Source organism: Triticum urartu, chromosome 1A (genome assembly GCF_056163025.1).
Source record: "Triticum urartu cultivar PI428250 chromosome 1A, HENAU_Tu73, whole genome shotgun sequence".
Taxonomy (NCBI): Eukaryota; Viridiplantae; Streptophyta; class Magnoliopsida; order Poales; family Poaceae; genus Triticum; species Triticum urartu.
The window spans coordinates 19,507,126-19,578,918 of record NC_141873.1 but is presented as its reverse complement, the minus strand read 5'-3'; the positions used below and the strand labels follow the sequence as shown (position 1 = coordinate 19,578,918).

Genomic DNA, 71,793 nt, shown 5'->3' with positions numbered 1-71,793 from the left:
ATAATAAATGTAAGAAAATGATACAAGTATCTATCTAAACATACAAGTAAGAATATTTTCCTTTCAGAAAGAAGATAAGAACAAGAGGCTCACCACGGTGGTGTCGGTGATGAGATCGGCGCGGGTGATCGACGACGGTGAAGACGGGGACGGGGCGTGACGGACCGCTAAATCTAGACAAATCTCGAGGAAAATGGAGTTTGGAGGTCGAGCTTCGAGAGGAGAAAGCTTAAGTAGTGTGGCTCGAGCATTCCATCGAACACCTCATGTGCATAGGAGGTGAGCTAGAGCACCACAAAGCCCTCTCCCCCTCGGCCAGAAAAAACAGAGCACTGTGCTCTGCTCTTGCGCGAGGGGGTATATATAGGCACCTCATTGGTCCCGGTTGATGACATGAACCGGGACTAAAGGGAAGCCTTTGGTCCCGGTTCAAGCCACCAACCGGGACCAATGATGGTGGGCCAGGAGCGAGGCCCATTGGTCCCGGTTCGTCCCACCAACCGGGACCAAAAGGTCCAGACGAACCGGGACCAATGGCCCACGTGGCCAGGCCGGCCCCCTGGGCTCACGAACCGGGACCAATGTCACATTGGTCCCGGTTCTAGACTGAACCGGGACTAATGGGCTGAGCCGGCCTGGACCATAGCCATGTTTTCTACTAGTGTACACGTATACTTGTCCCAATGTTTGCGCAGCACAGTTGCGCCATACGCAATGCAAATGTCTTCGATCAGATGATAGGGACTGGGTTAATTATCTTTTTGAAAAAACTTGGTGTTAAGATTCAAGTAGTACAATTTCATAAAGGCGACAGATTAGACATGGAAATACAAGAAGTCAGTGTTGCAAGTAAACGGGCTTACAATGACAAATTCCCGAAGTAAATTTATGAACCAGCAACAGATTGTCAGAAGATGGCATCAAAGGGAGCTTACAAGTACCAGCGAAATTGACACAGAGCATGATCAGGTGAAGGGAATTGAACGAGATTTTGACAGCAAGTGAAATCTAAAACCATTATAAATTTGACAGCTCCAAGCAATACACTGACTCCGAGCTGTTATTCCACTAAAATCACAAGTTTCAACTTCATTCCGTATAGAAAAGTCCAGTTATGTGCGTTGATACCGTTCCAGTAATGCTGCTATTTCATAGGAGTATGTTCCAATAAACACAACATCATATTCTAATTTTTTTAATCTAAAAAAAACTAAATTTATCTAGAACAGGATGCGTAAGTAATGTGCAAATTTGGTACAGGTCTGAAGGACACAACGCATAGAATCTACTCCCTTCGTCTCATAATATAAGAGTGTTTTTGACACAAGTGTAGTGTCAAAAACGTTCTTATATTATGAAACGGAGGGAGTAATTTGGAATATATATACCGAACTAGGAACAAATCTGCTGTGCACTGTGGGCAGGGTTCGGAGCATAAGTGCCGGAAGCGAGAGGTCGCACCTGGGGAGGAGGCGCCGCCGGTGCGAGAAGGAGAGCCGGCGGCGGCGTCGGGGTGGAGGCAGCGACCTGGGCACCGCGTGCGTTGATGCTAATGGGCCAAAGGTAGAATTGGTTTCCCCTAATGTGCCGGCCCACTCTGAAGTGATTAGTTACGCAGGTTTGCTTTGCCTGCCTCCAAAAATAAAAAGGTTTGCGTTGCCATTTTTTCTCTTCGGTTTTCAATCATTTTTTCCGAAAAACTATGTTGGGTTTTTTGAAGAGTTCTAAATAAATAAAAACCTATTAAAAATACAATAAATATTAAAAAATTCAGTGTGTATTTAAAAAATTGTAGTGCAAAAAGTTCACCATCAAATGAAAACAATATCACTGTATGTTGAAAAATGTTCAACGTATATTAAAATATTGTTTAGTGTGAATTTAAAATAATAGGCACTGTCTAATAAAAAAGGTTTGGCGTGTATTTGAAAAATATTCGCCATGTATTAGGAAAAAATTATAATATATAAAACAATTTTAAAATACGAAAATAAAAAAAGGAAGGAAAGGGAGAAAACCAAACCCGGAAGAGGATAGGAAAAACAAGAAAGCGTAAAGAAAAAAAACATAAAAATCATAGAAGAAAGAAAAAAATCACAACAGCCAACGAAAGAAACAGCAGCCCAGGTACGCGAACCCCGGAACTGGATCAGCCCACCTCACTCCGCCTGTGGTGTGGCCTCGAGTTGTTGACGCCCATGGACGTCAACTAGGATTTGCCTAAATGAAGAAAGGGAGGAAGAAGAGGCAGTCTTGAATAAAATCCAATGCTCACAAGGGGATGAATGAGACTAGAAACCTATGTTCATAGTTCATGCTACTCTTCAAAAACATGCCCATAGAAATCAGATATTTATTTATTGTTGTAACTAAAACAATTTATATAGAAAATTTTCACCTAGTTAAAAATGAATATTCTTGGCTAACAAAAATGCATGTGTTTTTTTTCGAGCCAAAAAAATGCATGTGCTCGGAAGGGATTTATTTTTTGGCCGAGGGTCCTTTGTTCTCATCTTTTTGCAACATCGACCCTTTAGGCCGAGGGTCCTTTGTTCTCGTTTAAGGCAGGAAGGTAGGAAATATGAGTTCCCGGTCTTAGCATGTAAATCTGTGTTCCTCGTCTCTATAATACATGGAACTTACACATATAATATATCTTTTGATTGAAAAGAGTGAAATGCAGGGAGTGAGATATGGGTTTTTTTGTTGGTGCTTTGCTGGTGGACTTTTGTAGGGCGGAGGAAGAAGATTCCTAAGTTCCGTCGCGCCTTGAACGGAGCCTTTTTCGTTTTGTCAGATAAAAAACCTTTTTTTGCAACATGTTGAACCAATTCTAGCCCTCATAAGGCCCATGAGTGAGCCTAATCTTACCCAAGCCCCAATGTTTCTCGGATCTACAAATGATCTCCTTCTTAATCTGACTGCTTGAACTATCTTTTTCTATGGTGGGTAACTGTGGCTTGTGCGGAGATACCGATTCTTGGAGATATTTCCTTCTCGAATGCAGCATGTCAAGGTGTGTTTGGGCCCTAGGAGATGGGTTTTCTTTTTAATGGACGCTCTCCCGCATGATGATTTTATTTCCAAACTGGTCACCCTTTGGGCCATCTGGCATGCCCGCAGGAAGGCGATCCACGAAAATGACTTCCGGAACCCGCAGCATGGGACAAGCAAAAAGTTGAGCAGACCTTCATGCCCATGGATGTCGAAGCCATCCTAGCTATTCCCATTAGCACCCGAAACTTTGATGATTATTGGGCGTGGCACTTCGAGAGAAACGGCAAGTTCTCAGTTCGCTCGGCGTATCGGATGATGGTGGCGATACGGAACCGTAGAGGAGCTTGGCTCGAAGAAGCAGCCGGCCCTTGACTAGGAGAAATGAGGAGAAGTCATGGAAGCAATTATGGAATATGCATGTGCCAGCTAAAATCAGAATGTTCCTATGGTGGTTAGCAAGGAAATCCCTTCCCACCGAGGATGTCCGCGCTCACCGCAACATGTCGACTCTAGCTCCTGTGCCTTTTGTGGCGCGAGGGATTCCTGGAGACACTCTCTCCTTGAGTGCTCAGTTGCAAGATCCGTATGGGCTCTGGAAGATGGTGAAACTGTGGACTGCATGATCGCAACGTCTGAACCAACTGCAAGACAGTGGCTTTTCACCCTCATGGCGTCCTTGGATCATAGCATTTTCGTCCGTGTGGCAGTCACTCTATGGGCCATCTGGACTGCACGGCGAAAATATATACATGAGGGGATTACTCAGAGTCCGCAGGGAACTTCTCTATTTGTCAGCAGATTTTTGAAAGAGCTAGAGCTGATTAATACTACTCCCCAGCGCACTTTGCAGGTTGCTGATAACCCACAAGTATAGGGGATCGCAACAGTTTTCGATAAGTAAGAGTGTCGAACCCAACGAGGAGCTAAAGGTAGAACAAATATTCCCTCAAGTTCTATCGACCACCGATACAACTCTACGCACGCTTGACGTTCGCTTTACCTAGAACAAGTATGAAACTAGAAGTACTTTGTAGGTGTTGTTGGATAGGTTTGCAAGATAATAAAGAGTACGTAAATAAAAAGTAGGGGCTGTTTAGGTAAAGAAACAATAAAGTAAATATAGTGAGTGTGGAAAAGTGATGGTAGGAGTTGCGAAATTGCCCCTTAAGCAATTGACTACTTTACTAGACCGATAGCAAGTATTATGTGGAAGAGGCCACTGCTAGCATGTCATCCCTAACTTGGAATTCTATGCACTTATGATTGGAACTATTAGCAAGCATCCGCAACTACTAATGTTCATTAAGGTAAAACTCAACCATAGCATTAAGATATATTGGTCCCCCTTCAATCCCGTATGCATCCATTTCTATGCTAGGTTGAAGCTTTTGTCACTCTTGACCTCCAATACATAGTCCTATCAACATACAAATAACCCTAGGGTGTGATCCATGCGCGCAATCATATGATGGGCACCAAAGGACAGCAACATAACCACAAGCAAATTAAATCAATCATAGCAATTCATCAACCACCGATAGGACAACGAAAATCTACTCAGACATCATAGGATGGCAACACATCATTGGATAATAATATGAAGCATAAAGCATCATGTTCAAGTAGAGGGTACAGCGGGTTGCGGGAGAGTGGACTGCTGTAGATAGAGGGGGGAGGTGATGGAGATGTTGGTGAAGATGGCGGAGGTGTTGGTGTAGATTGCGGTGATGATGATGGCCCCCGGTGGCACTCCGGTGCCACCGAAAGCGAGGGGGAGAGAGCCCCCCTCCTTCTTCTTCTTTCTTGACCTCCTCCCTAGATGGGAGAAGGGTTTCCCCTCTGGTCCATGGCCTTCATGGCGTGGGAGGGGCGAGAGCCCCTCCGAGATTGGATCTGTCTCTCTGTCTCTCTCTGGTTCTGCGTTCTGTTCTGGCTCTGTTTCACCGTTTCGTGTATATATGGAGATCCGTAACTCGGATTGGGCTGAAACCTTCGCCGTGATTTTTTCCGAATATTAGCTTTCTTGCGGCAAAAGAAGAGAGTCAACCGCCTTACGGTGGGCTCACGAGGGTAGGGGGCGCGCCCTAGGGGGGGGGCGCCCCCCTACCTCGTGACCACCTCGGGCACTGGTTCGCGTTGATTTTCCTTCCGAATTTTCCATATTTTCCAAAAATAAGCTCTGTCCGTTTTTATCCCGTTTGGACTCTATTTGATATGGATATTCTGCGAAACCAAAAACATGCAACAGACAGGAACTGGCACTGGATCAATATGTTAGTCCCAAAAAATATACAAAAAGTTGCAAAAAAGTATATGAAAATTGAATAATATTGGCATGGAATAATCAAAAATTATAGATACGACAGAGACGTATCAGCATCCTCAAGCTTAATTCCTGCTCGTCCTCGAGTAGGTAAATGATAAAAAAGATAATTTTTGATGTGGAATGCTAACTAGCATAATCTTGATCATATGTCTAATCATGGCATGAATATTAAGACACGAGTGATTCAAAGCAATAATCTGTCTTTTGACATAAAGACAATAATATTTCAAGCATACCAACCAAGCAATTATGTCTTATTGAAATAACATAGCCAAAGAAAGCTCATCCCTACAAAATCATATAGTCTGGCTATGCTCCATCTTCACCACACAAAATATTTACATCATGCACAACCCCGATGACAAGCCAAGCAATTGTTTCATACTTTTGACGTTCTCAAACCTTTTCAACTTTCACGCAATACATGAGCGTGAGCCATGGACATAGCACTTTAGGTGGAATAAAATATGATGATGGGGGTTATGTGGAGAAGACAAAAAAGGAGAAAGTCTCACATCAACTAGGCGTATCAACGGGCTATGGAGATGCCCATTAATAGATATCAATTGAGGAGTAGGGATTGCCATGTGACGGATGCACTAAGAGCTATAAGTGTATGAAAGCTCAAACTGAAAACTAAGTGGGTGTGCATCCAACTTGCTTGCTCATGAAGACCTCGGGCGTTTGAGGAAGCCCATCATCGGAATATACAAGCCAACTTCTATAATAAAAATTCCCACTAGTATATGAAAGTGATAACTCAAGAGACTCTCTATATGAAGAACATGGTGCTACTTTGAAGCACAAGTGTGGAAAAAGGATAGTAGCACTGCCCCGTCTCTCTTTTTCTCTCTTTTTTTGTTTTTTTGGTGGGCTTCTTTGGCCTCTTTTTTTTATTTGGGCTTCTTTGGCCTCTTTTTTTTAAAGTCCGGAGTCTCATCCCGACTTATGGGGGAATCATAGTCTCCATCATCCTTTCCTCACTGGGGCAATGCTCTAATAATGATGATCATCACACTTTTATTTACTTACAACTCGATATTACAACTCGATACTAGAACAAAGATATGACTCTATATGAATGCCTCCGGCGGTGTACCGAGATGTGCAATGATCTAGCGTAGCAATGACATCAAAAAAACGGGCAAGCCATGAAAACATCATGCTAGCTATCTTACGATCATGCAAAGCAATATGACAATAAATGCTCAAGTCATGTATATGATGATGATGGAAGTTGCATGGCAATATATCTCGAAATGGCTATGGAAATGCCATAATAGGTAGGTATGGTGGCTGTTTTGAGGAAGGTATATGGTGGGTTTATGGTACCGGCGAAAGTTTCGCGGTACTAGAGAGGCTAGCAATGATGGACTCAACATTAGTCATAAAGAACTCACATACTTATTACAAAAATCTATTAATCATCGAAACAAAGTACTACGCGCATGCTCCTAGGGGGATAGATTGGTAGGAAAAGACCATCGCTCGTCCCCGACCGCCACTCATAAGGAAGACAATCAATAAACACCTCATGCTCCGACTTAGTTACATAACGGTTCACCATACGTGCATGCTACGGGACTTGCAAACCTCAGCATAAGTATTTCTCAATTTCACAATTACTCAACTAGCACGACTCTAATATCACCACCTTTATATCGCAAAACTATTGCAAGGAATCAAACATATCATATTCAGCGATCTACAAGTTTATGTAGGATTTTATGACTAACCATGTGAATGACCAGTTCCTGTCATCTCTCTAAATAGATATAAGTGAAGCAAGAGAGTTTAATTCTTTCTACAAAAGATATGCTCACGCTCTAACAAATATAAGTGAAGCAAAAGAGCATTCTACAAATGGCGGTTGTCTAAGTGAAGAGAAACAGGCAATCCATACTTCAAATGATATAAGTGAAGCACATGAAGCATTCTATAAAGCCATACTCAAAGAATATAAGTGAAGTGCAAAGAGCATTCTATAAATCAACCAAGGACTATCTCATACCAGCATGGTGAAAAAAAGAAACATGAAAACTAAAGCAAAGACGCTCCAAGATTGCACATATCGCATGAACGAAACGAATTAGAAAACATACCGATACTTGTTAAAGTAAGAGGGGATGCCTCCCCAGCATCCCCAAGCTTAGACGCTTGAGTCTCCTTGAATATTTACTTGGGGTGCCTCGGGCATCCCCAAATTGAGCTCTTGCCTCTCTTCCTTCTTCTCACATCGAGACCTTCTCGATCATCGAACACTTCATCCACACAAAACTTCAACAGAAAACTCGGTAAGATCCGTTAGTATAATAAAGCAAATCACCACTATAAGTACTATTGCAAACCAATTCATATTTTGTTTTTTCATTGTGTCTACTGTAGTATAACTTTTTCATGGCTTAATCCACTAATATGAATTGATAGTTTCATCAAAACAAGCAAACTATGCATCAAAAACAGAATCTGTCTAAAACAGAACAGTCTGTAATAATTTGAACATTAACCATACTTCTGATACCTGAAAAATTCTACCAAAATTAAGAAAAATGAAAATTTTGAATAGGAAGACAGTGCAAAAAGAATCAGAACCATTTGACGTTCCAGCTAAAAATATAAAATCGCGCACTACAGCCAAAGTTTCTGTCCTGCACCGTACAAACCATCAAGCAAATGTAAACATCCTAAAGGCAAACCTTGGCACATTATTTTTATAATACAATGGAATTGTACAAGGGGATAATTATTTTTATTGAAAAGTTTCTGTAATCAAGATTCACAAAGTTGCCGTGAGCATGAACAAAGTTCAAGGAGCTCTCCCACTTCAACAATGCTTGTCTTTCTCACTTTCGCTTTCCTTTTTGAAAAAGTTTTGGGTTCCCCTATTTATTTTTGTTGTTTTTAAACTATATGAAAGCACTCAACAGAAATAAATGACTCTCTGAAACTTCCGGGTCGTCTCCCTGGCAGCGCTTTCTTTAAAGCCATTAAGCTAGGCATATAGTGCTCAAGTAGTGAATCCACCCGGATCCCAAGGTATATCAAAGCCAATTTTAATTAACAATGATTTGTTATTTAGTAGTGAGCACAAAGTAACATGTATCATGTAATAACGAAGTCTAATTCTCTTCCTATGCATCGGCATGTCATAAAAGAACAATTCATGCACACAAAGTAAAGGCCAATGCATAGTATAAACAGTTTCTTGCAATTTTATCATGTTGGAAACGTAGAGAGGTGGAGATATAGTTCCTCTCTCATAATAATTGCAAGTAGGAGCAGCAAGCACATGCATATTATATTTATCAAAATCATCATGTGCAACGGTAAAAGGCAACCCATCAATATAATCCTTAATAAGTGCAAACTTCTCCGATATAGTATAATCGGGAGAATTCAAAAAGATAATAGGACTATCATGCGTGGGTGCAATAGCAACAATTTCATATTTAACATAAGGAACTATAGCAAGTTCATCTCCATAAGCATAATTCATATTGGCATCTTGGCCATAAGCATAGCAAGCATCATCAAAAAGGGATATTTCAAGAGAATCAATGGGATCATAAAAGTCATCATAGCAATCATCCTTCGGTAAGCACAAAGGGGAATTAAACAATGTATGAGTTGAAGAGTTACTCTCATTAGAAGGTGGGCACGGGTGATCAATCCGATCTTCATCCTTTTGTTCCTCGCTCTCCTCCTCATCTTTTTCATCCAATGAGCTCACAGTTTCATCAATTTCTTCTTCCATAGACTCCTGCAAAATATTAGTCTCTTCTTGGTCAGCGGAGTATTCCTCAATATATAGTTTAACATAGGATTAGAAGCATAATTCTCATAACAATATTCAAGTATGGAAAAAAATTCAGATTTTTGAAAAGTAGCATCATACTTTTCAATCAAAGAAGAAATTTCATAAGCACCCTTAAAGGCAACAAATTCTTCAATTTGTTGAACATCATAGTAATTGTAAACACCCTTAGCATACGAAGATACGATTCCATTATTACTAAACTCACATTGATAGGGAAGGTGTTTCTTAGGGTTTTCAGAACAACAAGTAAAATCATATATTTCACATAAATTCCAAGCATAGCATTGCAAACGTTGAATTTGACCCCATAATAGTTTCCCTTTTTTAGATATACGGTGTCGCACATAACAAGCATGCTCATCTAAAGATTTGCCCTCAACTAAGCTAGTTGGGGTTTCGGCACGAGCACAAAGGGATCGAAGATGATCCAAGTAAAAAGCTTCAGCAGTGTGATAGATTTTGAGTGGTTCTTCAACCATTGGTTCAGTACGTACAACTAATTTTTTAGGTATTTTGCGTTTCCTACCCATAACTAAAGGTAGAAAACAACTAAGAACAGCAAATAAAAATTACTTAGTGATAAAGCAAACAAGCACACACGAGAATATTCACCCCACGCTATTGCTCCCCAGCAACGGCGCCAGAAAAAGGTCTTGATAACCCACAAGTATAGGGGATCGCAGCAGTTTTCGATAAGTAAGAGTGTCGAACCCAATGAGGAGCTAAAGGTAGAACAAATATTCCCTCAAGTTCTATCAACCACCGATACAACTCTACGCACGCTTGACGTTCACTTTACCAAGAACAAGTATGAAACTAGAAGTACTTTGTAGGTGTTGTTGGATAGGTTTGCAAGATAATAAAGAGTACGTAAATAAAAAGTAGGGGCTGTTTAGGTAAAGAAACAATAAAATAAATATAGCGAGTGTGGAAAAGTGGTGGTAGGAGTTGCGAAATTGCCCCTTAAGCAATTGACTACTTTACTAGACCGATAGCAAGTATTATGTGGGAGAGGCCACTGCTAGCATGTCATCCCTGACTTGGAATTCTATGCACTTATGATTGGAACTATTAGCAAGCATCCGCAACTACTAATGTTCATTAAGGTAAAACTCAACCATAGCATTAAGATATATTGGTCCCCCTTCAATCCCGTATGTTGGGGAACGTAGTAATTTCAAAAATTTCCTACGCACACGCAAGATCATGGTGATGCATAGCAACGAGAAGGGAGAGTGTTGTCTACATATCCTCGTAGACCGGAAGCGGAAGCGTTAGCACAACGCGGTTGATGTAGTCGTGCGTCTTCATGATCCAACCGATCAAGTACCGAACGCACGGCACCTCCGAGTTCTGCACACGTTCAACTCGATGACGTCCCTCGAACTCTGATCTAGCCGAGTGTTGAGGGAGAGTTTTGTCAGCATGACGGCGTGGTGACGATGATGATGTTCTACCGACGCGGGGCTTCGCCTAAGCACTGCTACGATATGACCGAGGTGGATTATGGTGGAGAGGGGCACCGCACACGGCTAAGAGATCAAGAGATCGATTGCTGTGTCTTTGGGGTGCCCTCTGCCCCCGTATATAAAGGAGTGGAGGAGGGGAAGGGCCGGCCCTCTCTATGGCGCGCCCTAGGGGAGTCCTGCCAAGTATTAGGAGTAGGAGGGAAGGAAGGAAGGGGGCGCCCCCCTCCCTAGTCCAATTCGGACCAGCCCATGGGGAGGGGTGCGGCCACCCTTTGAGGCCTTTCTCTCCTTTCTCGTATGGCCCATTAAGACCCAATATGAATTCCCGTAACTCCCCGGTACTCCTGAAAATACCCGAATCACTCGGAACCTATCCGATGTCCAAATATAGTCGTCCAATATATCGATTTTTACGTCTCGACCATTTCGAGACTCCTCTTCATGTCCCCGATCTCATCCGGGACTCCGAACTCCTTCGGTACATCAAAACACATAAACTCATAATATAACCGTCATCGAACTTTAAGCGTGCGGACCCTATGGGTTCGAGAACTATGTAGACATGACCGAGACACGTCTACGGTCAATAACCAATAGCGGAACCTGGATGCTCATATTGGCTCCTACATATTCTACGAAGATCTTTATCAGTCAAACCGCATAACAACATACGTTGTTCCCTTTGTCATCGGTATGTTACTTGCCCGAGATTCGATCGTCGGTATCTCAATACCTAGTTCAATCTCGTTACCGGCAAGTATCTTTACTCGTTCCGTAACACATCATCCCGTAACTAACTCATTAGTTGCAATGCTTGCAAGGCTTATAGTGATGTGCATTACCGAGTGGGCCCAGAGATACCTCTCCAACAATCGGAGTGACAAATCCTAATCTCGAAATACGCCAACCCAACAAGTACCTTCGGAGACACCTGTAGAGCACCTTTATAATCACCCAGTTACGTTGTGACGTTTGGTAGCACACAAAGTGTTCCTCCGGTAAACGGGAGTTGCATAATCTCATAGTCATAGGAACATGTATAAGTCATGAAGAAAGCAATAGCAACAAACTAAAAGATCAAGTGCTATGCTAACGGAATGGGTCAAGTCAATCACATCATTCTCTAATGATGTGACCCTGTTTAATCAAATGACAACTCATGTCTATGGCTAGGAAACTTAACCATCTTTGATTCAACGAGCTAGTCAAGTAGAGGCATACTAGTGACATACTGTTTGTCTATGTATTCACACATGTATTATGTTTCCGGTTAATACAATTCTAGCATGAATAATAAAAATTTATCATGATATAAGGAAATAAATAATAACTTTATTATTGCCTCTAGGGCATATTTCCTTCACCGTATGCATCAATTTCTATGCTAGGTTGAAGCTTCCGTCACTCTTGCCCTCCAATACATAGTCCTATCAACATACAACTAACCCTAGGGTGTGATCCACGCACGCAATCATATGATGGGCACCAAAGGACAACAACATAACCACAAGCAAATTAAATCAATCATAGCAATTCATCAACCACCGATAGGACAACGAAAATCTACTCAGACATCATAGGATGGCAACACATCATTGGATAATAATATGAAGTATAAAGCACCATGTTCAAGTAGAGGGTACAGCGGGTTGCGGGAGAGTGGACCGCTGTAGATAGAGGGGGGAAGGTGATGGAGATGTTGGTGAAGATGGCGGAGGTGTTGGTGTAGATCGCGGTGATGATGATGGCCCCCGGTGGCACTCCGGTGCCATCGGAAGCGAGGGGGAGAGAGCCCCCCTCCTTATTCTTCTTTCTTGACCTCCTCCCTAGATGGGAGAAGGGTTTCCACTCTGGTCCATGGCCTTCATGGCGTGGGAGGGGCGAGAGACCCTCCGAGATTGGATCTGTCTCTCTGTCTCTCTCTGGTTCGGCGTTCTGTTCCGGCTCTGTTTCACCGTTTCGTGTATATATGGAGATCCGTAACTGCGATTGGCCTGAAACCTTCGCCGTGATTTTTTTTCCGAATATTAGCTTTCTTGCGGCAAAAGAAGAGCGTCAACCGCCTTATGGTGGGCTCACGAGGGTAGGGGCCGCGCCCTAGGGGGCGCCCCCTGCCTCGTGACCACCTCGGGCACTGGTTCGTGTTGATTTTCCTTTCAAATTTTCCATGTTTTCCAAAAATAAGCTCCGTCTGTTTTTATCCCATTTGGACTCCGTTTGATATGGATATTCTGTGAAACCAAAAACATGCAACAGACCGGAACTGGCACTGGATCAATATGTTAGTCCCAAAAAATAATATAAAAAGTTGCCAAAAAGTATATGAAAATTGAATAATATTGGCATGGAACAATCAAAAATTATAGATACGATGGAGACGTATCAGTTGCCCCTTGGGCAAATGTGACAGCACATGCAAGACCCAAAGCGCCACCGGTGGGATACGTCAAGATCCATGTAGATGGCGTTGTTCTATGCAACCGGCGAGGTGTCGTGGCGGCTGTCTGCCGTGATCAGGCGGGTAACTATATGGGAAGTTCGGCACTTGTTGTTCCAGGGATAACGGATCCGCCCACGTTGGAAGCAATAGCGTGTCGTGAAGGCCTTGCTCTGGCGGAGGATCTTCTCGTCATGAATTTAATCATCGCTTCGGATTGCAAGCGGGTTGTTGACGACATCAATCTTGGCAACCAGGGCACTTATGGTTCTGTGATCATAGAAATTAAACTTTGTTCCTCAGATTTCACTTGTAATTTTGTGTTTGAAAGCCGCTCTTTGAACGGCGAAGCCCATAGTTTAGCTAAGCATGCACTTTCTGTCAGTGCGGGGCGCCACACTTGGTTGGTTAACCCCTACCATCCGATTTGTATCCCACTCCATGTGGATTATCATCAATAAAGCTTAGTTTTTCCCTAAAAAATGAAAATGACTTCCGGAACCTGCAAGCTACTCACTAATTTGTAAATAATTTTCTACGGAGCCTTAAGAAGTGCAAGCAAATAGTTATGTACGGGGCCTTAGAGTGAATTACAGAAAACCACCACATTAGCGCATAGGTTTGCAGAAAAGACTCTTTTACGAATTTGGGCCAGAAACCACTGATTTTTGGCCTAATCTTTTGCAAAAAACATTGATCGGTCTATTTGGACATTTTAACCGTGATTATGACATGTGGGGCCTGTATTTGATGATGTGTCATAACTGTCAGTTCCTGGTATTTTTACAGAGGCACCCTTCAATCTGAAAACAAAAATGCAATTAGGCCCTTGTCATACCCAGCTCAGCCATACTCTGCCGCCGGCCATCCCGCGCTCGTGCGCTGTCGTCCACGCCGGTGCCCCGGGGGCTGCGGAGCTCACCGGCGAGGGTTCCTGCTTGGATGCGCCCGTGCTGTGCGCCGCTCCTGCTCCTTGCTCGCCGTCGTTGGCTAGTTGCTCAGACCTCGAGCATGGCCCGCCGCAGAGCCGTCCGTCGCCGCCGTCCTCGTGGCAGCCCGAGCTCGCCGGTGGAAGAACGCATCCGCCTGCCCCTCTGGACCGGCCTCCCCCGCGCGATGAAGCTCCGTGGCCTGGAGTTCCTCGGCCATCTCGAGCACCCACCTGGATCTGTCGAGGTCACCCGCGGTCACCCACCTGGAATGCGAACACAGGGTCGCCGGTCACCGCCAGGCCATGCACGGGTCTGTCGAGGAGGCAGTGGTGCTCGCGACCCTGCGCCCAGGCCGTGCACGGGTCAACCCTCATGGTCCACTCCTGTCCCCTGGACGCCTGCGGGCAGTACAAACCCGCCAGTTCCGACGACGACTCCAGCGGCTGCTGCGCCACAGCCGCCGCCAATCCTGTGGTTTCCGTCGTCGTCAGCCATGGCCACAGCGCCCGGAGGGGGAAGGGGGCGGCGTGTCACCGTCGGCCGGTGATGCCGCTGTTGGGTTTCGTAGTAATTTCAAAAAAATTCCTACGCACACGCAAGATCATGGTGATGCATAGCAACGAGAGGGGGAGTATGATCTACATACCTAGTAGATCGACAACGGAAGCGTTTGGTTGATGTAGTCGTACGTCTCCACGATCCGACCGATCAAGCACCAAAACTACGGCACCTCCGAGTTCTAGCACACGTTCAGCTCGATGACGATCCCCGGACTCCGATCCAACAAAGTGTCAGGGAAGAGTTCCGTCAGCACGACGGCGTGGTGACGATCTTGATGTACTACTGCTGCAGGGCTTCCCCTAAGCACCACTACAATATTATCGAGGACTATGGTGGCTGGGGCGCCGCACACGGCTAAGGAATAGATCACGTGGATCAACTTGTGTATCTTTGGGGTGCCCCTGCCTCCGTATATAAAGGACTAAAGGAGGGAGGCTGGCCGGCCAAGGAGGGCGCGCCAGGAGAGTCCTACTCCCTCTAGGAGTAGGATTCCCCCCCCCCCCAATCCTAGTTGGAATAGGATTCGCGGAGGGGGGAAAAGAGAGAGAGGGGGGCCGGCCCCCTCTCCTTGTCCTATTCGGACCAAGGGAGGGGAGGGGCGCACGGCCCATGAGGGGCTGCCTCTTCTCTTTTCCACTAAGGCCCATCATGGCCCATATAGCTCCCGGGGGGTTCCGGTAACCTCCCGGTACTCCGGTAAAATCCCGATTTCACCCGGAACACTTCCGATATCCAAACATAGGCTTCCAATATATCAATCTTTATGTCTCGACCATTTCAAGACTCCTCGTCATGTCCGTGATCACATCCGGGACTCCGAACAACCTTCGGTACATCAAAATGCATAAACTCATAATATAACTATCATCGTAACCTTAAGCGTGCGGACCCTACGGGTTCGAGAACAATGTAGACATGACCGAGACACGTCTCCGGTCAATAACCAATAGCGGGACCTGGATGCCCATATTGGCTCCTACATATTCTACGAAGATCTTTATCGGTCAGACCGCATAACAACATACGTTGTTCCCTTTGTCATCGGTATGTTACTTGCCCGAGATTCGATCGTCGGTATTCCAAATACCTAGTTCAATCTCGTTACTGTCAAGTCTCTTTACTCGTTCTGTAATACATCATTCCGCAACTAACTCATTAGTTGCAATGCTTGCAAGGCTTAAGTGATGTGCATTACCGAGAGGGCCCAGAGATACCTCTTCGATAATCGGAGTGACAAAACCTAATCTCGAAATACGCCAACCCAACATTTACCTTTGGAGACACCTGTAGTACTCCTTTATAATCACCCAGTTACGTTGTGACGTTTGGTAGCACCCAAAGTGTTCCTCCGGTAAACGGGAGTTGCATAATCTCATAGTTATAGGAACATGTATAAGTCATGAAGAAAGCAATAGCAACATACTAAACGATCGGGTGCTAAGCTAATGGAATGGGTCATGTCAATCAGATCATTCACTTAATGATGTGATCCCGTTAATCAAATAACAACTCATTGTTCATGGTTAGGAAACATAACCATCTTTGATTAACGAGCTAGTCAAGTAGAGGCATACTAGTGACACTCTGTTTGTCTATGTATTCACACATGTATCATGTTTCCGGTTAATACAATTCTAGCATGAATAATAAACATTTATCATGATATAAGGAAATAAATAATAACTTTATTATTGCCTCTAGGGCATATTTCCTTCAGTCTCCCACTTGCACTAGAGTCAATAATCTAGATTACACAGTAATGATTCTAACACCCATGGAGCCTTGGTGCTGATCATGTTTTGCTCATGGAAGAGGCTTAGTCAACGGGTCTGCAACATTCAGATCTGTATGTATCTTGCAAATCTCTATGTCTCCCACCTGGACTAAATCCCGGATGGAATTGAAGCGTCTCTTGATGTGCTTGGTTCTCTTGTGAAATATGGATTCCTTTGCCAAGGCAATTGCACCAGTAGTGTCACAAAAGATTTTCATTGGACCTGATGCACTAGGTATGACACCTAGATCGGATATGAACTCCTTCATCCAGACTCCTTCATTTGCTGCTTCCGAAGCAGCTATGTACTCCGCTTCACATGTAGATCCCGCTACAACGCTTTGTTTAGAACTGCACCAACTTACAGCCCCACCGTTTAATGTAAACACGTATCCGGTTTGCGATTTAGAATCGTCCGGATCAGTGTCAAAGCTTGCATCAACGTAACCTTTTACGATGAGCTCTTTGTCACCTCCATATACGAGAAGCATATCCTTAGTCCTTTTCAGGTATTTCAGGATGTTCTTGACCGCTGTCCAATGATCCACTCCTGGATTACTTTGGTACCTCCCTGCTAGACTTATAGCAAGGCACACATCAGGTCTGGTACACAGCATTGCATACATGATAAATCCTATGGCTGATGCATAGGGAACATCTTTCATATTCTCTCTATCTTATGCAGTGGTCGGGCATTGAGTCTTACTCAACTTCACACCTTGTAACACAGGCAAGAACCCTTTCTTTGCTTGATCCATTTTGAACTTCTTCAAAACTTTGTCAAGGTATGTGGTTTGTGAAAGTCCAATTAAGCGTCTTGATCTATCTCTATAGATCTTAATGCCTAATATGTAAGCAGCTTCACCGAGGTCTTTCATTGAAAAACTTTTATTCAAGTATCCCTTTATGCTATCCAGAAATTCTACATCATTTCCAATTAGTAATATGTCATCCACATATAATATTAGAAATGCTACAGAGCTCCCACTCACTTTCTTGTAAATACAGGCTTCTCCAAAAGTCTTTATAAAACCAAATGCTTTGATCACACTATCAAAACGTTTATTCCAACTCCGAGAGGCTTGCACCAGTCCATAAATGGATCGCTGGAGCTTGCACACTTTGTTAGCTCCCTTTGGATCGACAAAACCTTCTGGTTGCATCATATACAACTCTTCTTCCAGAAATCCATTCAGGAATGCAGTTTTGACATTCATCTGCCAAATTTCATAATCATAAAATGCGGCAATTGCTAACATGATTCGGACAGACTTAAGCATCGCTACGGGTGAGAAGGTCTCATCGTAGTCAATCCCTTGAACTTGCCGAAAACCTTTTGCGACAAGTCGAGCTTTGTAGACAGTAATATTACCGTCAGCGTCAGTCTTCTTCTTGAAGATCCATTTATTCTCAATTGCTTGCCGATCATCGGGCAAGTCAACCAAAGTCCATACTTTGTTCTCATACATGGATCCCATCTCAGATTTCATGGCTTCAAGCCACTTTGCGGAATCTGGGCTCACCATCGCTTCTTCATAGTTCATAGGTTCATCATGATCTAGTAGCATGACTTCCAGAACGGGATTACCGTACCACTCTGGTGCGGATCTTACTCTGGTTGATCTACGAGGTTCAGTAGTATCTTGTTCTGAAGTTTCATGATCATCATCATTAGCTTCCTCACTAACTGGTGTAGGTGTCACAGAAACAGTTTTCTGTGATGTACTACTTTCCAATAAGGGAGTAGGTACAGTTACCTCGTCAAGTTCTACTTTCCTCCCACTCACTTCTTTCGAGAGAAACTCCTTCTCTAGAAAGTTTCCGAATTTAGCAACAAAAGTCTTGCCTTCGGATCTGTGATAGAAGGTGTATCCAATAGTCTCCTTTGGATATCCTATGAAGACACATTTCTCCGATTTGGGTTCGAGTTTATCAGGTTGAAGGTTTTTCACATAAGCATCGCAGCCCCAAACTTTCAGAAACGACAACTTTGGTTTCTTGCCAAACCACAGTTCATAAGGCGTCGTCTCAACGGATTTTGATGGTGCCCTATTTAACGTGAATGCGGCCGTATCTAGAGCGTACCCCCAAAACAATAGCGGTAAATCAGTAAGAGACATCATAGATCGCACCATATCTAGTAAAGTACGATTACGACGTTCGGACACACCATTACGCTGTGGTGTTCTGGGTGGCGTGAGTTGCGAAACTATTCCACAATTTTTCAAATGTACACCAAACTCGTAACTCAAATATTCTCCTCCACGATCAGATCGTAGAAACTTTATTTTCTTGTTACGATGATTTTCAACTTCACTCTGAAATTCCTTGAACTTTTCAAATGTTTCAGACTTATATTTCATTAAGTAGATATAACCATATCTGCTTAAATCATCTGTGAAGGTGAGAAAATAACGATATCCGCCACGAGCCTCAATATTCATCGGACAACATACATCTGTATGTATGATTTCCAACAAATCTATTGCTCTTTCCATAGTACCGGAGAACGGCGTTTTAGTCATCTTGCCCATGAGGCACGGTTCGCAAGTACCAAGTGATTCATAATCAAGTGGTTCCAAAAGTCCATCAGTATGGAGTTTCTTCATGCGCTTTACACCGATATGACCTAAACGGCAGTGCCACAAATAAGTTGCACTATCATTATTAACTCTGCATCTTTTGGCTTTAACATTATGAATATGTGTGTTACTACTATCGAGATTCAACAAGAATAGACCACTCTTCAAGGGTGCATGACCATAAAAGATATTACTCATATAAATAGAACAACCATTATTCTCTGATTTAAATGAATAACCGTCTCGCATCAAACAAGATCCAGAAATAATGTTCATGCTTAACGCAGGCATCAAATAACAATTATTTAGGTCTAATACTAATCCCGAAGGTAGATGTAGAGGTAGCGTGCCGACCGCGATCACATCGACTTTGGAACCATTTCCCACGCGCATCGTCACCTCGTCCTTTGCCAGTGTTCGCTTAATCCGTAGTCCCTGTTTTGAGTTGCAAATATTAGCAACAGAACCAGTATCAAATACCCAGGTGCTACTGCGAGCTCTAGTAAGGTACACATCAATAACATGTATATCACATATACCTTTGTTCACCTTGCCATCCTTCTTATCCGCCAAATACTTGGGGCAGTTCCGCTTCCAGTGACCAGTCTGCTTGCAATAGAAGCACTCAGTTTCAGGCTTAGGTCCAGGTTTGGGTTTTTTCTCTTGAGCAGCAACTTGCTTGCCGTTCTTTTTGAAGTTCCCCTTCTTCTTTCCTTTGCCCTTTTTCTTGAAACTAGTGGTCTTGTTGACCATCAACACTTGATGCTCCTTCTTGATTTCTACCTCCGCAGCTTTCAGCATCGCGAAGAGCTCGGGAATAGTCTTATTCATCCCTTGCATATTATAGTTCATCACGAAGCTCTTGTAGCTTGGTGGCAGTGATTGGAGAATTCTGTCAATGACGCAATCATCTAGAATATTAACTCCCAATTGAATCAAGTGATTATTATACCCAGACATTTTGAGTATATGCTCACTAACAGAACTGTTCTCCTCCATCTTGCAGCTATAGAACTTATTGGAGACTTCATATCTCTCAATCCGGGCATTTGCTTGAAATATTAACTTCAACTCCTGGAACATCTCATATGCTCCATGACGTTCAAAACGTCGTTGAAGTCCCGATTCTAAGCCGTAAAGCATGGCACACTGAACTATCAAGTAGTCATCAGCTTTGCTCTGCCAGACGTTCATAACATCCGGCGTTGCTCCTGCAGCAGGCCTGGCACCCAGCGGTGCTTCCAGGACGTAATTCTTCTGTGCAGCAATGAGGATAATCCTCAAGTTACGGACCCAGTCCGTGTAATTGCTACCATCATCTTTCAACTTTGCTTTCTCAAGGAACGCATTAAAATTCAACGGAACAACAGCACGAGCCATCTATCTACAATCAAACATAAACAAGCAAGATACTAATCAGGTACTGAGTTTCATGATAAATTTAAGTTCAGTTAATTTACTTAAAGAACTCTCACTTAGATAGACATCCCTCTAATCCTCTAAGTGATTACGTGATCCAAATCAACTAAACCATGTCCGATCATCACGTGAGATGGAGTAGTTTCATTGGTGAACATCATTATGTTGATCATATCTACTATATGATTCACGCTCGACCTTTCGGTCGCCGTGTTCTAAGGCCATATCTGTATATGCTTGGCTCGTCAAGTATAACCTGAGTATTCCGCGTGTGCAACTGTTTTGCACCCGTTGTATTTGAACGTAGAACCTATCACACCCGATCATCACGTGGTGTCTCAGCACGAAGAACTTTCGCAACGGTGCATACTCAGGGAGAACACTTCTTGATAATTAGTGAGAGATCATCTTATAATGCTACCGTCAATCAAAGCAAGATAAGATGCATAAAAGATAAACATCACATGCAATCAATATAAGTGATATGATATGGCCATCATCATCTTGTGCTTGTGATCTTCATCTCCGAAGCACCGTCGTGATCACCATCGTCACCGGCGCGACACCTTGATCTCCATCGTAGCATCGTTGTCGTCTCGCCAATCTTATGCTTCCACGACTATCACTACCGCTTAGTAATAAAGTAAAGCATTACATCGCGATTGTATTGCATACAATAAAGCGACAACCATATGGCTCCTGCCAGTTGCCGATAACTCGGTTACAAAACATGATCATCTCATACAATAAAATTTAGCATCATGTCTTGGCCATATCACATCACAACATGCCCAGCAAAAACAAGTTAGACGTCCTCTACTTTGTTGTTGCAAGTTTTACGTGGCTGCTACGGGCTTAAGTAAGAACCAATCTCACATACGCATCAAAACCACAACGATAGTTTGTCAATTTGACTCCGTTTTAACCTTCGCAAGGACCGGGCGTAGCCACACTTGGTTCAACTAAAGTTGGAGAGACTGTCGCCCGCAAGCCACCTATGTGCAAAGCACGTCGGGAGAACCGGTCTCGCGTAAGCGTACGCGTAATGTCGGTCCGGGTCGTCTCGTCCAACAATACCGCCGAACCAAAGTATGACATGCTGGTAGGCAGTATGACTTATATCGCCCACAACTCACTTGTGTTCTACTCGTGCATATAACATCAAACCATAAAACCTAGGCTTGGATGCCACTGTTGGGTTTCGTAGTAATTTCAAAAAAATTCCTACGCACACGCAAGATCATGGTGATGCATAGCAACGAGAGGGGGAGTATGATCTACATACCTAGTAGATCGACAACGGAAGCGTTTGGTTGATGTAACGTCTCCACGATCCGACCGATCAAGCACCGAAACTACGGCACCTCCGAGTTCTAGCACACGTTCAGCTCGATGACGATCCCCGGACTCCGATCCAGCAAAGTGTCGGGGAAGAGTTCCGTCAGCACGACGGCGTGGTGACGATCTTGATGTACTACTGCTGCAGGGCTTCGCCTAAGCACCACTACAATATTATCGAGGACTATGGTGGCTGGGGCGCCGCACACGGCTAAGGAATAGATCACGTGGATCAACTTGTGTATCTCTGGGGTGCCCCTGCCTCCGTATATAAAGGACTAAAGGGGGGAGGCTGGCCGGCAAAGGAGGGCGCGCCAGGAGAGTCCTACTCCCTCTGGGAGTAGGATTCCCCCCCCCCCCCCCCCAATCCTAGTTGGAATAGGATTCGCGGAGGGGGGAAAAGAGAGAGAGGGGCCGGCCCCCTCTCCTTGTCCTATTCGGACCAAGGGAGGGGAGGGGCGCACGGCCCATGAGGGGCTGCCTCTTCTCTTTTCCACTAAGGCCCATCATGGCCCATATAGCTCCCGGGGGGTTCCGGTAACCTCCCGGTACTCCGGTAAAATCCCGATTTCACCCGGAATACTTCCGATATCCAAACATAGGCTTCCAATATATCAATCTTTATGTCTCGACCATTTCGAGACTCCTCGTCATGTCCATGATCACATCCGGGACTCCGAACAACCTTCGGTACATCAAAATGCATAAACTCATAATATAACTGTCATCGTAACCTTAAGCGTGCGGACCCTACGGGTTCGAGAACAATGTAGACATGACCGAGACACGTCTCCGGTCAATAACCAATAGCGGGACCTGGATGCCCATATTGGCTCCTACATATTCTACGAAGATCTTTATCGGTCAGACCGCATAACAACATACGTTGTTCCCTTTGTCATCGGTATGTTACTTGCCCGAGATTCGATCGTCGGTATTCCAAATACCTAGTTCAATCTCGTTACTAGCAAGTCTCTTTACTCGTTCTGTAATACATCATTCCGCAACTAACTCATTAGTTGCAATGCTTGCAAGGCTTAAGTGATGTGCATTACCGAGAGGGCCCAAAGATACCTCTCCGATAATCGGAGTGACAAAACCTAATCTCGAAATACGCCAACCCAACATTTACCTTTGGAGACACCTGTAGTACTCCTTTATAATCACCCAGTTACGTTGTGACGTTTGGTAGCACCCAAAGTGTTCCTCCGGTAAACGGGAGTTGCATAATCTCATAGTTATAGGAACATGTATAAGTCATGAAGAAAGCAATAGCAACATACTAAACGATTGAGTGCTAAGCTAATGGAATGGGTCATGTCAATCAGATCATTCATTTAATGATATGATCCCGTTAATCAAATAACAACTCATTGTTCATGGTTAGGAAACATAACCATCTTTGATTAACGAGCTAGTTAAGTAGAGGCATACTAGTGACACTCTGTTTGTCTATGTATTCACACATGTATCATATTTCCGGTTAATACAATTCTAGCATGAATAATAAACATTTATCATGATATAAGGAAATAAATAATAATTTTATTATTGCCTCTAGGGCATATTTCCTTCAGCCGCGTCCTCATCGGGCGGTGGTAGGACGGCCGCCAGAGGAGGATGCAGCGGATGGGTCGTACGCGCGGGTGCGCTGCTGGCTTGGGGTTGCCAGCGACGAGGGGCCGTGCTGCGCTGCTGCTTTCCCCGGTGTCCTGGATCCCGTGGACCACGACGGCGAGGACGAGCACGCCCTGGATCTCGGGAGGGAGGGAGATTTTTCCAGAGAGGGAGGAGTTTTTGGCAAAAAAATACCTTGTCTAATGAATGTTACGCCATGTCAGCAAATGGTGGCCCCACATGTCATAATCGCAATTAAAATGTCCAAATAGACTGATCAGTGTTTTTTGCAAAAGATTAGACCGAAAATTAATGATTTCTGGCCTAAATTCGTAAAAGAGTCTTTTCTGCAAACCTATGCGCTAATGTGGTGGTTTTCTGCAATTCACTCGGGGCCTTAAGACGTGCAAGCAACCACCAACTACCAGAAGTGTAGCCTCCCAGGTTCCGTCGAGGACTACATGGACCGCTCCTCCTTCAGGTTATGCAATGTTGAAGGTAGATGGTGTCATTCATAGAACTGATGCCTTTGGGTCTTGCTCGGCAGTTTGCAGAAATGATGTTGACCTCTATGTTGGAGCTTCAGCCATCAGACAGCAAGGTGTGATCGATCCTGATACACTTGAGGCATGGCCTGCTGAGAGGCACTTGCACTGGCCAAGGACCTGCGGCTCCAAGATATCATCGATCGTCGCATCAGAATGCAAGCAAGTCATTGATGATATCAAATCAAGTGCAGGAGGAAGAACGGAAGCATCATTAACGAAATTCTGGTGATGTCCGCCGAGTTTCACTCATGTTCCTTCATCTTCGAAGGAAGAACGTCCAATATTGAGGCGCATAGCCTCACTAAATACGCTCTAGGTATTCCCGAGGGCCGTCATCTTTGCCTCCTTCAGGCCCCTAATATCCATTGTATCCCAATGAACTTTATTAATTAAATAAAGTGGGGCGTGCTTAAACTAAAAAAACATTTTTTTCTTTTTTGAGGTGGACCGTATGCAGCGCATATCTCTCTCTCAAAATAAAGCAATGGAGAAGTAATCAGTATCAATGCCTTCCAAGGCTTGCACTGCCAGTTAGGAGCTCACTTCACCGAGAATGAGCAATGGCTACAGTGATTGCATGCTTTGGACCGAATCAGATCTCTTGGGCAACAAAAACAGATCACCACACACAAAGAAAACCAGCACTTTCTGGCTTTTTTTGCTCAAAAGAAGGAAGAGCCCGAAATGCAAAAAAGGTAAGGGGGCGACGTGTTAGTGACAAATGGTCCAAACTAAGAAAAGCACGACCCCATGCCATGCTACCCCATTTCCTTTAATTTGGTGGAAAACAGCTAGCTACGTGCTCCTTGGGTACTTCTCCCTTATAATCTTAGAGTATCTACAGCCGCCCAAACCTGCCTCATATGCTCGGACAGGCTGTCCGGTCATGATTTTTTCGAACTAAACGGGCCTCAAACGCCTGGGTTGACCGGCACCTCTCATATCCAACTCAAATATGGGGTGGATATGGGGCGTCCGGGCATGTCCGCCACGTAGGACTGTCGATGGGGTCTCACGCGGATACGCCCGGAAACCCGGCGGTCCGACGGATGCCTCCTCCGTCGCCGCAGTGTGAACGCCACGTGGCGCCGCTCCGGCTCGCCGCCCGAGATCAAATTCGGTTATTTAAGCCAGCTGGCGTCCCCAACCCTAGCCCATCCACCTCCTCCCTCTCTGCACGGCCACTCGAGCCCGTACGCCTCCTCTCCCCCGCTCTCCCACACTCTCCGGCATCACCATGGTCCAGCGGCTGATCACCACGTATGCTATGCTCATGCCGGAGCTCCGGAAGCAGATCGCAGAGGAGATCCAGGCAAGGCGCTCCGCCCGCATCGCTGCCGGGCTACCTCCGGACTCGCTAGAGCCGGAGAAGGAGGATGAGCAGTAGCCGAAGGAAGAGGAGGGAGAGCCGATGGAGGTGGCGGATCCGAAAGAGCACAAGGCGGAGCTGCCGAAGCAGGGGTTCAACATGGGAGAGGCGGAGGCGGAGTTCGTCGTAGCCTAAGCCACGGAGATGGCAGAGCAGCAGGCCATTCTGGAGTCCATCCAGGATGAGGCATATGTGGAGGCCAACCGACAGTGCCTCCGGCAGGAGCAGGCTGCGTCCGACGCACTCTTCGCCGAACTCGACGCAGAGATAGAGGAGGAGGAAGCCGGAGCGGAGCAGCCAAAGGCTCAGGAGCTGCAGCTACCGCCCATGTTGCCGGAGCCGGGAACGGAGATTGTCGACATCTCCGACGAGGAGTAGCTAGATGCCTAGATCTTTACGTAGTACGTAGGTTTTATCGTTTGCATGCTTTTGTATGGATTTAAGTATCTAGTATGAGATGTCTGGATGCAGTTGTGCTAATTTGAGGAGTGCCCGGTCACTGTCACCGGATGCGCCCGGGCGCGACCGTGAGCGTTTGTGGGGTCATATTGTCATATGCGTTTGTAGATGCTCTTGCACATCACATCATATTTATTTGTAGATGCTCTTACGCATCACATCATATTTATTTTATCATTGATCTCCATTTCCATTGACATACAAGTATATATACACGTATATATAAGAATAATAGGCATCTTCATATACATATATATATGACCATGCAATGGCATGGCGTATATATGTACTACTACTATAAATTAAACTACTGCACATATGTCTGCGGGAAGTTCCATGCATACGGTAGATGCATGGTTGCGTGAAGACGAGAGTGGCGTGTGAGCTACTAGCAGGTAGCAGGCAGCCACACATGTCAATGCCGCCTACGAAATATACACACATACATGTCAACAGTCCTACTAGTACTCACTAGTATGAGAGGATGAGGACAAGGCTACATATGCATCCTTGTGATTTGTGGCGGCAAAACAGGGTGGCTGCACATGGCCATGCAAGAAAAGTATGGTTGTTGCAATCGTGCAGTTGTAGAGTAGACCCCTGGACCTGTCCGCTGATCCCGGGCACAAGACATGCGCATCTATCGCCACAAACTAAGCTAGCTCACTCGTTCATTCATTCACACTCCTTCGGCCTAAGCTAGCTACTTAGCTTTAGGCCGGTTAGTCCACACATCAAGTTAACTAAACTGCATCTAGTGTGTATGGACCAGTGTAGTGCGAGCATGTGCCCGCATGTCTGGGTTGTGACTGTGTGGTGCTTAACTGATTAGTACTACCTTCTGACCCTTTTTCCCTTGGAGCATTTTTGGACAAAGTGGTCGTGTGTTCTCTTTTGGTGTCTGCATCGCTAAGAAGACGAGACTGCGGCGGTTTTTTGAAGATGGACACTTGATCTATTTCATCGAAGTGTTTGATTTGCTACAGTGATCAACACAAACACTTCAGGACTCGCGCCGTCCTCCCGAGTGCGACACATTCACTACAGTGATCAACATAGACACTTCGGCCCTCACGTCATCCTCTCGAGGGTGACATGGGTTCCGCCGCGCCACCACTCCCTCTCAGCTCCCATTCCCCTTTCGAAGACAGAGGCAGCCATCGAAAAGCCCATGCAGCCGCCGGTCAGGGCGGCAGCGAGGCTTCGGCTTCTCAGCTGCTCGGACGGAGGGTCTTTGGGCACCGAGGCGGCAACCTTAGGTGGGTGGAGAAGCAATGTCGTATGAACGGCAGAGGCACCCGTAGGTGTGGGCCGACGTCCTTCGCCATGCGGGGGGCAATGCCTTGGGGGGAGAGGTGGGTGGTCTATGGGCTGCCTTATCGGATCTTAAGGTGTGTGCACTTTCTCCTCCTCCGGCCCACCCCCACGAGATCTAACCACTTGTTATATTTGGTCGCTAGATCTGCCGAACGCGGGCCTTGGTGGTGTGAGATCTAGGCCAAAATAGATTTCTGGTTGACCACGACAATGGTGACGCTTGTGGGAGTTGCGCTCCTCCCACATCCCTAACCCCTACCTCTCCAAGATCCTATGTAAGAAATACTCCCTCCATCCCAAAATACATGGAGATCTAGGTTTTTGTCTTAGGTCAAACATCTTTAAGTTTGACCAACTTATAGAAAAATGTTCTAATATCTACAAAATCAAATTATTGTTATTAGATTCATCATGAAATATATTTTTATGCTATACATGATTGGTGTCGTAGATGTTGATATATTCTTCTATAGACTTGGTCAAACTAAAAAATGTTGGACTTACGACAATTCTAGGATTTCATATATTTTGGAACGGTTGGAGTACTATCCTTCCTAGATTCAGCAGCAGGGACATCCTGGGGTGGGGGCCGGCATCCTCTGTCGTGCGCGCGGTTGTTCCGCGTTGGTGGCTTCGAGACTTGCACCTCTCCAAGTTCCAGGGTGAACGTCTCATTTGCCTAATTGTGCGGCATCCGTGGAACCAAGATGATCGAGGAAGGGACCCTCTTTGGCTAGGGAAGGAGTATGGTGTCTTCATAGTGTCTTGAAGCAAGCATTGACAGGATCATCCTCAAGGCGGTTGGGTACACCTTTGGTGTTGTTTCGGCCTTCTTCTATGGTGTTCGAGCTTGGAGGGCGACGTCATCTTAAATTGTACGGATTATTCTTTCAGTTTTTATGTGCTTATCGTGTGTGTTGTGTTGCAAGTTCTTTTCAACATCCATGTATTCTTTGGCCGTCTAGGGCTTTAATAATTTGAAGCCGAACGTTCGACGTCTTTCGTCTAAGAAGCCTTCGTTCACTGCATAAGCATGAGATGTGAGACAAGGAAATCAGGCAACACAGGATCCCACTGGAGTGGATTGTCTTGTCATGGAGCTGTGCACAATAATAATCTACGCCAACTGCTAATTGAGTAATCAGCGAGATTGTACCAGCTACGGAACAATTTTGACCGGGGCAAAGGGGGGAGGCCAGCGACAGGTAAACTGTCATATGCTAATTTGTTTATGTTTTTGGAAGTTTGCGCCTCGGGATTCGTGTCGATGTAAAATAATTGTCCTCACCCACCTCTCATATATAGTATTATTCTGTGGAAAAACATCGCCATCTTGACAAAGCATCGTCTTGGTTGGAATTTCGATCTCCCATTTTATTTTGTGTTTGTTCCGTGATATTAATGATTATCGCGCGATTTATATATGCATACCTTCATAGCTATTGTTGAACACACAGTTTGAAGACAAATGGCACCAACCAGAACATAATCTTTTCTTTGAACGGAGAAGCTAATCTTTTGATTGATTGGCACCAGCTATCCAGCAGATGCGAGCTACTCCTACTAGCAAGGGAACAAAATGGACCGACATTGTTTATTCATCCTCCATTTCGCTCCATTGTTTTCCCATGGTGGAATCTTACAGCCTTTTAGCATCTCACCTACACATCCATACACATAGAGATAATATAGATGGATGGGTGTGGACAAATAAGAAGATACAACCTTGCAAATTTCTCATGACAATCTTGCGGCGCATTAAGTACCATATATTGTTTGTTTTCTCCCCGAAACTCTCATGTTCAAGTAAATTGAACATTTTCACCTCTCCGTTCCCTTTCTCATGAAAGGCGCCCGCACATTTCCAGACTCAAATTTGACCATCAGTTAGGCACCAATAAAACACAAAAGTTATATCAATTGTTAGAAAAACATTATTCAATACAAATCAGGCAACATATAATTTTTGTGTCAAATAACTATATTGAAGCTGGTCCACATGCTGGTCCAGCTCACATTTTTCAAAACATGTCCACAGTACTCACATTTGCACAAATTGAACATTACTATAACTACTACTTTTGCTTTTAGAAGTCAAGGGGAGGAAGAGGTGAGAGGGCATCACATAGACATAGGATACCCCAGATCAATGATAGTGTGAATTTGGCAAGGAAACAATAAACCTAATCAAAATTCATCTGGGGCCATGAGCATGATCAGATTAGGGTGGTGGATCCAATCTGTCACCTTTTGCGGTGGCAATATTTTTCTCTCTCTCACTCTTGATCGGTCAGTCTGATGAGTCAGTCCATGCACAGCTGCTGCTACACCACACCACTGGAACCCACTCTCCCTCATCACCCCATGTGCCTTCCACCCCACAGTGCCTCCCTAATCCCTAACTAATCAATCTACTAATTACAGTGTCACACATACTAATTACACACATGTATACATCCAAAATTGTGAGCTCACTCAGTGAACTTGAGCTGAGCAATGCAAATTTCAGGGGAATGAATTGAAGTGAACCACTATGTTTGTGTGGTTTTTGAAAGAATTATATTCAATTATGCCGTTTCCGGAACAAGAAAGAGTTACAAAATCGGAGAAAATTGTTACTACGTTGCACTCATCTTGGTTTCACATTTTTGTTTTATGATGATAAGGAGGAGGATGGACAATGTCTATGATGGATCGAACGAATTGTGGATCGATCAGTCGAGCTTCCAGGCGTAGAGGTAGAGGCAGAACCCGGTGGCGCCCGCGGCGCCGTCGACGCCGGCGAGGAGCGGCGTGGAGGCCCCCACGGACGCGCTGGACAACACGATGGGGCGGAAGATGAAGAGCGCCGGGCGGGCGCCGCCGGCGGCGCCCGCGAAGAGCCAGTCGTGCACGTCCCAGTACACCTCCACCTTGGCCCGGCCGAAGGTGACGGACTGGTTGCCCCGGAACTTCCATTGCAGGTGCTTGACGGCGACCGCCTCCTCGCCGTCGATGGCGATGGCCATCTCCATGTCGTCCTCGCCGCCGACGTCGATGGCCACGTCGTGGACGGCGCCCTGGTCGTGGAACCGCGCCTTGGCCGCGAACCTCCGCCGGCCGAACACGTGCTCCCTGCGCGCGACGGGGACGGCGGCGAGCGCGGGCGGGGCGCTGGGCGACGCGCGCCGGAGCGCCGCCTTGCGGAGGTCGCCGAGCACCAGCGCCACCTCGCCGCCGGCCTCCACGGCGACGTAGTACCCGGCGCGCGGGTCCGGGAGGCCCGCGCCGGCGCCGTGCCAGCGCGCGCGGCGCAGGTCCCAGAGCACGCGCACCGTGGCGCCGCCCAGGTCCACGCGCCGGGACCCCGCGCGCCGCCAGAACTGCCACGGCCGCAGGTCGACACGGCACTCCGCCGACGCGCCGTCCGCGCCGGAGATGGCGACGGCGAAGGCGTGCGACAGCAGGTCCCGCGACCACGACACCGTCACCACCCGCGAGTGGCCGGCCACCTTGGCGCGGTACACCGACGCCGTCACCGCCTTGCCCGGCCTGTAGTGCCCGTTCCTCGCCGCCGGCATGTCGTCGGCCGCGATCTCGCACGGCATCGCCGGCCCCGCCTGCTCGCCGCTCACCCTCTGCGCATGCATGGCCGGCAGAAACCTCTGTAAACTAAACTACAGCAGCGGCCGCGTCATGCACGCACACTGCTACTGCCGCCGGAGCTCGCACGCCGCTCTTACGCTCGCTGATGCTGCCGGAGCTGAGGAAGAAAAGGAGACGGAGGAGAGGAGGCGCAGGTGGAGGGAGGGAGGGATATATAGCGCAGGGGAGGACGGACGACGTGGTGGTTGCGGATGATAAGGTGGGTGATGAGCTCCCCGCTGGGCGAGGTGGGACTAATGTGCGTGTCTTCCGGGGGATCAGCTCAGCTGGCTGGAGACAGACCAACGAGTACACAATTGGCATCCATGGCTGGACTACCAATCCCTTCCATTTTATTTCAATTCATTCATGGGCTGGACACTGGTGTGTGTGTGTGTGTGTGTATGTATGCACATACAGCTTACTAATAATAATTTTGCTCAAAAAAAATTTGCTACTCCCTCCGTTTCTAAATACTCTCTCCGTTCCGAATTACTTGTCGCAGGTATGAATGTATCTAGATGTATTTTAGTTTTAGATACATCCATTTCTGCGACGAGTAATTTAGAACGGAGGGAGTACAAGTCATTTTAGAGATTTCAATATGAACTATTCCCTCCGTTCCGAATTGCTTGTCTTGAATTTGTCTAGATACGGATCTAGACTCATTTTAGTGCTAGATATCTCCGTATCTAGACAAATCTAAGACAAGTAATTCGGAACGGAGGAAGTACATATGGATGTATACATATGTATTTTAAACTGTAGATTCACTCATTTTACTTCGTATGGAGTAGTCCATATTGAAATCTCTAAAAAAACTTATATTTAGAGGATACATGCATGCATGCTGCATCTATGGACCATTATGTACTAGTGCAGTATCTTCCAAAGTTCCAATTAATATTAGTGTACTTTGGGACAAATCTGATGTGTTGTCTGTGTTGTTTGTATCTTCTGGCTGGCACCGATCCATGCAGCTGGTTTGGGGGTTTCTGCTGTGTGAAAATGGGGCAGTGATGGGTGGGGAGCATTTGACATCTTGGATTTGTTTCTTAGCCTGATGCATTGGATCCACAAAACAATCTCAAGATCAAAATGGTGCTGCATTTCCTCTGACTGAAAGTGACCAACATTTGCCTCTGAAAGTGACCAACAGAAATATCATCTTGCTGGTGTTGGTGATGATGGCTGCATGGATGCATCCCCTGAACATGGTGACAGGGTGACATTGGAGGGTGGACAGTGTCACTGCCCACTGTAACACAGATCCGAATTCTGTGTGCAGCTGACTAGTTAACCAGCTGGGTTGGAGAGCCCTCAGGTTTGCAGCACCAGTACACAGATTCAGATGCAGGAGAGGAATTTGGGAAAGGGAAAAGGGGCAGGAAGGGGACACAGAGATCTGGGGCATGTGATGGAAGCTACTGGAAGCATGTGTTGCTGCTGCACACATAGAGATACTGCTCATCAATCATCATTGGGCACTCCAGATCTGCTGATGGGACGAGCGAGTCAGTGGAGAGCTCCACACTTGCACTTAACAAATGGATAAATGTGTGTCAGTGTGTATGTGTGTGTGAGAATGATCATGGTCATAGAGATGGGTACATGAAATGTACACACACACACACACAGATAGTACAGCTCTAAGGCTCTGGAAGAGCATGTGAGCCAGGCATGATGGGGAGGAATAATTGAACATTACGTTTGTGATGAATGCAGGTGAGCAACAGCTCAAACACCGTCATGTAGCTAAGAAAGTTGACAATACAAAAAGGGAGAAATGAAAAGAAAATATGCACTTCTTATGAACAATTTCTTTGGCATGATGGTGTCTGCATGGTTTGACTCGCTGAGCGCAGAAACCTTCCATTGACTTCAAAAACCTCCAGACAACTTGCACTTGCACTGGGAGCGAGTATCATACGTAATCCACAAGCACCTGCAGCGGCTTCTCCATTGAAAAAAGAAGAGGAAACGGCGAGGCCAATTTTGCACAACAATGATTCTAAGAAACTCCTTGGTGCTGCCGGTACCTAAAACAAGACGCAGCCAAGATGTACATAAAGGAGTCATAACTTCTTCTGATCTGCCTTCAAGCGGCACCTAGTTAAGGTTTCCTCGCGATGTTGTGCAGGCACCCCATTTAAGATCACCTCTAGGTCAGCCTTATGTTTTCTTCGCAGCGCACTGAGCTCCTCTTTCTGATTGGCTAACAAATCTGCCAACTTTTCATTGAGATCTGCTGTGAGATAACCGCCATCTGAAAGACGAGAGCTAGTGCCAGCAGAAGCTCCTCCTGAGTTCCTGTTGACCACATCCGGGTTCGACAAGTGCACTGATGATGACATTCGCTCACACATACCGTCTACATTATTGTTTTTCAATATCCCATTTGACATGTTATAATCAGTCTGTTGGTCCTCCACCGAGTGAGAGATTTCAATATCTCTTCTGGGTGAGTCTGACCAGTATTTCCGGCCAGAAGGAAGTTGCTCCTGTGTAAAACCATTGGTTGTTGCATCAACCTCGTTACGAAGCTCAGAAGTCTCACCGTTATCGGATTCTGAATTATCAGTCTCAGAATGAGCTCCTTCATCCCCTTGGTTGTCAACTGATTCATCAAACGCCCATTCAGGAATATGTGCCTGTATTTCAGCATCTATCATTTCTGCAATCGCAGTGACATCTTGGTCCGTGAGATCCAGCTGTACAACCATCTCCGTAGCAACGCTAATTGAAGTGTCAGCTTCAATATCAAACGGAAAATGGATGTTTTGGGCATGACCTGCACATTGCAATTGAAAATATGTATGAAGTGCAAGCACCAAACTAGCTATATAACGACAATTATAATCGGTCCCACCATAAGTACCTGTTGAATCGGCAATCCGCAGTTTCAAAAATATTGTATTTAGGTCCTTCCGCTGACTCTCAACGGTGATCATTCGACTACTCGCGGCATGTCGATCCCTATTGCTGTGTATATCACTTGGATGTGATCCCCCCGTGCTACCTGCATTCCACCATAAAATTGAAATATGAAAAGGAGGAAACCTCATCAATGAGTTTATGTTCGCATCACTGTGAGGTCACTGAGCTTATACCTGTTCGTCCCCTGGAGCCAACAGATGATGCTGTTCTGTAATTCGCACTTGGGTTCGAACTGCCACCAGCATCTGGTATGTTTATTGTAAGGTTACATGGGGAAGATAGCAATTTTACTAAATCATGCATCAGTAGTTTGAGATATGTCTCCAGTTTAGTCATTTACCTGATGCATTCGTATTTGACTGTACTGGATAGAAGATTCTTTCATCATCAACATCTAGGAGAAAAGGATCCACTAATAGTTCTTCTGCTGAGAGCCTTTGGGAAGCTTGGGCTATGCATTTCTCTATAAAGAATTTAACTTCAGGATCCTCAATCTTAGCCAGTGAACCAGGCCTTTCACCCTGTAATATAAGAATCAAGAGATTAAGGCAATCAGACACTAGCGTATTTGATAAGATATTCCACAGTAACAATCAGCCAGGAAGTGCCTACTGGGCTAGGACATATGTACATACCAAAAATAATGAAACAGACACTTATAAGTTATGGTAGAGCAGAGAAATTATCATTCCAAGACTCCTGCATCTACATCTTGCCAGTGTACCTCTAACACAAATTATTACGTACTCTTACTCTTAGAAGTTAGATATTTTTAGTAGTAATATTTTGTCGGATCTAATCTGACAGATTGAATAAAAGCTTAAGTTGTATTGGCAGTTCAACAGTATAGCTTACAATCCTATGCAAACAGCGATGGATGGAAAAACAGATAGGAGGCCTATGCTTACAAATACATTGACTATCAAAATACTACACAACTGAAGAACCACACATCCCATATTAAATGATACTCCCTCTGGAAAGAAATATAAGACCTTTTAGATCACTCTACTTGTTCTTAAATTTTTTACCATTTTTACATTATCCAACACAATTCGTGCGACTACGCCAATAATTTAGAAGACAAATGATATTCTGCGAACATAACATTTCAAGACGCTGACGACTCTAAAAACATTTTGTTTTTACGCTTCTGAAAAAAAAAGAATCAACCTTAAAAAATATAAGAGAAAAACATAGCTGTAACAGTTAGGAAATTATGATTGTTATGCCATTTGATGCTATGTGTATAGAAATCAGAAAGAATGTTAGCATTGCCCAGATGATGAATTTGCAGCTATCAAGATAAATAGGTCAGTGCGAGCAGCAATAATCATGTAGCAACAGTACTTTTTATGTCACTTTATTGACTAAAATTATCAGGAAAATAAAAATGAAATATAACACAAAGCATAAGCAGACTAACATCAGAAACTTTCTTGTATATCTGTGCTGCATTGGAGCATTCACAATATGGGTACTCAAATGTAACAAGCTCCAGTAAACACATCCCAAATGCATAAATGTCTACAAGCTCATTATATTCTTCATCATAGAGTTCTGGCGCCATGAATTCCGGTGTGCCTATGAAAAGACAGAGACAACATTAGAAAGGCCCAACTACAAAATTCAGAAGAACAAACATAGATTTACGCAACTGAATCGGTTACCAATGATGCTATGAGCTGAGCGTGCATTGTCTAGGATGGTTGCTAATCCCAGGTCTCCAATCTTAACTTCACCCTGGTTTCCATTCACAAATATGTTATCGCATTTCAAATCTCTATGGATTATTGGTGGATCATGGCCATGGAGGTACACTAGACCACTCAAGATTTGCCTTGACCATTTCTTCAAAGCTCTAATGTCTACCTTCTTGTGCTTAATACGGTACCTAAAAAGATAAGGCAGTGTGAAAAATATTCAGTGACAGCTTAGGCATATGGAAAGACGTTAGGTATATGATATATCCGGCATGTTGATTTAGTTTCTGCGAATACTGCTTCCTTATTGGCGCGGCCATGCTAGAATCAAATATGTGTTTGGGAACACGTAATAGACTAATTTTTTATTTATGTCCTAAGAATGACATATATATCTAGATGATGACAGTAGTGTTAAAGAAGGTGACATCAGCAACTAATTACACATGTTCAACTTTATTAAAAAGCTGCAGCCAAGAGGGAGCATGAGAGCACGGACTGGCGCAATGTTCCTGATGTGAAGACTTCTGTGATGAAGTTTATGTTGTTGTTTTTCTTGTCAAGCCATGAATTGTAGAACTTGATTATGTTCTTGTGCTTGAGTGTCTTAAGCAACCGCACTTCTGATCTCAGCCTCTCCAAATCATCATTGTTCCGTAATATATCACCCACTTTAATCTGGTTCCAAGCAACTTCTAGCCCTTCCAGTTGATCAAAAGCCTTGTAACTATGTCGACAGAATCTGAATTAAGGATTCCAAGTTCATAGAAAGATATGTGCAAATAAAATTAGAAAGTAGAAGTTGCCAAAGATAGAATATTTTAATGGGGCTAGTAAATTCTGGTTCTGGACAATGCGCAACCAAATTAACTGCTGACATGAAAACTACATAACCTTGACAACACTAGAAATATGCAATGAAAAAGTGTGGTTATACAAGCTCTGTCGACAATCAACATCAAAAACAGGATTTAAGTACAACGCAAAACTTGCACTAAAATGGCACGATTACTCTTGAGCATCCCAATTTCTCAAAGAGTGGTAGCAGCTATGCACATACAGTCAGCAAACCTTCCACACAAGCGACAACACAGCCAAGTAATGAAAACTCGATTTCAGTCTAAATTAGGCATATATAATTGGCATATCATCATTCCCAGAAGGACAGCAGCAAGTGTATGCCAACCAAATGCACATCAGGAAATGGAAACTTTGAAACGACAAATGCATCCAGAAATTGCAGCTGGGTCCTGTCTCGTGTGCACACTGTAGAGATGTAGGGTGCAGACGCTGGGAGATTATTCTTTCATTATAAAAAAAATTCCAGAAATCATAGCAAGTCAATGGCAGCTAAAATTCCATTCAAATGAAGAAGAAATAGCAGACATAAATACCAAAACTACAGCAGAAATCAACGCATCAGTAGGCATATGAGACCACTGCAGATCGGAAAAAAGCGTGTGTGTACTTTGTGAAAATTGAATCTTGACCAAGCAGGACAAGTCAAACAACCCCAGACAGAAAAGAGTCGTAAATATGAGAAAAAAAGAGAAGTAATCACAGCAGGTTAATGCCAGCTAAATTCACATTCACGCAAAGAAGAAATGGCAGGTTTCCACAGAGGATAGATAGCATTCACCCCCCAACCCCCTAAATAGCAAGCATAAATACCAACCTTAAGCAGAATTCAACACATCATAAGGCATATGGGGAGGTTTCAAACGGCAAAAGCCTGCGTGGACTGAGTAAAAATCGAATCTTAACAGGGTACACGACTAAGACAGAACATTTCAACAGGGTTAGTATGCTCTGGTACTGGGCACTAGCGCGTAAGTCAAAAACACTATGTAGACAGTTGACGTGCTAACATGAAAACTATAAAACCTTAGACAGCAGCAGTAATTATGCAATGATAAGATGTGGTTGCACAAGGTATGTCAAGGATTCAAGTATAACTCAAAACATGCACTAGAACGGCACGATCTACTTTCAAGCATCTCGATTTCTCAAAGAGTGGCGACAGCTACGGGCATGAAGTCAGCAGACCTCCCACAGGAGTGACAAGCAGCCAAGCAATAAAAGCGGCTAACCATCCCCCCATTCACTGGTTGAATTCGGTCAAAATTAGGCATATATGCTTGTCATATCGTTCATAGAAGGGCGGCAACTACTGTATATATGCCGGCCAATGCACAGCAGGAAATGGAAACTTTCAGACGACAACAAATGCATCCAGGAACCACAGCTGGGTCGTGTGCGCTGCAGAGGCCGGGCGATTATTCTTCGATTATATAATCTATAAAAAGTCCAGCAACCACAGCAGGTCAATGACAGCTAGACTCCCATTTAACTGAAGAAGAAATAACGGGTTTTCTAGCACTCAAACGCCCTGAAATACTCGGCATAAATGCCGAAAGTTGAGCAGATATGGCATATGGCACCGTTTCAAACAGCGAAAGGGTCAGTGGACCGGGTAAAAAAACCGAATCTTGGCCAATCAGGAGGGGTCAAAGGACCCCGGAAACGAATCGTGTGGGCACCGGCGCGTCAATGGCCGGAGGGGCTCGCCGTGGAAAGGATACACCGTCTTGAACGCGCCCTTGCCGAGAACCTCCGTGTACTGCATCAAAGAAAACAAAACAGGGGACGCCGCCGGCCGCCGCATCAGCAGGTGTTGAGGTAGAGGGGGAGGAGGGGGAGAGGGGATGAAGAGGTCGGGTGAATGGTGGAGGTCGGATCGTTACCCGTCCGTAGCGGCCGGTGGGGTCGATCTCGGCGAACTCCGGCTCGGCGTCCGTCTCCGGCGGCGGCGTGGGAGGCATGTCCCCGTCGGCCCGCCCGGCCGGTGATCCGCGGCTGGGGGCTGGGGGTTGGGGGAGGCGGGGCGGGGGTTAATTGGGATCACAGGAGTCTCGCGGCGGGAGCAGGCTTTGTGGCGGCCATGGCGGCTGAGTCACGGCGATCTGAACGGCCCTGGGAGAGGAGAAGAGAGCTGACAGAAATGGTGGTGGTGGTCGGAGTGATGGGGAACTCTCGGCGTGGGCGAGGCCGGAAGTGGGGGTTTGTTTGTCCGAGGCTGAAAAGCCTGGCCGCTTTTAGCCCACTTACGTTTTTTTTAGTAAAACTTTTAGCCCACTTACGTTTTTTTTAGTAAAACTTTTAGCCCACTTACGTATGGGCCGTGTCGAAGACGACTGAACGATTTTTTCTGCCCAACGCCGAGAAAACGATTTTCTCTGCCCCTTGCAGAAGTCAATGTTACTTTTTTATATCCTTGAGTTTCACGTTTTGACCGAATTTACTTCATACATGATGATTCTTTTCATTTTACTCCATTTAATATATACATTTTTGTTTTCTATTTATGTTGATTTATTTCGGGTCCTGGCGAGATAGCCCACGTATCAGTGCCCGTAGCTATTTATAGACTCGATAGGCGCCTGCGACGTGCAATATAGATAAAAGGCACTATCAAAGGCTCATTCGTCGAAAATCCAAATCATACAGACATATAGGAAAAGAAAAACAAATCTCTATCAAATCAATAGAAGGGGATCCTTTCCCTGATTCGAATCACATCCTCCTTCAAATAGAATATCTCTAGACTTCCCTATAATAACTGCAATTATTTTATCCATATGGCGTCCTAGGTCACTAATGCAGAAAAACCAAAAGCCAGATATAGTGATGGCACCTTTTTTTTGCATCGGAATAGGGAGCTTTATTAACTGATAATCATAGTGTTACAATCCGAACGTAAGCAGGGATGGAGGAATTCAGGGCTCACATCAAGCCAACTCTCCGTCCACTTTATTGTGCTGGCTAACCGTGCACAATGGTGAGCCGGAATATTGATCTCCCTACTAACATGGGTAACAGAGAAAGAAGCAAAACTAGCACTAATCTCCTCTAACTCAATTAAGATAGGCGCTGCAACAGATCTGGAGTTGCCGCGCGACTTCCAGAGGTTAACCAAATCCTGACAGTCAACCTCCATTATCACATGTGAGAACCCAATTTTTAGGAGATCCCGATCTCGTCTGCCTCCACCTCCTCTCCAGATCTCGATCTCCTCCGCCTCCCGTCTGCCTTCCCTCCTGCCTTCGCCGGATTCCGGCTGGGCAAAGACCGTGCGGGGGGGATGATGGTGGCGGCGGGGCATCCCTCCATCGCGGCTTGGAGGCGTGGCTGTGACGGTGGATCTTGAGCGGGTGCCTCGGGACGACGTGTGTGTTGCCATAGCGCCGGATCACGTGGCAATGTGATCTCCTCTACCTTTGGTTGTCTTCATCGTCGCCCAAAGGGATCTGGCCGGTGGGTGTTGCCTCGCGGTAGCTTCTCGGCGGCGGATCAACTGGGAGGAGGAGATGGTGGCCTAGCTGTTGAAGTGGGTGAAGATGCCACCATCATCGGTGGCGCCCGTGGCGGTGGGTGTCGTGTTCCTCGTTGGAGGCGATGGTGGGGTGTCCCTCGCTCCATTGTTTCCGGGGGAAACCTCAGATCTGGAGGAGGCTACCATTGACGGTGGCACCCGTGGGCGTCGTAGCCCTTGTTGGAGCTCCTGGATCGGATGATGGCGACGTCTTCATCGTCACCCCTCCTGGATCGGATCTGACGGCTGGGCGCCTGGCTGATCTTTTAAAAAGATTAGCCGACGGACGCGTAGCACGTCCCTATGTTCAAATACGAATCTGAAGATATAATTTTTCGTGACATGCATTAACATTTTAATAGTTAAATGTATGGTCAAACCTGGACACAAAATACAAAGAAACCAATAAATTAGGACGAATGTAGTACTGCATACATTTTGCTGTCACCTTTGTTAGCATTGTGGAGCGCCAACAAAAGACTGCTACAGTAGATTATTGAGGTCCTTGGCTGCCTTCCCTGGCAATTTCGTTTTCGTTCATAGCCGGAAAACGGAGAGCGCGGCCTTGCCGTCCAGCCCGATGGCGTAGTAGTGCTTGACGTAGTCCCGCACCAGCGTCTCCCTGTACAGCGCCGGGCTGCCGCCGGACACCAGCTCCCCGATGGGGCCGTACGCCCGGGTCGAAGCCGGGTGGAAGTGCGTGCTGAAGAAGCACGCGATGGACACCCTCGGCTCCGCGCCCGCCGCCAGCACCACCCTGTGCTCCACGCTCCTGAACCCGTCGTTGGAGATCAGCTGCATGCTCACAAGAAAACCAAGGTTTCATCAGTTCAGAGCTTCAGGAATGCTAACGATGGTCTCGCCTCGGTCGATCACCTGCAGGAGGTCGCCGACGTTGACGACGAGCGCGCCGGGGACGGGCGGGACGGCGACCCACCGGCCCTCGTGGAGGATCTGGAGGCCGCCGACGCCGTCCTGGAGGAGCACGGTGAGGAAGCTGGAGTCGGAGTGCGGGCTGGTGCCGATGGCGGCCGCCGGCTCCGGGCACGGCGGGAAGTAGTGGCACAGCATGATCTGCCCCTGGTTGCACTCCATGTCCGTCAGACGGCTCCGGTCCAGGCCCAGGGCCTCCGACAGCAGCCCGAACAGGGCGTCCCCCAGATCCTTCACCTGCTCCGCGTACTCGAACAGCGCCTCGCTGCAAATCAAATCAACATGTCAGGCTCCGCTCTGGAGCGTTCGGATTTGTTTCTGCTTGGAGCGGATGATTTAGGTAAATGCTCACCGGTAGGGCTCCGGCAGGTCGGCGGCGAGGGGCGGGTCGGGGGCCATGCGGAGGTAGAGCGTGTCCCGCCAGTTGGCCACGGGCGACTGGTGCAAGTCAAAGTTGCAGTGGTACTTGACGGCCCTGCCGGGCTCCCGCGAGTGGAGCCGCGCCTTGTCGCTGCCCTCGCCGCCGGGGGCCTCGTGGAAGCCCCGGACCGCGCGCAGCGCCGCGGCCGCCGACCGCGGGGGCACGCCGTGGCCCGTCACCTGGAAGAAGCCCCACTCCGCCGCGGCCCGGCGCACGGACGCCACCGTGGCCGCGCGGTCCGGGCCGGCGAGGTCGATCACCGGGACGGAGGGAGCCGTCGCCGTCGGTTCTTGGGGCGGTTGCTGTAGCTGGGAAGAAGAAGGCGGGTCGGCGACGCGGAAGATGCGCGGGACGTGCGTGGTGCCGGCGGCTACCAGGCCGTGGACGCCGGCGAAGGTCGCGTCCAGCGCGCGCAGCTCGGCCGCGCGGTCGTAGGAGGCGGGGGCGGCCATGATTGGCTTGGCTTCGGGAGATCTCTCCGCTGCTTCAGTCCAAGCCAGAGGACAGCAATGACGACGGGGAGTGTGCGACTTTCGCTCACGTATACGTGTACACGTGTTGCACGTATCTGTGCAAATCTTATAAAATACTACGTCAAAATGGATTGCTGATTTTCTTATCCATGAAATCTTGTTAAGAAAACACAAAATATGATTGCTCATTTCTTTACAACTAGTAGTCTGAGTCTAGTAATCGTATGCGTGGAGCACGCACACGTATTGAATAATACACAAAGTTTGATTGTACATGTAAAATATAAACATCTCATTTTGTGGATGAGCTCGTAGCAGAGCAGTGGGAGCGCGTGTTAGAAATATGCCCTAGAGGCAATAATAAAATGGTTATTATTATATTTTTTGTTCATGATAATTGTCTATTGTTCATGCTATAATTGTGTTATCTGAAAATCATAATACATTTGTGAATACATAGACCACAACACATCCCTAGTGAGCCTCTAGTTGACTAGCTCGTTGATCAAAAGATAGTCATGGTTTCCTGACTATAGACATTGGATGTCATTGATAACGGGATCACATCATTAGAAGAAATGATGTGATGGACAAGACCCAATCCTAAGCTTAGCTCAAAGATCGTGTAGTTCGTTTGCTGTAGCTTTTCTGAATGTCAAGTATCATTTCCTTAGACCATGAGATTGTGCAACTCTCGGATACCGTAGGAGTGCCTTGGGTGTGCCAAACGTCACAACGTAACTGGGTGACTATAAAGGTACATTACAGATATCTCCGAAAGTGTCTGTTGGGTTGGCACGAATCGAGACTGAGATTTGTCACTCCGTATGACGGAGAGGTATCTCCGGGCCCACTCAGTAATGCATTATCATAATGAGCTCAATGTGATCAAGTGGTTGATCACGGGATCATGCATTACGGTACGAGTAAAGTGACTTGCCGGTAACGAGACTGAACAAGGTATTGGGATACCGACGATCGAGTCTCGGGCAAGTAACGTACCGATTGACAAAGAGAATTGTATACGGATTCATTGAATCCTCGACATCGTGGTTCATCCGATGAGATCATCGTGGAGCATGTGGGAGCCAACATGGGTATCCAGATCCCGATGTTGGTTATTGACCGGAGAGTCGTCTCGGTCATGTCTGCATGTCTCCCGAACCCATAGGGTCTACACACTTAAGGTTCGGTGACGCTAGGGTTGTTAGGAAGACTTGTATGTGATTAATGAATGTTGTTCGGAGTCCCGAATGAGATCCCGGACGTCACGAGGAGTTCCGGAATGGTCCGGAGGTAAAGATGTATATATAGGAAGTTGCCATACGGTCGCCGGAAAGGATCGGGGGCATATCGGTATTGTACCGGGGCCACCGGAGGGGTTCCGGGGGTCCACCGGGAGGGGCCACCTCTTCCGGAGGGCCTTATGGGCTGTATGGAGAAGGGAACCAGCCCAAGTGGGCTGGGGCGCCACACCCCCCTAGGGCCCATGCGCCTAGGGTTGGGGGAAACCCTAAGGGGGGGCGCCCCCTTGCTTGGGGGGCAAGCCCCCCTCCCCTTGGCCGCCGCCCCCCCCTCTAGATCTCATCTAGAGGGGGCCGCCCCCCTTTCCCCTTTCCCTATAAATAGAAGGGTGAGGGGAGGGCTGCATACAACATCCAAGGCGTAGCCCCTCCCCGCCCCAACACCTCTCCTCCTCCATAAGAGCTTGGCGAAGCCCTGCCGGAGTACTGCAACTTCATCACCACCACGCCGTCGTGTTGCTGTTGGAGCCCTCTTCCTCAACCTCTCCCTCCTCCTTGCTGGATCAAGGCGCGGGAGACGTCCTCGCTCCGTACGTGTGTTGAACGCGGAGGTGCCGTCCGTTCGGCGCTAGGATCTTCGATGATTTGGATCACGTCGAGTACGACTCCATCAACCCCGTTCTCTTGAACGCTTCCGCTCATGATCTACAAGGGTATGTAGATCACTCCTCTCTCCCTCGTTGCTAGATGACTCCATAGATTGATCTTGGTGATGCGTAGAAAATTTTAAAATTCTGCTACGTTCCCCAACAGTGGCATCATGAGCTAGGTCTATGCGTAGTTACTATGCACGAGTAGAACACAAAGCAGTTGTGGACGTCGATATTGTCAATTTGCTTGCCGTTACTAGTCTTATCTTAATTCGGCGGCATCGTGGGATGAAGCGGCCCGGACCAACCTTACACGTACGCTTACGTGAGACTGATTCCACCGACTGACATGCACTAGTTGCATAAGGTGGCTGGCGGGTGTCTGTCTCTCCCACTTTAGTCGGATCGGATTCGATGAACAAGGTCCTTATGAAGTGTAAATAGAAATTGGCAATTCACGTTGTGGTTTTGGCGTAGGTAAGAAACGTTCTTGCTAGAAACCTATAGCAGCCACGTAAAAACTTGCAACAACAATTAGAGGATGTCTAACTTGTTTTTGCAGCAAGTGTTTTGTGATGTGATATGGCCAAAGGATGTGATGAATGATATATGTGATGTATGAGATGATCATGTTATTGTAATAGGAATCACGACTTGCATGTCGATGAGTATGACAACCGGCAGGAGTCATAGGAGTTGTCTTTATTTATTTATTTATTTATTTATGACCTGCGTGTCAACATAAACGTCATGTAATTACTTTACTTTATTGCTAAAGCGTTAGCCATAGTAGTAGAAGTAATAGATGACGAGACAACTTCAAGAAGACACGATGATGGAGATCATGGTGTCATGCCGGTGACAACGATGATCATGGAGCCCCGAAGATGGAGATCAAAGGAGCAAATGATATTGGCCATATCATGTCACTATTTGATTGCATGTGATGTTTATCATGTTTTACATCTTATTTGCTTAGAATGACAGTAGCTTAAATAAGATGATCCCTCGTAATAATTTCAAGAAAGTGTTCCCCCTAACTGTGCACCGTTGCGAAGGTTCGTTGTTTCGAAGCACCACGTGATGATCGGGTGTGATAGATTCTAATGTTCGAATACAACGGGTGTAAGCCAGATTTACACACGCAATACACTTAGGTTGACTTGACGAGCCTAGCATGTAGAGACATGGCCTCGGAACACAGAAGACCGAAAGGTCGAGCATGAGTCGTATAGAAGATACGATCAACATGAAGATGTTCACCGATGTTGACTAGTCCATCTCACGTGATGATCGGGCACGGCCTAGTTAACTCGGATCATGTTATACTTAGATGACTAGAGGGATGTCTATCTGAGTGGGAGGTCATTAAATAATTTGATTAGATGAACTTAATTATCATGCTTAGTCTAAAATCTTTACAATATGTCTTGTAGATCAAATGGCCCACGTTGTCCTCAACTTCAACGCGTTCCTAGAGAAAACCAAGCTGAAAAACGATGGCAGCAACTATACGGACTAGGTCCGGAACCTGAGGATCATCCTCATAGCTGCCAAGAAAGATTATGTCCTAGAAGCACCGCTAGGTGACGCACCCATCCCACAGAACCAAGACGTTATGAACGCTTGGCAGACACGTGGTGATGATTACTCCCTCGTTCAGTGCGGCATGCTTTACAGCTTAGAACCGGGGCTCCAAAAGCGTTTTGAGAGACACGGAGCATATGAGATATTCGAAGAGCTGAAAATGGTATTTCAAGCTCATGCCCGGGTCGAGAGATATGAAGTCTCCTACAAGTTCTTCAGCTGTAAGATGGAGGAAAATAGTTCTGTCAGTGAGCACATACTCAAAATGTCTGGGTTGCATAACCGCTTGACTCAGCTGGGAGTTAATCTCCCGGATGACGCGGTCATTGACAGAATCCTTCAGTCGCTTCCACCGAGCTACAAGAGCTTTGTGATGAACTTCAATATGCAGGGGATGAAAAAGACCATTCTTGAGGTATATTCAATGCTGAAATCAGCAGAGGTAGAAGTCAAAAAGGAACATCAAGTGTTGATGGTGAATAAAACCACTAAGTTCAAGAAAGGCAAGGGTAAGAAGAACTTCAAGAAGTACGGCAAGGGATTTGCGCGCCCGATAAGCAAGCTGCCGGGAAGAAGCCAAAGAATGGACACAAGCCTGAGGCTGAGTATTTTTATTGCAAGGGAAGTGATCACTGGAAGCGGAACTGCCCCAAATACTTAGCGGACAAGAAGGCCGGCATCACGAAAGGTATATGTGATATACATGTAATTGATGTGTACCTTACCAGTACTCATAGTAGCTCCTGGGTATTTGATACCGGTGCGGTTTCTCACATTTGTAACTCAAAGCAGGAGCTGCGGAATAAACGGAGACTGGCGAAGGACGAGGTGACAATGCGCGTCGGGAATGGTTCCAAGGTCGATGTGATCGCCGTCGGCACGCTACCTCTACATTTCCCTACGAGATTAGTTTTAAACCTCAATAATTGTTATTTAGTGCCAGCTTTGAGCATGAACATTGTATCAGGATCTCGTTTAATACGAGATGGCTACTCATTTAAATCCGAGAATAATGGTTGTTCTATTTATATGAGAGATATGTTTTATGGTCATGCTCCGATGGTGAATGGTTTATTCTTAATGAATCTCGAGCGTAATGCTACACATATTCATAGTGTGAATACCAAAAGATGTAAGGTTGATAACGATAGTCCCACATACTTGTGGCACTGCTGCCTTGGTCACATAGGTGTCAAACGCATGAAGAAGCTCCATGCAGATGGACTTTTAGAGTCTCTTGATTACGAATCATTTGACACGTGCGAACCATGCCTCATGGGTAAAATGACCAAGACTCCGTTCTCAGGAACAATGGAGCGAGCAACCAACTTATTGGAAATCATACATACTGATGTGTGCGGTCCAATGAGTGTTGAGGCTCACGGTGGCTATCGTTATGTTCTCACCCTCACTGATGACTTGAGTAGATATGGGTATGTCTACTTAATCAAACACAAGTCTAAGACCTTTGAAAAGTTCAAGGAATTTCAGAGTGAGGTTGAGAATCAACGTGACAGGAAAATCAAGTTCTTGCGATCAGATTGTGGGGGAGAATACTTGAGTCACGAATTTGGCACACACTTAAGAAAATGTGGAATAGTTTCACAACTCACGCCGCCTGGAACACCTCAGCGTAATGGTGTGTCCGAACGTTGTAAACGCACTCTATTAGATATGGTGCGATCTATGTCTCTTACCGGTTTACCGCTATCATTTTGGGGCTATGCTTTAGAGACTGCCGCATTCACTTTAAATAGGGCTCCGTCGAAATCCGTTGAGACGACACCGTATGAATTATGGTTTGGGAAGAAACCTAAGCTGTCGTTTCTAAAAGTTTGGGGATGCGATGCTTATGTCAAGAAAGTTCAACCTGAAAAGCTCGAACCCAAATCGGAAAAATGCGTCTTCATAGGATACCCTAAAGAAACTGTTGGGTATACCTTCTACCTCAGATCCGAAGGTAAGATCTTCATTGCCAAGAATGGGTCCTTTCTAGAGAAAGAGTTTCTCTCGAAAGAAATAAGTGGGAGGAAGGTAGAACTTGATGAAGTATTACCACTTGAACTGGTAAGTGGCGCAGCTCAAGAAAATGTTCCTGAGGTGCCTGCACCGACTAGAGAGGAAGTTGATGATGATGATCATGAAACTTCAGATCAAGTTGCTACTGAACTTCGTAGGTCCACAAGGACACGTTCCGCACCAGAGTGGTATGGCAACCCTGTCTTGGAAATCATGTTGTTAGACAAACGGTGAACCTTCGAACTATGAAGAAGCGATGGCGGGCCCGGATTCCGACAAATGGCTGGAAGCCATGAAATCCGAGATAGGATCCATGTATGAAAACGAAGTATGGACTTTGACTGACTTGCCCGTTGATCGGCGAGCCATAGAAAATAAATGGATCTTTAAGAAGAAGACAGACGCGGATGGTAATGTGACCATCTATAAAGCTCGGCTTGTCACTAAGGGTTATCGACAAGTTCAAGGGGTTGACTACGATGAGACTTTCTCACCCGTAGCGAAGCTGAAGTCCGTTCGAATCATGTTAGCAATTGCCGCATTCTATGATTATGAGATATGGCAAATGGACGTCAAAACGGCATTCCTTAATGGTTTCCTTAAGGAAGAATTGTATATGATGCAGCCGGAAGGTTTTGTCGATCCTAAGAATGCTGACAAGGTGTGCAAGCTCCAACGCTCGATTTATGGGCTGGTGCAAGAATCTCGGAGTTGGAACATTCGTTTTGATGAGATGATCAAAGCGTTTGGGTTTATGCAAACTTATGGAGAAGCCTGCATTTACAAGAAAGTGAGTGGGAGCTCTGTAGCATTTCTCATATTGTATGTGGATGACATTCTGTTGATGCGAAATGATATAGAATTCTTGGAAAGCATAAAGGCCTACTTGAACAAGTGTTTTTCAATGAAGGACCTTGGAGAAGCTGCTTATATATTAGGCATCAAGATCTATAGAGATAGATCGAGACGCCTCATTGGTCTTTCACAGAGTACGTACCTTGACAAGATATTGAAGAAGTTCAAAATGGATCAGTCAAAGAAGGGGTTTTTGCCTGTATTGCAAGGTATAAGATGGAGCACGGCTCAATGCCCGACCACGGTAGAAGATGAAGAAAAGATGAGTGTCGTCCCCTATGCCTCGGCCATAGGGTCTATCATGTATGCTATGCTGTGTACCATACCTGATGTAAACCTTGCCGTAAGTTTGGTAGGAAGGTACCAAAGTAATCCCGGCATGGAACACTGGACAGCGGTCAAGAATATCCTGAAGTACCTGAAAAGGACCAAGGAAATGTTTCCCGTTTATGGAGGTGACGAAGAGCTCGTCGTAAAGGGTTACGTCGATGCTAGCTTCGACACAGATCTGGATGACTCTAAGTCATAAAACGGATACATGTATATTTTGAATGGTGGGGCAGTAAGCTGGTGCAGTTGCAAGCAAAGCATTGTGGCGGGATCTACATGTGAAGCGGAGTACATGGCAGCCTCGGAGGCAGCACGAGAAGCAGTCTGGGTGAAGGAGTTCATTACTGACCTAGGAGTCATACCCAATGCGTCGGGCCCGATGACTCTCTTCTGTGACAACACTGAAGCTATTGCCCTTTCCAAGGAGCCCAGGTTTCACAGGAAGACTAGGCATATCAAGCGTCGCTTCAACTCCATTCGTAAAAGTGTTCAAAATGGAGACATAGAGATTTGTAAAGTACATACGGACCTGAATGTAGCAGATCCGTTGACTAAACCTCTCCCTAGAGCAAAACATGATCAACACCAGAACTGCATGGGTGTTTGATTCATCACAATGTAACTAGAATATTGACTCTAGTGCAAGTGGGAGACTGTTGGAAATATGCCCTAGAGGCAATAATAAAATGGTTATTATTATATTTCTTTGTTCATGCACTGGTAGAAAAAGGGCCTGTTGTCCCGGTTCGTAAGGGCCTTTAGTCCCGGTTCCTGAACCGGGACTAAAGTGTCGGTACTAATGCCCTGTCCCTTTAGTCCCGGTTCAATTCAGAACCGGGACTGATGGGCCTCCACGTGGCCTGTGCGCAGAGCCCAGGCAGGAGACCCTTTGGTCCCAGTTGGTGGCATCAACCGGGACCAATAGGCATCCACGCGTCAGCATTTCTGTGGCTGGGGTTTTTGTTTTTTTTTAAAGGGGGGGGGGTTGGGGGTTTTGGGGGGTTAATTTAGGTGTTTCATATATTGTGTTAGCTAGCTATAATTAATAGAGAGAAGTGTCCTCTCTTATGTCCGTGCTTGGTCGACGCTATGTACTATACATACATATAGAGAGGACTAGACACGCTAGCTAGTTAGTAAGCAAACGAAGGAAACAGAAGATCGTCATCAACATATATGCATACAGAGAGAAGTGATATCGACCACCTCTCCTTCTCCGAGAGATTGGTCGAACAACAAGTTCTCGTATATCTATCCGACACTACCGGCTACATATATACAATAATTATCTCTTACAAATATAATCATTCGGACTCATGGTCCACATAGTATTCTCCGTCTTCAGCGATCACGTGGTCAAGAAAGAATTCCGCCAATTCCTCTTGAATTGCTCGCATGCGAGCTGTGCTAGGAGTTCATCCCTCTTCCGAAACATCTAATTTGAAGAAGGGGGTCAATACATATATATATGAATGAATGAAACTCAATACAAATGATGGTAATAAAATAAAATTGTGAATGTTGTTATTTACGTACTTCATATTGTTCGTCAGAGTACCCGCCCCGCTCACAGGTCGTGTGGCGGATGGACTCGCAGACGTAGTATCCACAGAAATCATTCCCTTGTTCCTGCCACAACCACTTTACAAGAAATAGAGGTCAATCAAACTGATAAGAAAGAATGCTAAATGGTATTGATGAAACTAGCGCTTGAATCACTAGGAGATGCGCGGAACATGCTACTATAGTACTTACTTTCGGGTGTCTAAATTGCAGCTCCTTCGGTAGTCCCGGAGCTTTTCTGGTGAATTTTCTCCAAACCCTGCCGGACAAAGAAAACAATTACTTGATATCAGGAAATGAACAAAGTTGCTGATATGGTGGATAATGATCGATTTAACTTACTTCTTGAGGATTTCAGTCATGTCCGCATACTCCTGGGGATCTTTTCGTTTAGAGTCCAAGACGGTTACTACTCCCTGCTCAAGCCTAATCTCTAGGAGAATATAGTGGAAACTGCACACGCATGCATAACTCATCAATTACATTACTATAACCTGGACTAATATATAAGGGAAACCGAATATGCACAAGACAGTAACACTCACTTGAAGTTGTAAGGAAAGAGTATTATATCTTTGTTTTCATTTTTTTTGAATGATCGTAGCAAGTTGGCCTCGGTATCTCCGGGACGATGTTCAACCTCAGTTGCATCTATGAGATATGTGTTAACGAACCCAATATCACCGATTTGTCTTTTCTTCAATTCGACGATCTTCATTCTGCATAATATAGTGAGGATAATTATAAATACATGCAATGAAAGAGATGAGCTATATAGAGAGACTTAATGACAGAAGTAGTAGTACTTACAGACAGTAGCAGGTGATCGTTGTTTTATCGAGGGCCAATTGATTGAAAAACTGATAGAACTCCTCAAATGGAATAGGCAACAGTTCAATTCCAACAAGGTCATGCTCCGGTTTAACTCTCGCATACAAAGTACTCCTCCCCCCAGACTCTCTGCAGATTTTCAAGTACCAATCATGTAATCTTCGCATCATCGTTGTTAAAGATTTTTCATCTTTGACGAGAGGCTTCCCGTACTCGTATCTGTGTATCTGCACCTCCATGGGATCATAATGTACATCGTCGGGCAGGTAATCGTCAATATTGCCATAACCGGGCACCATCCTCGGATCAACAATGTCGCTAGGCACCTTGAGGGGGGGCACGATTGCTTCGCTTGTTCGCCGAGCTGGGCAATTTGTTTCCCAGCTGCTCGTCGTTCTTTCAGCCTTTGATCACTGACTGTACTTCCCGACCGCTCCGCTTCGGCCCATGTCTTTGCAATAATGCGCTCATAGTTGCCTTTCGACGGAGACTTGGGTGGTTTTGCCAGGGCAGCCAGAGTGCGCTTCACTTTCACCGGATCTACCTTCTCCTCCGGAGGTGGATGTCTCTTTGCTCTCAACCCTTGAAACCAGTCATCCACTTCGGTTCGCGCGATCTTCGCGTTCTCCTCTGGGGTCCTCTCGTATGGTAACTTCTGTGGACTCTTCAGAGAAGGACCGAATCTGTATGTCCTCCCGCCTCTGGTTGTACTGCTAGACGCCGGCCGAGCAGACGAAGCGGTTGTCTTCTTTACTTGCTTACGAGGCGGAGGAGAAGGACTACGATGCGCCGGAGCAGCTACTGGAGCGGCGGCGGGTCTCTTCCGCCCTTGCTGACGAGGCGGAGAAGGAGGAGGCTGGCTGCTCGGGCGCGCCGGCGCAGGCGGAGTGCCGCCACGCGCCGGAGAAGGAGCCGGCCGAGGGCCCTGATCGTCACTCGCCGGAGGAGGAGGCGGTGGAGGAGGCGGAGTGCCCTGACTCGCCGGAGGAGGAGGCGGAGGCGTCCAGTTCGGAAGGTTGATGAGCTCCTTCCGCCATAGGCATGAAGTCTTCAGAGCAGACCCCAGCCGAGTCTCCCCTTCACCGGTAGGGTGGTCAAGCTGGAGGTCCTCAAATCCCTCCATTATTTCATCCACCATCACCCTAGCATATCCTTCTGGAATCGGCCGGCAGTGAAAAGTTGCGCCGGGTTCAGTAGGATAAACAGAGCCAACAGCCGCCTTGACCTTCAAATTCATCCATTGCGTCATAAGGTGGCAATTTTGAGATTCCGTGATAGCATCCACGGGATAGCTGGCAGGAGCCATCAAGGCATGCTCCAGCTGAAGCAGCTCGGTGGAAGCCATGCTGCTTCTGCGCTGAGATGGCGGGGTAGCTTCGGGGGAAGCTTCGGCAGTACGTTTGCTGCGATTTGCTTCTCGTTCCTCTATCGCGTCTACCCTTGCTTGCAGTGCCTGCATTTGGGTCTACTGCACTTTTTTCCTCCTCTCATGGGATTTGTAACCGCTTGCGTCCGGAAACCCAACCTTCCACGGAATGGAGCCTGGCGTGCCTCGTGTCCGTCCAGGATGCTCAGGATTCCCGAGGGCCATTGTGAGCTCGTCGTTCTCTCTGTCTGGAAAGAACTTCCCTTGCTTCGCTGCTTCGATATACTGCTTAAGCTTCCTGACTGGTATGTCCATTTGATCGTTCGTCCAAATGCACTTCCCTGTTACAGGGTCCAAGGTTCCGCCAGCCCCGAAGAACCAAGTCCGGCAACGGTCTGGCCAGCTAATTGTCTCTGGTTCGATCCCTTTATCAACCAGATCATTCTCAGTCTTGGCCCACTTAGGCCGGGCTACGAGGTAGCCACCTGACCCCATGCGATGGTGAAGCATCTTCTTCGCAGCATTTTGCTTGTTTGTCGCCGACATCTTCTTACTCTTTTCCGATGTCTTGTGGGCCACAAATGCGGGCCAGTGATCTCTGATCTTCTCATATCTGCCCTTGAATTCTGGTGTCTCATTATTTTCGACAAACTTATTCAACTCTTTCTTCCACCTCCTGAATAGTTCTGCCATCATCTTAAGAGCAAAAGACTTGATTAATTGCTCTTTAACTGGGTTCTCTGGATTATCCTCTGGCGGTAGGGTGAAATTTGACTTCAGCTCAGTCCAAAGATCATTTTTCTGCATATCATTGACATAAGACACCTCAGGGTCTTCTGTAGCCGGCTTAAACCATTGCTGGATGCTTATCGGGATCTTGTCCCTAACCAGAACCCCGCGCTGAGCAACAAATGCGCTCTTTGTCCCGAGGGGTTCAATCGGTTGGCCGTCGGGCGCGATTGCTATGATCTCAAACTTTTCATCCGAGCTCAACTTTTTCTTCGGGCCTCGTCTCTTTACCGAAGTTGTGCTCGATCCGGAGGGCTAGAAAAAAGAACAAAGACTTAATTAATATGTGTACATACCAAAACAATGAATGCATCAATCAGCTACTCAGCACAGGCTTAACTAATACATATACCTGGCTGGACTCGGTTCGGTCACCGGAGCCGTCATCACGGTCTCCTTCTTGCACCGGCATTGGGTCACCGGAGCCGTCCTCATGTTCTTCTTCTTGCACCGGCATTAGGTCACCGTAGCCAGCTTCTTCACCCTCTCCTTCTAGACCATCGGTGTCGTTGAGAAACAACGAGACGGCATCACTTCCTTCTGCGGTTATGTCCCTCAACAACGCTTCTTCTGCTTCGTCTCGGGCGGTGTCCATAGTTTCTACAAATATTTACAACATGGCAATTATTATTCAAACATGACAGATGGATATATTAGTGCCAAACGTAGAACTAGCTACCTAATCATAGTAAGGAATCATATATATTAATTAGTGGCCTCGACCCCCCCCCCACGTGTTGAAGCTATCGGGAGGGGGTATATATCGACAACGACGACACTACATCTATATGTCCCTCGACGACCCTCGTTCTCGATAAAAAAAGAGGAAGAAGAAGAAAAAAAAGAGGAGAAGAAAGAATAGAGGAGTTCTTCTCCTCTATTCTTTCTTCTCCTCTTTTTTTTCTTCTTCCTCTTCTTTTTTTATCCTCTTCTTCCTCTCATGTTCGAGAGGATCGCCGAGGGGTCGGAAGGTTGCCTAGTGTCAAAGGATTCAACAAAACCATGTCTTCATCATTAGGCGAAAGTAACATGTGCATGATGGTACGAAGCTCTCCAAAGTTATTTTGGAACGGAGTCCCAGATAAGATAATTCGCTTTTTGGTACAAAGTTCAGCAACACCTTCCAAATATCGTTATTTGGAAGGCCTTTGCTGAAATTCATACAAAAAGGCAAATTATCCTATCCGGGACACCATTCCAAAATAACTTTGGAGGACTTCGTCATGCCCTGGTTACTTCTGGCTAATGATGAAGCCATGGATTTCTTCAATACTTTGACACTAGGAAACCTCTCTCGACCCCTCGGCGATCCTCGACCCCTCGAACCCTCGACGACCCTGGGACCCTCGATCCCTCGACCCTATAGAACCCTCGAAGAAAGGAATAGCTAGAGGAGAAGATCGAAGAAAAAAAGAAGAAAAAAAAGAGGAGAAGAAGAAAGGAATAGTGGAGAAGAAGAGAAAATAGAATATTCTATTTTCTCTTCTTCTCTTCTTCTCCACTATTCCTTTTTCTCTTCTTCTCCACTATTCCTTTCTTCTTCTCCTCTTCTTTTCCTTCTTTTTTCTTCTTCTTATTTATTTCTCCTCTTCTTTTCCTCTCCTCTTATTCTTTCTTTCCTCTTCTTATTTTCTTCTTTCCTATCCTCGACGACCCTGGAACCCTCGACTCCTAGACGACCCTGGAACCCTCGACCCCCGATCCCTCGACCCTATAGAACCCTCGAACCCTCGACCCTGAAACCCTCGACCCTTGACCCCTTAACGACCCTCGACCCTCTACCCTAGTTCCCGACCCTCGACCCTCTACCCTAGTTCCTGACCCTCGACCCTGCGATCCTCGACACCCTCGTTCCCGATAAAAATTAAGAAGAAGAAGAAGAAGAAGAAAGAGGAGAAGAAGAAAGGAATAGCTAGAGGAGAAGATCGAAGAAAAAAAGAAGAAAAAAAGAGGAGAAGAAGAAAGGAATAGTGGAAGAAAAAAAGAGGATTCTATTTTCTCTTCTTCTCCTCTATTCCTTTCTTCTTTTCCTCTTCTTTTTCTTTTTTTTCTTCTTCTTATTTATTTCTCCTCTTCTTCCTCTCCTCTTCTTCTCCTTTCTTCCTCTTCTTATTTTCCTTTTTCCTCTCATTCTTTTTCACATAATTTTTTGACATTTTTGACATATTTAGCACATTCTAAATTTTCCTAAATCTTTTACAACCACAAAAATTACTCCAACTTCATGACAGTACCCACACTCCATTTCACCAAAAACCTTCTGATCCATAGTTTAAATTTTTTAAATTTCATTCAAATGAAATTTGAACCAGATTCAAATTCCTTGCTGAAATCCTATTCTAAACCAATCAAAAAATTCTGAAATTTTGCCATCATCTTTGTCTTGCATCAGTACCTCACCACAAAAAATATCGTAAATCCTAAAAATGCCCAAAGCCATCTAGCATTTGATCAAACACCCTCTATATGCACTGTTCATATCTGTAAAAAAAATTCAGAAATTTCAGAAAAGTTTGCTGCTGCTCCACTCCTTCTCCTCTCCTCTCCTTCTCCTCTCCTTCTGCTCTTCAATGTGTCGGGGCCGGCGGCGACCATGGAGCAGGGGCAGAGAGCAAGGGCCACACTCGATCGGGACCATGGGAAAGGGGGGGCTCACTTCGAGGGGGGCGGCGATGGCAGGAGTGCGGCAACGAGGACGGCGGGCTCGGGGCGGCACGCGGTGACGGGGACGGCGCGTGGCCGGCGACAGGGACGAGGAGGGGTGGGCTCGGGGAGGCACGCAGCGACGGGGACGACGAGGACGGCGGGCTCGGGGATGCCGGCGATGAGGACGACGCGGGCTCGTGGAGGCGACGACGTTGGCGGCGGCGGCGTAGACGGCAAGGTGGAGCAGCCTGACGGCGTCATCGGCGGGGGAGGGGGGAACTGGCGATGCAAACTGAAAATTTTCACAAGTGTTTGTTATATAGTGCAAGCTTTAGTCCCGGTTGGTGGCATAAACCGGGACTAATTCCCCCTTTAGTCCCGGTTGGTGCCAGCAACCGAGACCAAAGGCCTCTTTTCAGGAGCCCAAAGGGCGGGAAGCGGCGGCCTTTGGTCCCGGTTGGTGGCACCAACTGGGACTAAAGGGGGGCATTGGTCACGGTTGGTGCCACGAACCGTGACCAATGCCCCCTTTAGTCCCGGTTGGTGCCACCAACCGGGACCAATGGCCTTGTGTTGCCCCGCGCCCAAAAGTTTAGTCCCACCTCGCTAGTTGAGAGGGCTCGGGAGTGGTTTATAAGCGCTGCTGCACCCACCCTCCCGAGCTCCTCTCAACTGCAGGCTTTCGGGCCTAATCTGTCACTGCAATGCCTGTGGGCCTACTGGGCCTGCTGCGGGCCTGAATCCTGGCCCATGGTAGGGTTTCTAGTAGTATTCAGGCCGTCGTGGCCCAGTAGGTGGCATTTTTTATTTTTTTGTTGCTTTATTTATTTTCTTTTGTTTTTTGCTTTATTTTTTAATTCTTTATGCTTTTAGTTTTAGAAAAATTATAAACTTTTTGTTAATGCCATTAGTTTTCAAATTTGAAAATAATTTTTTTGTTTTCTTTGTTGCTTTATTTATTTTATTTTGTGATTAACTTTACTATAAAAATAGTTTTTCCTGTTTTTTTGATTTGTTTTTTGCATTATTTATTTTCTTTTGTTTTTTGCTTTAATTTTTAATTCTGTTTGCTTTTAGGTTAGCAAAATTATAAACTTTCTGTTAGTGCCATTAGTTTTAGAAAAATTATAAACTTTCTGTTAGTGCCATTAGTTTTCAAATTTGAAAACACTTTTTTAGTTTTTTTTGTTTTCTTTGTTGCTTTATTTATTTTATTTTGTGATTAACTTTACTATAAAAATAGTTTTTTCCTGTTTTTTTGATTTAGTTTTTGCATTATTTATTTTCTTTTGTTTTTTGCTTTAATTTTTAATTCTGTTCGCTTTTAGGTTAGCAAAATTATAAACTTTCTGTTAGTGCCATTAGTTTTAGAAAAATTATAAACTTTCTGTTAGTGCCATTAGTTTTCAAATTTGAAAACACTTTTTTAGTTTTTTTGTTTTCTTTGTTGCTTTATTTATTTTATTTTGTGATTAACTTTACTATAAAAATAGGTTTTTTTCCTGTTTTTTGATTTGTTTTTTGCATTATTTACTTTCTTTTGTTTTTGCTTTAATTTTTAATTCTATTTGCTTTTAGGTTAGGAAAATTGTAAACTTTCTGTTAGTGCCATTAGTTTTCAAATTTGAATAGTTAAAATTTGAATTCTTTGAAAATTGTTTGAATCACAAGTTTGTGTTTAACTTACTAAAAAATGAGAATAGATGCGCTTATAGAGAAAATTCAACCTAAATTCCTAGTAAATTTCTATGAATTTCAGAGAAACTCACTATGAATTTAGGTTAAACTTTTCTCTATTAGGGCATCTATTTTCACTTTGAGAGGAGCTCAACAAGGCAGGGAGGGAAGGGCTTATAAACCGGTGTGAGCCCCCTTCGGTTGGCGAGGTGGGACTAAACTCGGCCCGCAACGAGGACCAACCCTTTAGTCCCGGTTTGTGGCACAAACCGGGACTAATGGTCATGGGCCAGGGGCGAGGAGCAAAATTATAAACTTTTTGTTAGTGCCATTAGTTTTAGAAAGTTGAAAGTTCGCATGGGCCAGGGACTAATGGTCATGGTATTACGAGGGTCGAACCATAAGACATGAAAGCATTTCAAATGAACTCTGAAAAAGTTGAAAGTTGGGATGGTATCATAATTTCACCGACATAGCATGTGCATGTACAAAACGGACAATGGTAGCATGTTCGTGTGTTACAAAGTTGTATGAGAAAGTCTTCACTTTTTCTTCGCTTGTGTCATTTGCTTATTGCGCCGTAACCATGGATAATCTTCATTGTTTATCAGGATGCTTGGGTCAGCCTTGACATTGAAGGGAGGAATTGCATGAAACTTTTCATAATCTTCAGACATGTTTGTCTTGCCGTCCACTCCCAGGATGTCCCTTTTTCCTGAAAGAACTATGTGGCGCTTTGGCTCATCGTATGATGTATTCGCTTCCTTATCTTTTCTTTTTCTCGGTTTGGTAGACATGTCCTTCACATAGATAACCTGTGCCACATCATTGGCTAGGACGAACGGTTCGTCAGTGTACCCAAGATTTTTCAGATCCACTGTTGTCATTCCGTACTGTGGGTCTACCTGTACCCCCCCGCCTAACAGATTGACCCATTTGCACTTAAACAAAGGGACCTTAAAATCAGGTCCGTAGTCAAGTTCCCATATGTCCACTATGTAACCATAATATGTATCCTTTCCGCTCTCGGTTGCTGCATCAAAGCGGACACCGCTGTTTTGGTTGGTGCTCTTTTGATCTTGGGCGATCGTGTAAAATGTATTCCCATTTATCTCGTATCCTCTGTAAGTCAATACAGTCAAAGATGGTCCCCTGGACAACAAGTACAACTCATCATAAACAGTGTTGTCACCTCTGAGACGTGTTTCCAACCAACTGCTGAAAGTCCTGATGTGTTCACATGTAATCCAGTCGTCGCACTACTCCGGGTGTTTGGAGCGCAGACTGTTCTTGTGTTCATCGACATACGGGGTCACCAAGGTAGAGTTCTTTAGAACTGTGTAGTGTGCTTGAGACCAAGAATATCCGTCCCTGCATATTATTGAGTATCTTCCAAGAGTGCCTTTTCCAGTCAGTCTCCCCTCATACCGCGATTTAGGGAGACCTATCTTGTTAAGGCCAGGAATGAAGTCAACACAAAACCCGATAACATCCTCTGTTTGATGGCCCATGGAGATGCTTCCTTCTGGCCTAGCGCGATTACGGACATATTTCTTTAGGACTCCCATGAACCTCTCAAAGGGGAACATATTGTGTAGAAATACGGGCCCCGGGATGACAATCTCGTCGACTAGATGAACTAGGACGTGCGTCATGATATTGAAGAAGGATGGTGGGAACACCAGCTCGAAACTGACAAGACATTGCGCCACATCACTTCTTAGCCTTGGTACGATTTCTGGATCGATCACCTTCTGAGAGATTGCATTGAGGAATGCACATAGCTTCACAATGGCTAATCGGACGTTTTCCGGTAGAAGCCCCCTCAATGCAACCGGAAGCAGTTGCGTCATAATCACGTGGCAGTCATGAGACTTTAGGTTCTGAAACTTTTTCTCTGGCATATTTATTATTCCCTTTATATTCGACGAGAAGCCAGTCGTGACCTTCATACTGAGCAGGCATTCAAAGAAGATTTCTTTCTCTTCTTTCGTAAGAGCGTAGCTGGCAGGACCTTTATACTGCTTCAGAGGCATGCTGTCTTTTTCGTGCAAACGTTGCAGGTCCTCCCGTGCCTCAGGTGTATCTTTTGTCTTCCCATACACGCCCAAGAATCCTAGCAGGTTCACGCAAAGGTTCTTCGTCACGTGCATCACGTCGATTGAGGAGCGGACCTCTAGGTCTTTCCAGTAGGGTAGGTCCCAAAATATAGATTTCTTCTTCCACATGGGTGCGTGTCCCTCAGCATCATTCGGAACAGCTAGTCCACCGGGACCCTTTCCAAAGATTACGTAGTGTAAATCATTGACCATAGCAAGCACGTGATCACCGGTGCGCATGGCGGGCTTCTTCCGGTGATCTGCCTCGCCTTTGAAATGCTTGCCTTTCTTTTGACATTGATGGTTGGTCGGAAGAAATCGACAATGGCCCAGGTACACATTCTTCCTGCATTTGTCCAGGTATATACTTTCAATGTCATCTAAACAGTGCGTGCATGCGTGGTATCCTTTGTTTGTCTGTCCTAAAAGGTTACTGAGAGCGGGCCAATCGTTGATGGTCACGAACAGCAATGCCTTAAGGTTAAATTCCTCCTGTCTGTGCTCATCCCACGTACGTACACCGTTTTCATTCCACAGCTATAAAAGTTCTTCAACTAATGGCCTTAGGTACACATCAATTTCGTTGCCGGGTTGCTTAGGGCCTTGGATGAGAACTGGCATCATAATGAACTTCCGCTTCATGCACATCCAAGGAGGAAGGTTATACATACATAGAGTCACGGGCCAGGTGCTGTGATTGCTGCTCTGCTCCCCGAAAGGATTAATGCCATCCGCGCTTAAAGCAAACCATACATTCCTTGGGTCCTTTGCAAACTCATCCCAGTACTTTCTCTCGATTTTTCTCCACTGCGACCCATCAGCGGGTGCTCTCAACTTCCCATCTTTCTTTCGGTTCTCACTGTGCCATCGCATCAACTTGGCATGCTCTTCGTTTTTGAACAGACGTTTCAACCGTGGTATTATAGGAGCATACCACATCACCTTCGCAGGAACCCTCTTCCTGGGGGGCTCGCCGTCAACATCACCAGGGTCATGTCGTCTAATCTTATACCGCAATGCACCGCATACCGGGCATGCGTTCAGATCCTTGTATGCACCGCGGTAGAGGATGCAGTCATTAGGGCATGCATGTATCTTCTCCACCTCCAATCCTAGAGGGCATACGACCTTCTTTGCTGCGTATGTACTGTCGGGCAATTCGTCATCCTTTGGAAGCTTCTTCTTCAATATTTTCAGTAGCTTCTCAAATCCTTTGTCAGCCACAGCATTCTCTGCCTTCCACTGCAGCAATTCCAGTACGGTACCGAGCTTTGTGTTGCCATCTTCGCAATTGGGGTATAACCCTTTTTTGTGATCCTCTAACATGCGATCGAACTTCAGCTTCTCCTTTTGACTAATGCATTGCGTCCTTGCATCAACAATGACCCGGCGGAGATCATCATCATCGGGCACATCGTCTGGTTCCTCTTGATCTTCAGCAGCTTCACCCGTTGCAGCATCATTGGGCACATCGTCTGGTTCCTCTTGATCTTCACCAGCTCCCCCCGTTGCAGCATCACCGTATTCAGGGGGCACATAGTTGTCATCGTAGTCTTCTTCTTCGTTGTCTTCCATCATAACCCCTATTTCTCCGTGCCTCGTCCAAACATTATAGTGTGGCATGAAACCCTTGTAAAGCAGGTGGGAGTGAAGGATTTTCCGGTTAGAGTAAGACCTCGTATTCCCACATTCAGTGCATGGACAACACAACATAAAACCATTCTGCTTGTTTGCCTCAGCCGCATCGAGAAACTCATGCATGCCCTTAATGTACTCGCGGGTGTGTCTGTCACCGTACATCCATTGTCGGTTCATCTGCGTGCATTATATATAATTAAGTGTCCAAATTAATAGAAGTTCATCATCACATTAAAACCAAAGTGCATACATAGTTCTCATCTAACAACATATAGCTCTCCAGAGCATCTAATTAATTAAACCATACATTGAAACTATGTAAAACATTTCAATGCGAAAACAAATGCGATCATAATCGCAACCAAGGTAACAATTGATCCAACGGCATAATGATACCAAGCCTCGGTATGAATGGCATATTTTCTATTCTTTCTAATCTTCAAGCGCATTGCATCCATCTTGATCTTGTGATCATCGACGACATCCGCAACATGCAACTCCAATATCATCTTCTCCTCCTCATTTTTTTTATTTTTTCCTTCAACAAATTGTTTTCTTCTTCAACTAAATTTAACCTCTCGACAATAGGGTCGGTTGGCATTTCCGATTCACATACATCCTAGATAAATAAAATCTATGTCACATTGGTCGGCATAATTTTCATAAACAATAAATGAACCAATAGTTATAAATATAATATACATACCACATCCGAATCATAGACAGGACGAGGGCCGACGGGGGCGGATACCAAAACCATCGCACTATATAAGATGCAATAATAAATGTAAGAAAATGATACAAGTATCTATCTAAACATACAAGTAAGAATTTTTTTCCTTTCAGAAAGAAGATAAGAACAAGAGGCTCACCACGGTGGTGTCGGTGATGAGATCGGCGCGGGTGATCGACGGCGGTGAAGACGGGGACGGGGCGTGACGGACTGCTAAATCTAGACAAATCTCGAGGAAAATGGAGCTTGGAGGTCGAGCTTCGAGAGGAGAAAGCTTAAGTAGTGTGGCTCGGGCATTCCATCGAACACCTCATGTGCATAGGAGGTGAGCTAGAGCACCACAAAGCCCTCTCCCCCTCGGCCAGAGAAAAACAGAGCACTGGGGTGCTCTGCTCGCGAGCGAGGGGTATATATAGGCACCTCATTGGTCCCGGTTGGTGACATGAGCCGGGACTAAAGGGGAGCCTTTGGTCCCGGTTCAAGCCACCAAACGGGACCAATGTTGGTGGGCCAGAAGCGAGGCCCATTGGTCCCGGTTCATCCCACCAACCGGGACCAAAAGGTCCAGATGAACCGGGACCAATGGCCCACGTGGCCCGGCCGGCCCCCTGGGCTCACGAACCGGGACCAATGCCCACATTGGTCCCGGTTCTGGACTAAACCGGGACTAATGGGCTGACCCGGCCTGGACCAAAGCCCTGTTTTCTACTAGTGATGATAATTGTCTATTGTTCATGCTATAATTGTGTTATCCGGAAATCGTAATACATGTGTGAATACATAGACCACAACACGTCCCTAGTGAGCCTCTAGTTGACTAGCTCGTTGATCAAAAGATAGTCATGGTTTCCTGACTATGGACATTGGATGTCATTGATAACGGGATCACATCATTAGGAGAATGATGTGATGGACAAGACCCAATCCTAAGCTTAGCTCAAAGATCGTGTAGTTCGTTTGCTATAGCTTTTCTGAATGTCAAGTATCATTTCCTTAGACCATGAGATTGTGCAACTCCCGGATACCGTAGGAGTGCCTTGGGTGTGCCAAACGTCACAACGTAACTGGGTGACTATAAAGGTACATTACAGGTATCTCCGAAAGTGTCTGTTGGGTTGGCACGAATCGAGACTGGGATTTGTCACTCCGTATGACGGAGAGGTATCTCTGGGCCCACTCAGTAATGTATCATCATAATGAGCTCAATGTGATCAAGTGGTTGATCACGGGATCATGCATTACGGTACGAGTAAAGTGACTTGCCGGTAACGAGACTGAATAAGGTATTGGGATACCGACGATCGAGTCTCGGGCAAGTAACGTACCGATTGACAAAGGGAATTGTATACGGATTGATTGAATCCTCGACATCGTGGTTCATCCGATGAGATCATCGTGGAGCATGTGGGAGCCAACATGGGTATCCAGATCCCGATGTTGGTTATTGACCGGAGAGTCGTCTCGGTCATGTCTGCATGTCTCCCGAACCCATAGGGTCTACACACTTAAGGTTCGGCGACGCTAGGGTTGTTAGGAAGACTTGTATGTGATTAATGAATGTTGTTCGGAGTCCCGGATGAGATCCCGGACGTCACGAGGAGTTCCGGAATCGTCCGGAGGTAAAGATTTATATATCGGAAGTTGTCATACGGTCGCTGGAAAGGTTCGGGGGCATATCGGTATTGTACCGGGGCCACCGGAGGGGTTCCGGGGGTCCACTGGGAGGGGCCACCTCTTCCGGAGGGCCTTATGGGCTGTATGGAGAAGGTAACCAGCCCAAGTGGGCTGGGGCGCCACACCCCCCTAGGGCCCATGCGCCTAGGGTTGGGGGAAACCCTAAGGGGGGGCGCCCCCTTGCTTGGGGGGTGTCGTGGTTCTAACTCTGACAGTGATGTAGGGGGGTATGTATGGAGAGGCTAGATCTCAGCTATGGAGGAGTTGTAAGAACACACAAGGATTACGAGTTCAGGCCCTTCTCGGAGGAAGTAACAGCCGTACGTCTCGGTGCCCGGAGGCGGTCGACTGAATTATGTGTGTATGAATAATAGGGGTGCGAACCCTTGATACTGAGGAGGGGGTGGCTTATATAGAGTTCGCCAGGCCCCTCCAGCCCTCAGTAATGCAGGGTTTTAAAGTACATTAAGACTGAGGGTTACTGGTAACGCCCTAATAAAGTGCTATGATGACCATAAAAGCTACTTAATGATCGACCGTTTGCGTGCGGGGTGACTTTAGATCTCCTGACAGTCGAGTGGTTGGATCTTGGTCGAGTGATTGCTTCGTGGTCGAGTGTCTTGAATCCGTCGAGTGGGATACCTCCAAGTCGATTGAAAGGTGACTTCTTCTAGGGATGTCCTTGGGTAGGGTACTTAGGACAGGTCCATGCCCCTACCCTAGGTACATAGCTTCATCATTAGCCCCCGAATGGATCGAGGTTCGAGTGGGGAAGGAGTTGGGGATCTTTCCGACTGGTTCTTCATGTTATATGAACGTCTTATTTTGGATCGATTGTCACGGATGACATCGTCAACTTCTTTCAGTCGCCTTGATCCATTCTTGGCCTCTTGTCGAGTGAATTTCTTTACTTGTGAAGTTCCGAGTGACGGTGTGAAAGGGATCTTCTGTTTGACGAGTTGTTCTGCGGCCCGCGGATCTTGCAGGATTTGAATTTCAGGAAGCGCACGGGACGGGGGCGGCCGCAGTAATCGGATGGGATAGGACGGAAGCTCCTCGATCCCCGCGCCACCTTTTTCGCCACGTACCGCGCGCGCGCCTGTTGCGGGATTTGACGGGATTGCCTGGGCCTACCAGTCAGCCACTCGGAAGCGACCTCTTATAAGCTGCCGGCTCGGGACCCCCGAACAGTGCGCCTTCACTTTTCCCCCTTCCTTCACAAGATCCTCCGCCACCTCCGTTCTCACCTTGGTGTCGTAGGTCTGTTCGAGCTTCGCCGGCGACGATGGTGAAGGAGAAAACATCGGCTCTAGAGCGCGCGAAGAAGGCGGCGGTGCAGGGGAACGGGAAGATGTCCGCTCGGGGCGGATCTTCCTCGAGGACTGCTCTGCCCAAGGATTGGATCCAGGGCGACTGGACGCCGTCGGTGATTCGGCAGGATGATCTCGATGATCTGGTCGAGGGGGGACTCATTCCCCACGAATCTGCGCGTCTCTCGGGGAAAGAAGTCGAACCCCAGCCTCTTGATGGTGAGTGCGTCCTCCTCGCCACCCATATCGACCGTGGATTCTCTCTGCCTCCTCATCCTTTTTTCCAGAGCTTCTTCAACTTCTTCGGAGCGCAGCTCCATCACTTTACTCCCAATTCTATTGTGTATCTCGCTGCTTTCATTTCCTTGTGTGAAAACTTCTTGGGTTGCCGTCCCCATTGGGGACTCTTCAAGCACATCTTCACTTGCCGCTCTCAGTTGGTCAAGAAGGCCAAGTCGAGTGACGAACAGACACAGGTGATCCAGCTGTGCGGGGGCCTGGCGATCCAGAATAGGGGAAAAAGTTCCTTTCCGTCTATCACTTTTCCCGAGTCAGTCCGTGGGTGGCAGTCGACTTGGTTTTACTGTAAAGACCAGGTGACCCCAGGATAGTCAACTGGGCTTCCCCCTTTTTCTCTGAATCGAGCACAAAAACCTGCATGTCTGAAAGTGACGCCGGAGGAAAAGGTGCAAGTCAAGGTGCTGGTTGGTCGAGTGGTTCAGCTTGTCCGCGAGGGTGTGACTGGCATGGACTTGTTGGAAGTCTTCCTTCGGAGGCGCATCCAACCGCTTCAGGCTCGTGACCACCCGATGTGGCTGTACTCGGGTCTCGAAGACACCACTCGGATTCACCCAGAGGAGGTCACTGACGAGATGTTGGAAGGGTGGCTGTCGAGTATCACAGGGAACAAGGACAACTCCCGAGGAGCCAGGAGGATTCCTCCACTCGACCAAACATACGAAGTGGACAAGGTCTGACCTTGCGTTTCCGACTGTGATCTTGCTTTCTTTATTTGTTCTCTTTGGATCAGTCGATTGACTTTTGTCTTGTTTGTTGTCCTCTAGGCCACTACTGAGATGTACTCGACACCCAACGGAGCGCAGGAGCAGGCCGAGGAAGGAGAGGCGAGCGGAGGGGAAAGTGGAGACGAGGGAGAAGAGTGGGAATCTGACGGCGAAGGAGAGGGGGGATGACGACGCCGACTCTAGTGAAGAGGAGGAGGAAGAAGTCGAACCTCCCTACTCGGAACGGCGATCCAAATTTACACACGACCCTGCGCGGGAACGTGGTAAGGCGACTGTCCCTGTTGGGCAGTCATCGAAGCGCCCTCGGACCTCATCTCCAGCGCCGACAGAAAAAGCTCCCAAGCACCCACGCGCGACGCCGTCCAAGCCGCCCAAGGCTCTGCCCAAGATGAAGATGACTGTCCCCACCATTTCTGGGTAATAGTAGAATTTGTTTTCCTTTGTCGAACGTGACGGACTCTTGGTCGACTCATTGAATAAGCTGACTGACTTTCGAAATTTGCAGTGCTGCCACCTCGGAGATCTCCGCCAAGGACGATGATCAAGAAATGGAAGACGCTGTTACCTCCAACCCCGGTACGATTACTGATGCTCTGCTTTTGGTTGACTGACGATTTCTTATAATTCCGGTCGATTGGATTTTTCTTGTAGCTCCTCCTCATGTCATTGACCTCCCTGATGATGACGACAAAGTGCCGCTGAGGGCGCGAAGGAACAGGAGGGCGCCGGCTGGCAAGACCCCACAAACTACTCCGGTGTCTGAGGCCGCAGTCCGGGAGGGTGGTGATACCACTTGGGCTTCCATGACCTTCGCTGAACCTTTGACGAGTGTCCGGCCTTCGACGTCGACTGCAAATCCGCCTTCGCTTTTTGCCACACACCACGTCCCTGAGGACCAAGTGGGTGCCGCTAAAGAGGCTATACGCCAGGCGGGGATCATGATGGAGCAAGTGAAGGTGGTTCGGGAAGCCAGCCAAACAGCTTATGACGCGAGTTCAGCTCTTCAGAGCAACGTCCAGGTCAGTCGATTCACCGCGTGTTCTGTTAGGATATGCTATCTGAAGAATCTCTTTTCCGAAGATCTTTATATCTGTACACCCACTGGGTGTGTCTATTAATCTTTTTGATGAGTGGGGGCACGCTAAGTGCACCCACTGGGTGTAGTCCCCGAGACTACGGTGGACTGCTGGCAGTCGACTGTAGTCTCTATATTGTGTTGCTTTAGCTAAACTTCTTCACTCGGTCTGGTCAGGCCATGTCGAATGGAACTGTACATGGTCGACTGCGGGCAGTCGATTTTTTTTTGGTCTAACCAGTGGGGGCACGCTGAGTGCACCCACTGGGTGTAGTCCCCGAGACTACTGTCGAATGTTTTTTTATTCGGCTGTAGTCTTAGAAACGCCATCATTGTCTCTTGGTTACTCGGAAGCAACTTATCTTGGATGTCTGTCGACTGATTTTTTGCAGAAATCCTACGAACTTGTGGCTCGCTTCACTGAGTTGGAGAACAAACAGATCCAGCTGAACCTTGACTTGGAGCTTGCTCAGGAGAACTTGCAGAAGGCGAGGGACGAAGCAAAAGGTATGGCTGGTGATCTTTTGTCGACTATTCTTTCTTTGTGGCCATCCTCGATGTTGATCTCACTTGCTGTTTTGCAGACAAAATGGAGGAGGCTCTGAAGAAGAAGGATCAAGACCTTGTCGAAGCGCAGAAGGAGGCCCTGAACAAAACGAAGCTTGCTGAAGAAAAACTGGCTTCAGTCGGTACTCTTGAAAAGGAAAACTCCTGGCTGAAAACTGCTCTCGACGCGGCTAATCGAGAGGTCAGCCGTCTGAAGAATGGCAATATAGCTCTGAGTGACAAGGCAAGTGAACTGGCGGGGAAGAGGAACGATCTGGAGGCTTATCTCGGTGGACTCGCCAAGCTGTTCGTCGTGCTCGAGGGTAATTATTCCGGCCCGACTGACTTGCAGTTACCAAACCTGCGTAGAGCCACTGACTTATCCTTGAATTGTGTTTACAGGGTTCTGCCAGAACTTTGAAGAGGAGACCAGTCAAGTGGAGACAGACTTGGACCCCATCAATTCTCCAGTGAAGGACGAGGCTGCTATGAACGTGCTCCGACTGGAATCTCGTGTTGCCGGCGTTGTTGACTATCTTGCTCGGTTGAAGGTTGCGATTTCGCGGATCGACACGTCGCTCTGGCCTAGGACGACGCTTTAGAATGACCTCGAGTCCCTGATGACCCGACTGAATGAAGTCCCAGGTCGAGTGGTGGAATGCAAGAAATCTTCTGCTAGATGTGGCGCTGACGTCGCTCTATCTCTGGTCCGCGTCCACTGCAAGGAGGCGCGAGAAGAAAAGTTGGCCGCCATCCAAGTTGCCAATACCAGGAAGCACAACTTTCAAGACTTCATGGAGACTTTCATTGTTGCTGCCACTCGCATTGCAGACGGGATCGACTTGGACGAGTTCGTCATCCCTTCCAGTCCTCCGCCTGAGGAATAAAAACTTTTATGCTTCACTTTAAATTTGCCTCGGAAAGCCGAGTGGATTTTGTAACCGTTAAACTCTGTCGAGCTGGAGGCTCGAGTACTTTGATCTGCGGTCTAGGACCTTTGAATCTTATCTGAACTTGATTTATCGTTGAATATCTTCATGAATCTCATGCTGAGCGAACCCAATCTTTATTCGAGATAACTTTCTGTATTCGCAGCGCAGCTCCGAAGGAGGGGGAAACAGTCGACCCATGTCTTGTATTTGTGGTGAAGCTCCCCAGGGGTGGGCGGCAGTCGACCCACACCCTGTTACTGCAGAGTGGGACGGAGCGCACATTGTATTTGTGGCGAAGCTCTCCAGGAGAAGGTGGCAGTCGACCTGCCCTTCGTCGTCCTGGAGGATCGAGATGTGTTTGGGAGAACTTAGACGAGTACTGGACCGCAGCTAAGCCCCCGAGTGGGAGGGTTACTCTCCACTCGGTAGGATTTTTTTCGAACTTAGGCGAGTGCTGGACTGCAGCTAAGTCTCTCAGTGAGAGAACTTAGGCGAGTACTGGACTGCAGCTAAGCCCCCGAGTGGGAGGATTGCTCTCCACTCGGTAGGATTTTTTCAAACTTAGGCGAGTGCCGGACTGCAGCTAAGTCTCTTAGTGAGAGAACTTAGGCGAGTACTGGACTGCAGCTAAGCCCCCGAGTGGGAGGATTGCTCTCCACTCGGTAGGATTTTTTTCAAACTTAGGCGAGTGCTGGACTGCAGCTAAGTCTCTCAGTGAGAGAATTTAGGCGAGTATTGGACTGCAGCTAAGCCCCCGAGTGGGAGGATTGCTCTCCACTCGGTAGGATTTTTTCAAACTTAGGCGAGTGCCGGACTGCAGCTAAGTCTCTTAGTGAGAGAACTTAGGCGAGTACTGGACTGCAGCTAAGCCCCCGAGTGGGAGGATTGCTCTCCACTCGGTAGGATTTTTCAAACTTAGGCGAGTGCCGGACTGCAGCTAAGTCTCTCAGTGAGAGAACTTAGGCGAGTACTGGACCGCAGCTAAGCCCCCGAGTGGGAGGATTGCTCTCTACTCGGTAGGATTTTTTCAAACTTAGGCGAGTGCCGGACTGCAGCTAAGTCTCTTAGTGAGAGAACTTAGGCGAGTACTGGACTACAGCTAAGCCCCCGAGTGGGAGGATTGCTCTCCACTCGGTAGGATTTTTTTCAAACTTAGGCGAGTGTCGGACTGCAGCTAAGTCTCTCAGTGAGAGAACTTCGGCGAGTACTGGACTGCAGCTAAGCCCCCGAGTGGGAGGATTGCTCTCTACTTGATAGGATTTTTTCAAACTTAGGCGAGTGCCTGACTGCAGCTAAGTCTCTCAGTGAGAGAACTTAGGCGATTACTGGATTGCAGCTAAGCCCCCGAGTGGGAGGATTGCTCTCTACTCGGTAGGATTTTTTCAAACTTAGGCGAGTGCCTGACTGCAGCTAAGTCTCTCAGTGAGAGAACTTAGGCGAGTACTGGACTGCAGCTAAGCCCCCGAGTGGGAGGATTGCTCTCTACTCGGTAGGATTTTTTCAAACTTAGGCGAGTGCCTGACTGCAGCTAAGTCTCTAAGTGGGAGAACTTAGGCGAGTGCTGGACTACAGCTAAGCCCCCGAGTGGGAGGATTGCTCTCCACTCGGTAGGATTTTTTTTAAACTTAGGCGAAACGGATTCGCAGCTAAGCCCCCGAGTGGGTGGCTGGCAGGCCACTCGGTAGGAAACTGTTTTTACAAACTTAGGCGAAGCTGGCTCGGCTTTCCGCTTTTGTTTCCGATTGGAATTCCCTCCGGTTTCTTGGGCGACTGACTTCAGCTTGCCGCTCCGGAGTCGATCCTCATCTTCACCATTAGCATACTTGGTGGCAATCTCCATCATCCGATTCAGGGACATCTCTCCGGTTCGACCGAATTTCAAACTCAGTTCTCTGTACTTGACACCCTCCTTGAAAGCACAAACTGCTTGGTGGTCAGGCACATTCTCCACCGAGTGATGTAACGTGGTCCACCTCTGGATGTAATCCCTCAAAGTTTCATTTGGCTTCTGTACACAAGATCGCAGTTCTGTCAGCCCCGCCGGTCGCTTGCATGTACCTTCGAATGTGGTGACGAACACTCGGGAGAGATCCTCCCAAGTGTAAATGCTGCTAGGCGCCAACTGGTTCAGCCACGCTCTGGCCGAGCCCTCTAACATGAGAGGCAGGTGCTTCATGGCCACTTCATCATTGCCACCGCCGATCTGGACGGCCACTCGGTAATCTTCCAGCCAAGTATCGGGCTTTGACTCGCCAGTGAACTTACTGACTCCAGTCGCCAACCTGAAGTTGGGAGGAATCACAGCGGCCCTGATGGCTCGACTAAAGCACTCTGGCCCCGATACATGCACTCTTCTGCTGGTGGGAGCATCTCTGTCGTGACCTTCTCGGTGAGCCCTGTTCCGATCGACCAAACCTTGAACGAGAATGGATCTCGCGTCAAAGCCTGGCCCTCTGGGGTCGACCGAAACCCTTCGCCCACCACTATGAGTGCGCCTGTCATCCTGCTGGCGAGGCACATACGACCCGCTCCTCGGGGGAGGCGTGGGCACTCGACGCCGACCGTCACGACCGACTCGGTGTTCATACTGCTCATGGTTCCCATACTGGTCACGCCGGTCTCCACGTCCCTCACGCCTCGGGGGCGATCTCGGGCTGTGAGCCGACTGGACTGTGTTCGTGGCAACGGATCTGCTGTGAATCCTGTTCCGCGACTGAGAAACATCGGAATTCTGATCTCCTGCTACCCGGAGCAACACTCTGATCTGCAGCAAGCCTCTGCCAGCCTCCGACTGGGAAGGCTGAATCGACTCCGCTATGCGGGCTGCAGCTGCTAAATTCTGAATCGGAGTTCGATATACTTGCGGGGGCGGGAAGAGCTGACGTCGACTGGATTCGGGAACCCGTTGTCGCGCATGCTCGTCGAGTGCTCGCTGGAGGTTTTCCAGTCGAGTGCGCTCGGCCAGATTCGCCAGGCGCGCGTCCTCCAAGGCGCGAGCCTCGGGGGTTTCTCCAATGATAGGAGTGTGCAGTGCATCCATGTTCCGGCGGCGAAGTTCTTCTCTTTGCAGCGACGTGAGAGGCTCGGGAAGATACTCCTCATGGGGACGCGACGGGTCGTCTCCACCCGCGCCTCCGTCGGCGCGGGGAAAACTGGGAGGACTAGGTGGTCCATCGGCCATCAGAACCTCCGCCGCCGAATCGCTACAGTCGCACTCGGATGCGGTCTCTGCGGAGCCAGTCGACAGATCGAACATGCCGTAGAGGGATTCGTCGGGCTCGATTGCCGCGACTTGAGGGGCGGCCGACTGACATGCCACCGCGTGCCTCACCCACCGTTGAAGTCTCGACCAACCGGAGCGCTTGTGCCGGCGGGAAACAGGGAGGAAGGACAGCACAGGAGCCGATCGGTAGGGGGTCGACGGTTGTCGCAGGAGAACGCCGCGGACGGACGCGCTGAAGTGTGTTGCCCCGCGAGCAGGGAGTGCATCCACGTCGAGCGGAGCCTCCCGGAGCCAAGCAGAGTCGTCGACGATGAATGTGAGCGCGCCGAGACGGATCTCGCGGCTCTCCACCGAAGCTCCGCCGAAAACCATGATGATTCGGGTCGGAAAAAAGTTGCAACTTCTCCAACAAACGCTAAAACACCAGCCCCACGGTGGGCGCCAACTGTCGTGGTTCTAACTCTGACAGTGATGTAGGGGGGTATGTACGGAGAGGCTAGATCTCAGCTATGGAGGAGTTGTAAGAACACACAAGGATTACGAGTTCAGGCCCTTC

At 46.8% G+C, this 71,793-nt stretch overlaps 3 protein-coding genes and 1 pseudogene across 4 annotated transcripts; 1 reads left to right on the top strand and 3 right to left on the bottom strand.

Moving 5' to 3' along the window:
- Positions 1-25,054: 25,054 nt before the first annotated feature.
- Positions 25,055-25,564, top strand: LOC147988521 (uncharacterized; annotated as a pseudogene).
- A 3,912-nt stretch (positions 25,565-29,476) lies between these two features.
- On the bottom strand, positions 29,477-30,946 carry LOC125543332 (uncharacterized). Its single transcript, XM_048706646.2, has one exon. The coding sequence runs from the start codon at positions 30,589-30,591 to the stop codon at positions 29,677-29,679; it is 915 nt and encodes a 304-aa protein (XP_048562603.1). The 5' UTR covers positions 30,592-30,946; the 3' UTR covers positions 29,477-29,676.
- Positions 30,947-32,280: 1,334 nt separating this feature from the next.
- Positions 32,281-38,274, bottom strand: WNK3 (WNK family serine/threonine-protein kinase 3). Of its 2 annotated transcripts, none has more exons than XM_048706620.2 (9): positions 37,971-38,274; positions 37,809-37,846; positions 35,726-35,953; positions 35,182-35,417; positions 34,950-35,107; positions 33,864-34,044; positions 33,697-33,768; positions 33,465-33,605; positions 32,281-33,377 (listed from the first exon to the last, which is right to left on the bottom strand). In XM_048706620.2, exons 1-9 carry the CDS (start codon positions 38,046-38,048, stop codon positions 32,662-32,664), a joined length of 1,848 nt encoding a protein of 615 aa, XP_048562577.1. In that variant the 5' UTR covers positions 38,049-38,274; the 3' UTR covers positions 32,281-32,661. The 2 variants fall into 2 exon arrangements, with proteins under 2 accessions (XP_048562577.1, XP_048562585.1); XM_048706628.2 differs by having other exon boundaries at positions 35,194-35,417.
- Positions 38,275-39,920: 1,646 nt separating this feature from the next.
- LOC125543324 (1-aminocyclopropane-1-carboxylate oxidase homolog 2) lies at positions 39,921-41,435 on the bottom strand. The gene is made up of 3 exons (XM_048706637.2): positions 40,884-41,435; positions 40,475-40,796; positions 39,921-40,393 (listed from the first exon to the last, which is right to left on the bottom strand). Exons 1-3 carry the CDS (start codon positions 41,402-41,404, stop codon positions 40,136-40,138), a joined length of 1,101 nt encoding a protein of 366 aa, XP_048562594.2. The 5' UTR covers positions 41,405-41,435; the 3' UTR covers positions 39,921-40,135.
- Positions 41,436-71,793: the final 30,358 nt, after the last annotated feature.

Coding starts and splice junctions, on each gene's coding strand:
- WNK3 (XM_048706620.2), bottom strand. CDS start 38,048: ATGCCTCCCACGCCGCCGCCGGAGACGGACGCCGAGCCGGAGTTCGCC. Junction 37,847..37,970: donor CCACCGGCCGCTACGGACGG/GTAACGATCCGA, acceptor TCTTTGATGCAG/TACACGGAGGTTCTCGGCAA. Junction 35,418..35,725: donor ACATCAGGAACATTGCGCCA/GTCCGTGCTCTC, acceptor TTATCTTTTTAG/GTACCGTATTAAGCACAAGA.
- LOC125543332 (XM_048706646.2), bottom strand. CDS start 30,591: ATGCATGCGCAGAGGGTGAGCGGCGAGCAGGCGGGGCCGGCGATGCCG.
- LOC125543324 (XM_048706637.2), bottom strand. CDS start 41,404: ATGGCCGCCCCCGCCTCCTACGACCGCGCGGCCGAGCTGCGCGCGCTG. Junction 40,797..40,883: donor GACCTGCCGGAGCCCTACCG/GTGAGCATTTAC, acceptor TTTGATTTGCAG/CGAGGCGCTGTTCGAGTACG. Junction 40,394..40,474: donor ACGTCGGCGACCTCCTGCAG/GTGATCGACCGA, acceptor GTGAGCATGCAG/CTGATCTCCAACGACGGGTT.